The 59790-nt window shown below is 35.3% G+C and overlaps 8 protein-coding genes and 1 long non-coding RNA gene across 17 annotated transcripts; 3 read left to right on the top strand and 6 right to left on the bottom strand.

The window, feature by feature from the left end:
• LOC109709592 (phytochromobilin:ferredoxin oxidoreductase, chloroplastic) lies at positions 3697-7074 on the bottom strand. 3 transcript variants are annotated; one of them, XM_020231892.1, is made up of 8 exons: positions 6939-7074; positions 6622-6741; positions 6253-6347; positions 6006-6099; positions 5775-5906; positions 5122-5226; positions 4741-4791; positions 3697-4161 (listed from the first exon to the last, which is right to left on the bottom strand). In XM_020231892.1, exons 1-8 carry the CDS (start codon positions 7032-7034, stop codon positions 3985-3987), a joined length of 870 nt encoding a protein of 289 aa, XP_020087481.1. In that variant the 5' UTR covers positions 7035-7074; the 3' UTR covers positions 3697-3984. The 3 variants fall into 3 exon arrangements, with proteins under 3 accessions (XP_020087481.1, XP_020087479.1, XP_020087480.1); XM_020231890.1 differs by having other exon boundaries at positions 6006-6063; positions 6939-7049; XM_020231891.1 differs by lacking the exons at positions 6622-6741; positions 6939-7074 and adding an exon at positions 6428-6543.
• Positions 7048-7770, top strand: LOC109709594. The gene is made up of 3 exons (XR_002216151.1): positions 7048-7133; positions 7502-7558; positions 7667-7770. It is a non-coding gene; the product is annotated as an uncharacterized LOC109709594 (long non-coding RNA).
• On the bottom strand, positions 11174-12301 carry LOC109708855 (probable calcium-binding protein CML10). The gene has a single exon (XM_020230732.1). The coding sequence runs from the start codon at positions 12113-12115 to the stop codon at positions 11489-11491; it is 627 nt and encodes a 208-aa protein (XP_020086321.1). The 5' UTR covers positions 12116-12301; the 3' UTR covers positions 11174-11488.
• LOC109708854 lies at positions 18987-24243 on the top strand. Of its 3 annotated transcripts, none has more exons than XM_020230731.1 (8): positions 18987-19452; positions 19622-19681; positions 20281-20621; positions 21697-21849; positions 22747-22839; positions 23218-23276; positions 23435-23668; positions 23912-24052. In XM_020230731.1, exons 1-7 carry the CDS (start codon positions 19011-19013, stop codon positions 23631-23633), a joined length of 1347 nt encoding a protein of 448 aa, XP_020086320.1. In that variant the 5' UTR covers positions 18987-19010; the 3' UTR covers positions 23634-23668; positions 23912-24052. The 3 variants fall into 3 exon arrangements, with proteins under 3 accessions (XP_020086320.1, XP_020086318.1, XP_020086319.1); XM_020230729.1 differs by having other exon boundaries at positions 18988-19452; positions 23575-23668; positions 23912-24243; XM_020230730.1 differs by lacking the exon at positions 19622-19681 and having other exon boundaries at positions 18988-19452; positions 23575-23668; positions 23912-24243.
• Positions 29740-32633, top strand: LOC109709429. The gene is made up of 2 exons (XM_020231671.1): positions 29740-32281; positions 32369-32633. Exon 1 carries the CDS (start codon positions 30031-30033, stop codon positions 32242-32244), a length of 2214 nt encoding a protein of 737 aa, XP_020087260.1. The 5' UTR covers positions 29740-30030; the 3' UTR covers positions 32245-32281; positions 32369-32633.
• Positions 33037-39642, bottom strand: LOC109708829. Of its 4 annotated transcripts, none has more exons than XM_020230684.1 (6): positions 35622-35778; positions 35375-35520; positions 34567-34689; positions 33954-34075; positions 33736-33857; positions 33037-33649 (listed from the first exon to the last, which is right to left on the bottom strand). In XM_020230684.1, exons 3-6 carry the CDS (start codon positions 34679-34681, stop codon positions 33343-33345), a joined length of 666 nt encoding a protein of 221 aa, XP_020086273.1. In that variant the 5' UTR covers positions 34682-34689; positions 35375-35520; positions 35622-35778; the 3' UTR covers positions 33037-33342. The 4 variants fall into 4 exon arrangements, with proteins under 4 accessions (XP_020086273.1, XP_020086274.1, XP_020086275.1 ...); XM_020230685.1 differs by having other exon boundaries at positions 35375-35511; XM_020230686.1 differs by lacking the exons at positions 35375-35520; positions 35622-35778 and adding an exon at positions 39305-39642.
• On the bottom strand, positions 37075-39306 carry LOC109708827 (scarecrow-like protein 3). Its single transcript, XM_020230682.1, is given in 2 exon segments — positions 37075-38160; positions 38163-39306. Coding segments are annotated over 2 exon segments (1284 nt in total). The 5' UTR covers positions 38728-39306; the 3' UTR covers positions 37075-37441.
• LOC109708826 (crossover junction endonuclease MUS81) lies at positions 44593-51880 on the bottom strand. 2 transcript variants are annotated; one of them, XM_020230680.1, is made up of 15 exons: positions 51498-51880; positions 51000-51094; positions 50806-50902; positions 50616-50702; positions 50397-50522; positions 49144-49384; positions 48419-48521; positions 47939-48006; positions 47664-47806; positions 47179-47236; positions 46710-46868; positions 46333-46412; positions 45905-46139; positions 45450-45536; positions 44593-45050 (listed from the first exon to the last, which is right to left on the bottom strand). In XM_020230680.1, the coding sequence occupies exons 1-15, from the start codon at positions 51689-51691 to the stop codon at positions 44949-44951; spliced, it is 1875 nt and encodes a 624-aa protein (XP_020086269.1). In that variant the 5' UTR covers positions 51692-51880; the 3' UTR covers positions 44593-44948. The 2 variants fall into 2 exon arrangements, with proteins under 2 accessions (XP_020086269.1, XP_020086270.1); XM_020230681.1 differs by having other exon boundaries at positions 50806-50897; positions 51498-51633.
• Positions 52402-54465, bottom strand: LOC109709595 (protein GAST1-like). Its single transcript, XM_020231893.1, has 4 exons — positions 54334-54465; positions 53618-53710; positions 52868-52901; positions 52402-52778 (listed from the first exon to the last, which is right to left on the bottom strand). Exons 1-4 carry the CDS (start codon positions 54409-54411, stop codon positions 52597-52599), a joined length of 387 nt encoding a protein of 128 aa, XP_020087482.1. The 5' UTR covers positions 54412-54465; the 3' UTR covers positions 52402-52596.

Raw genomic sequence — 59790 nt, 5'->3', positions numbered from 1 at the left:
TATCTTACTATTGATATATATATCAATAATTTGATGGCGATAATATTGAATAAGTTATAATTTGTCTTGTTCATTGTAGATTACTTTGAATCAAATTCAACACGTTGTAGTTTCCGACACGATTGATTTGATAAAGCCACAGTGACTTCGACAGCAATGTTTAGGGTAAATAATTAAAAGCTTAGCAGGAACAGCAATCAAGATCAGATGTTTACATCTGTGGTCTGCGCGAATTGGTGTATTGGGAACAAAGATAGTGACATTAAATTATGCTTACCAGCTAAGTATCCGTTTGATATTGAGATTAATCTAATACATATAAATAAACTAAGATTAGAGCAAAAATATGTAAAAATACACTTCTCTGTTTTTCAATAAAATTATAAAAAAAATATATATTATAATCGATTAATTATGATGTGCGGAATGTGATATTATATATAATAACGAACATTTTCATAATTTCTTTTTCATTTGCACTTGTTATATATACCTACATGGTGTTCTGTATGGTAGAGTGCTTATCACGTTATTATGTTGGTATTTTCAAATGAGGTTTGATTTTTAAAATATTTTGAACTCGCTCAAACATAATAGATGAAACTCAAATCTGAAATCCAAATTGAACCAATTCGGTTTTGAAACTCAAAATCATATTTGCTCAGACCGACAAACGGAGAACCGAAAATCCGACAATATTTCTCGCAATATTAAACAAAACTCAAAATCTATTGCGATTACATTTTCCCTGCATTTACACGCCGCATCAGATCAGAATAAACAAGCAATCGATTATGTGTACATATTAATATTATAAATCATATTATCAGTAAGTTTATGTAAATATTTTTAAACTAAAATATAGAACTAACGCTTCAAATGGTACAGATGACAAATTCGGTACTATAACTATACATTAAATAATTTCATAAGTGCAGATCCAAATGGTAACAAAAGATTTAATATTCATTGCTGGGTCCACACAAATACATTTATCTAATTTGAAAATAAAAAGTAAATTTTTTTAAAAAGCAGTAATTTAAGTTACTTAATCTTATAAAAGGAATCTATTAAATCCAATAACATCGACATAAAACAAAAAATTCGTAGCTCAACGCGCCAAAGTCGTTGTCCGTTTGCTGCAATAAACAAATACAAAAATACAAAATCATAAACATAGGGGGATAATGTATAAATAGTCCTCGCAATATCTTTATATTACACTCCGTATAAACTAGCCATAAACAATTGAGACATATTTGGTTCATGATTGAAATAAGAATGAAAGATAAAATTGAATTGTATTAAAATGAAAAATAAAATTACGAATTATCAAAAAATATTTAATTTATTATTAAAATAAAAATCAAAATGAATAAATGGAACATCCAGAATTTTTCTAAAAAATTTTTATTAAGGGAGAGGAAAGTAATAAATGAAGAGCAAATAGAGATGTTTGTTAGAGAGAATTTTGAAATCAGAATTTAAACCTGTGTAGGACTATAACTAGATTTGATCATTTCCATTTCAGAGTAAAATGAAAATCAAAATTCAATTTCGGCACACTAATTATTGAAATTAATAAATTTCATTCTAATTTTACGATTTAAAATAGGTAAACCAAATAAACTCTTAGACCAAAAATAAGTAAAACACGTCTCTCTAATTTTACACAGAGCCTGCAAAAGTTATACATTGTATGTAGTCCCCAAGTTTAAAATAATGACCGGAAAGTACTTTGGGTCCAAATGCGATAGGAGAATAATTGAGTCACTATCCACACATTTTGCGCTACAACTAAGAGAAATTTTACTTGTTCACTTCAAAAAAAAAAAAAAAAAAAAAAAAAAAAAAAAAAAAAAACTAGAATCTGGATACGGTTCGTTCTATGTTATTGCTGTTGTCGCGTGTTTTGTTGCCACGTATTGGAACTGGAATATTCTCTCGGAATCTTTGTGTATTATACGATTTGGACCAAGTATTTGAAGAGCCTGTTTAATGTAACTATACGATTACATGTACTGATCGTGTTGTTTAGTATAATTTCATTAAGTAATAATATGAGAAGCACTGTGCTAAAAGTACTACTGTAGTTTCATTTTGCAATAGAGTTTCTTTGTTTGAGATTCAAAATGCCATTTCAATTTACAGTGATGCCAAACCACTAGCCTTTTCTCCTCCTTTTTCCTGCAAGTTCTTTCTAAAGTTTGTGTTGTTAAAAGAAGAAATAAAAGTGAAATCATAATAAGCAAGTTACTTGATTAATGATTAATCATTTGCTTTAATGAGCTTTATTACAAAATAATTTTGAATGATTCGCGTGATCATATTTTTATTTTTAATCAACTGCACTGGATACGGTCACTAGTTCAATAAATTTTTTAACTGAATTTAGATGTGGAGCAGGAGAAAGAACTTTGGTGCCAACTATCCCAAGTCATTAATTAATTAATTAATGTAGTTGGCACAAAGCTCCATGTGTGATCAATGCCTTATTGCCTTTAGAACTACTTACTATGTTCCCAAACTAATAAAATATTTTGGCAAGTAGGAAAAAGAAAAGGAGTAAAAATGTATTATCAATGAAGAACATGCCTTTGTCCAAGCTTTTGACTAGTTTAATCAGAACACAAAAGAGAAAAGGGATAGTCCATCAATAGATGAGTATAAAATCTATGGATCCATTGAACCTTGCAATAATCACTTGTTATAAGCTATGGTTCGATTTTTTTATTATTATTATTCCTTGCTTTAAATCAAGCTTTTCTTAAACAGCTATTTATTTATTAATTATGGTACTCTGTTCTACAAATCTTGTTGTCGTATTCTTAAGTATATCCTCCTTAACCCACGTGATAATGTGGTCCCATTTACTAAGAAAAGATTCAAAAATTAAAAGCATAATAATCTTACTATGCTTAAGAGTTGGAAAATAACAGTAAAATATTCAACAAGCTAAAACTCCAAAAAGTTTTCACTATGGTAAGAAAAAAAAAGAAAAAAGAAATTCAATTGAGTAGCATAAAACATTTACGTAAAATCGACTACATAAAATGTATTTTGTCAAAGAGGATAACACTTTTGTATAAGCTCCAACTTCGCGCAACAGATCTTAAATTTCATCTGGTTTTGAGTAACACATTTGGTATAGCTTCAGTGAAGTGATTTCACTCTTACAAAACAATTAATTGAATCATTTTTTTTTTTTCCCAAGGATTCAAGGATTAGGGAGTACAGTTTGGTATGATGAAACTTAGAGTGTCTTTTCTCCTATTAGTTTGTCTTTTATGTTGGACCATTTTGTCTTACTTGCACATGGAACTAAAAATTGTTAGGTGGTGCATCCACACAAGATCACAATAGCCCTAATTTTCCTACATATCTGGTTCTAGAACCTTCAAAAGCAAAAGCATCCACATAGTTGAGCAAAATTTCCAGTTACTTCAACTAACCCATTTTTACTTTTTAATCTATTTATTATTGAACCCCTGGATGAACCAAACTTCATGGTTGACTACTATAATTCCATTTTTCTGACTTTTACTTCTCATAAGAGGTACATGATTTTTCTGTAGATATGTAAATCTCTTTATTTGCAATAAGAAGTTGCCAATTTGCCATTGCAAATAAATTTAAATCAAACTTAAGCAGTGTTGACATAAATTGATCCAACATAAAGGATTTTCTGACCCCTACTATGATAATTTAAGATCAATAGATGTAAATCATCAGCTGAGAATACAGCATGCCTCCTAAACATTATTTGACACAATTGTCTCATCTTTTATAAGCTAACAATTTTCCACAAACATTACCAACAATAAAGGGGCCGAAAGAGATTAAAAAGGTACCAAGATGGGAAGATGGCTTTACATGAAGAACATGGAGACTTTTAATCTACAGAACTTCTACGAAAAATCGGGGACAAAGCATCACAATATCAGTACAAAACTGCGAAGAGCAAAATTTTACAGCAAAGTGAGTTCACCCACCTGTGAATTCTCCTTTAGCATCCCATGGCCGAGTTTCGTAGGACTTTCCGATCATACTCCGCTTTTGGTTTACGCCCCCGTCTTCGCATCTATATTCAGGAAAGTAATCCAAAAATGTGTTGGTGCCCAGTGTGTCAACTCCTTCGAATAAGAAGTTCCGCACCAAATCCTAATGCATCGACAATCACAATAAGCCAACAGGTTGAAAGCAACGACGAGCAAACAAAGATATAAAGTAATGCACCTGTTTGGCCTAGCTTTTAGAATAACTTATCTATTCTTGAGCCCTTTGGAAACAAAAGGTCGTGGAAAGCTAAATGAGTTATCATGCCCAAAAGCGAAAAGTTTAATTTGAAATTTCCACTGCTAATATAATAGAATATTGTTTGGTGATATAAATGAAAATGTTTTCTTTTTTTGGAGAAAAATAGCATACTACTCGCTTCCTCCATTTTTCTTAAGAAATGAACTTAGTTGGAAATGTAAAATAACTAGGCTTCGATCTTTTGTGAAAAAGTTATTAATTCATTTCTAATAAGTCAAAAAGTTATTAGCTCTTTTGTGCAGCTCTACTCGAACGACACTTTTTCAAAAGCTTCTGCCAGGAGACACAGGCCCTATGCTCTTCCTCACAACATTGACAAAGGTATTTCTCTCTCTCTCTCTCTCTCTCTCTCTCTCTCTCTCTCTCTCTCTCTATGTATATATATATATATATATATATATATATATATATTGATAAAGGTACCTTAGCAAGACTCTCTCCGACCAGCTTCTTTAGGAGTGGATATCCAGGATCCTGTTGTATGGCTAAATGTTAGCCAGGTAACACATTATTGAAGACAAATTGAGTTTAAATAATTTCACAAATTAATAAGCCAATTTGATGATGGAGATTGAAATTATTGAGAACAGAATTATCAGGAAAATCATGAAATGAACATAAAGAGGGGACTTGAAACCGATAATTGTCCACAAAAGCATGAGTAAATGAAATATTTAGTATTCTGAATGCTCTGAAGTTTCAGCGACTTTTATCTTCTGAGAACCGCTTCCCAGATTTGGGAGCAAATGACACTTATTATAAAATTATTATGGGTTTCAAGGTTGAAGCGGCAATTAAAAGAACCTTTTCTGCTCTCCATGTGAGATACTTGTGCTGTGCTTCACGATTATGGAGTATCTGAGGCACATCTTTTTCTTCCACTGCTTCATCCATCAACTCAAGCCATGCCTGTGCAAGTTCAGACACATACTGCAGTCAAAAACAATGAAAAATGTAGGTACCAATACTCAAACATTTACAGTCCCAGAAATATTTGAAATGATATACGGTTCACAGTTATCTGAACATTTTTCAATAGAACATGGGTAAAAGAACTCAAAGCGTAGCAAGAGATAAAACAAGAAAAGAAAAGGAGAAAAAACAAAGACATAAATCCAATCCAAGGAACTTAAACTCAATCCAAACAAGATTCTCTGAAATTACACAATAACATTTTCTTCAGATAATGCTTACATCCGAAGTTAAAATTTATCTACTCAAAGATCGGTAACAGATACTATGGGCTTCTAAGGTCAATGTTGCAAATGGCATGCCTCAGCTATACAAAACTCCGCGACGACTAGTATGTAATCTTTTCAAAGTCGGTTGAAATCCAGGATCAACGAGGTTTTTCTCGCCTGGTTTCAAACAGCTGGAGCGAGAAGTTTGAGCGCGATATTTAACCCAGTAATGAACGAACTTTCGCCGGTGCTAAATATAAGTAACCGAGTCTGTACCTTATAGTAGTCCACGAAAGCTGAATATAGGTCATCATGCTTGTCGCGGCTAGTGCTGAACGTAGTCCAAATCACGATTGGCGAGAAAAACTTCATGGACTCGCTCGTAATCTTGCCTCCCCATGGGAAAAGCTGCATTCTCTCTATTAAAAACACGAAGCTAGCTAAAAATAGTAACACTCTACGAACATAGCGAGCGCGTGCTCGGTAGCAAAAGAAGGATTTTGATACCTCGGCGTACTTCTGGCCGAGGGGCATTAACTTCTTAAAGTACTTCTCCTTGTAATCCCTTTGTACAGTGACATCATACAAGGGGTTAAGGTCCCTACAAACCCCCAAATAAACTACTTTATGAAGATTCTAATAAGCAAGAGAAAGAAAACACACTGAATAATAATTCATCTTCTAGCAGCATTAATTTATTGATAAAGAGGCATCAAATTGATAAATATCAGCTCATTGAGGTGATGAAACTTACAAAACCACGATACTCCGACTAGCGGTGGCGAAAAAGTTGGCGCAAAATATCGGCAGATCGTACTCCGGTTCAGGGAATACTCCGAAGTCGAGAACCTGTCGAGATCACCACCAATTTTGAAATATAGTGGGAATGCTAAGAGCATCAATAAATAGAAGAGTTCTCGTGGGTTTACTGTAATGCCCCGACTTCTCAGGAGGTCACCCATGCTAGGACTACTCTCGTTCTACTACATCTCTTAACCTCTTGGGTCTAACCACCGCCCAAAATATTTAAGCCCAGTTAAGAGTTTAGCCCTATTATATTATAGGTTACATGTAGGACTAATCTTCAGATCAAATGGGGAAAAAAATGGTGTTTTAGGCTTACCCGCATCGCATTATCATCTGCGATCGCCAAACTGCGGAGGAGTCTAATTTTGGGGGACTGGAATGAAAGCGCGGTGAGAACGGCCTTGTTGCCGTCTTTGGCCTTGATGGATTTGAACTTCTAAGCAAAACAAAACACACACACACACAAAAAAAAAAAAAAAAAAAAAAAAAAAAAAAAAAAAAAAAAAAAAAAAAAAAAAAATTTAGAAAACAGAGGTGATGCGATAAATGAGATAATTATTATACAAAATTTCTCCTGAAAAAAAGGCGTTTAAAGAGATTGAAGCATATGAGAAGAGAGAGAAAGAGAGTGACCTGGGAGGGGAGATGAGGGGTGAGGGTGGTGCGGAGTCTGGTGTGGTCGAGAGCGAAGTCGACGAATTTTTGGAAAGATAAGCCCGAGAGATCCATAATCCTCTCCTCTCTCTCTCTCTCTCTCTCTCTCTCTGTCTCTCTCTCGCTCTTGGAGTTAAAAGAGGAAAATTGGAAAAAGTGGGGTTCTCTGATCTGGTAAAGTTTACCAGCTATTGTTTTTTTTTTCGAGAGATACGTAAAACGCTATCCGTTTTATTTATTTTATTTATAAATAAATTTAGTTGAAAATATAAATTAATTGAAATTTGAACTTGAATCCGGGGTACAAATCATCAAGCCTTTTGCCATTTGTTCTAGAAACGGTGGATATTATATCTTAATCTATTGTATCATATTTGCATCATAAGCAGCAATAATAGATTAATCATATTTTTTAAAAAATATATATAATAATTTTTTTTGAATTATGATATGCTAGATTAATTTAAAATAATTTATTTGACTAGTTGAAAATACTCTGTTATTAATATAACTGATGTATTTTAAAATTTTTTATGTATAAGGCAGATGATCGGGCATAGGTACAGTCCCCTACCTTTGTTTGGATTTTTTTTCACCAGGTAGGAGTGGGTTCATGGCAGATTATTTATTTTTATTATTATTTTTCGCACTGACTTATTATCCTATTATAGAGACAAGTTAGAAAATAGTAAATTTTTTTATATCAGGAGAGAAGCGAATCGAGAGGTGGAAGGGATCGATCCACCAACAGTTCTATTTCGCGAATCAAGACTCATTCGGAGCAGGCTTTTTTTTTTTTTCTTCTTTTTCCCTAACTCTTGATTATTTTTTTATTCTGAGTGAATTAAAGTAGAAGCTCTATAAACTCAGATCCATTTGCATTCCTATTTTGTAGTCAGTTTCCATGAAAAGTAAAACCTTTTTAATGAAAAAAAAAATCTAGGATGCAGCACTCATATTACTGATATTGTGTCTCCAAAAAATTAAATTACTTCTGTGGAATTCACCTGTCCAATCATGATTTTGAAAAAAATATTTTTATCATATATTTTAAAAAAAATAAATGTGATTGATTGAATATAAATAACGTGATGTAGTGGTGTATAGTAGACTCCCTCCTTTTTGATAGGATATTTTAGTCCACATAAAAAAGAATACAAGGAAACGAGAGTGGCTTTGCGCTTTGGTTGGAACAAAGGATGCACTACCGAATTATTTATAAAAATTTTATTCATCTAACTTATTTCCACTTTTAATTTAAATCATCTTAAAATTGAATTTTTCTCTTTTAATGATCTAAATTGAAAGTGCTCTTTTTTTTTGAGAAATATCTAAATTGAAAGTTGAAATGAGACAAAATATGATAACGGAATGCCTGATGCACAGCACCCACCTGTAGCTCCTTCCGTAGGAGCTCAGTTCAAATGAAAAACAAGTTTAAAAACTTTTTTTAAAAGAAAAAGAAAGTGCTGCAAATTATTGGATGCAAGTAATAATATAAAGATCAATAGTAATCTGAACAATAAATATAAAATCATTAGTTATGTTAAGATAATCAGTAATACTATATAATGCGAACCAAATGAATCCTTATTATTTAAACTACTCAGCCACAAAACTAACTACATTTAGCTCTAGTTATGTTTTGAGCTGGGCCTTTTCGGCTGCGTTTGGTTAGAGAACTAAATTTTGGAGAACAATTTTTGTTGTTCTCGGAAACAGAGGATATTCCAATATAAGATAGAACAATTGTAAATTTATATTTGGGTGCATTCGAAAATATTTTAGAGGATATTCTTAGTAGCGTTTGGATAAAAAGTGTAGAATAATGTCTAAATATAATTTAAAAAGTAAAATAATGAATTTGTATTAGTATATTTTATATAAAATTATTTTTTATAGTAATTTATAATATAATATTTTATGTAACAATTTAATTTAAAATAGTATATTTATAGTATATTTATTCTACTATATATAATAATAATTTATTTTATATAATTAATTCATAACATACGTAACGATATCCTTATAATTTTAATTAATAATAGTATAAATTTCAATATAAATTAAAAAAATATATAATGCATAAAAAAATAATTATATATATAATAATTAATATAAAATAAAATAATTAAATATTAATATTTAAATAATAAAACTTAATAAAATAAATAATATATCAAATTTAATTAATTTATATTATATAATAAAATTTAAGTATAAATATATTATTATAAAAATAATATTTATATTAATATATTTATTTATATATCTATTTATCTAATAAAATAAAGAGAAGAATAAAGTTGTTCACAGTTTTTCTAGGAATAATTTTTAACGGATTGTTCCAGAATAATCCAGAACAATCCGCTTTGATCGGAACAATCTGTTCCCTCCTGTGCTTCTACTGTTTGATTACAACTTCGAAAATATCCTATGTTGTTCCAAAATATCCTGCATACCAAACGCAGATATTTTTAATCTGATCTGCACATTTTTGGTATTTTGTGTTCAAGTTCAGTCACAACCATGTTGGAGGACATTAGTCAAGTCTGTTATCCATGTTGGATGACAGTTTGTCAGCTTTTAACACATAATTTCTGATAAGTGCCAGCGAATATTCCACCTTGAATAGTATATAATGCTGTATAAAATGATTATAGGTTTCACATCGATTCGAATCTATTTAACCCATGATTGGTCTCTTTGAAATATCATTTCATTAAAAGCTAGATTATAGAAATTTTTTATTTTTTTATTTTTTTTCTTTATAATTTTTTAATTTATGATTTACATCGAAAATATCTTCAAAAAAATAAAAACATATTAAAATTTTATTTTTTTATAGAAAAAGTAAATATAATTTTACCATTTTGCTTGCCTCACCATTAATGTTGTATTCTTTTCTAAAATTTTAAAGAATAAAATATAAGTTTATCTTTGAAAGTCAGGATGAAAAAAAGAAATATTTACAAAGAATTTTTCTATAATTTAGCTTAGCCTTCATTAAATTATATTGATTATAAGAGATCTAATCAACAACAACTTAAAAAAAAAAAAAAAAAAGAGTTTAAATAAGCACTTGAAACCAGCCAGGTTAAGCTGGAATTAATGGTGCTTTGTGACCAAGCTAAGTAAATTAACAAATGATACTGCTTTTATGGTTGGAATGTTCATCTAACTTTCCTTTCTTTGATTAATTAATTTGGTACAAATCGAATTAACATTTTGAAAAAAATCCCGACAATATAAATAATACAACTAATGGAAGAACATAACATTACTAACACCACAAGAAAAGGAGAGTCCCCACACAAAAAAAAAAGCGAAAGAGAATTAATATATACAGTGCAAAATTTACTGTTACCAAAATAAGAAAGTTTAAATCATGATTAGATACAATATAATTTTGTCAATACTAAAAGTTGTTTTGATTGCACCTCCCTAAACAAACCCCACCTTCTAAACTTGTTTTTAAGAATTTAGAATCTCCCACACTAATCTCATACGATACTTCGCTAAAATGGTTAATGCTACGAGTTGTTATAGAAAAAGATAATTGAGTACATAAAAATTTAGGTAAAAATGTGCGAAAAACTCTTTTAACTACGGGTTATTCGGAAATAACTCTCTTAACTCTATTTTGTTTATTATTAATAACTCTCCATCTTATCGACAGTTTCTAGAGCAGTTGGTAAAGAGTTTGATAACTTGTATTCGAGATTTCAATCCGCACTATAGTTGCTTCATATTTTTTATTTAAAAAATATCAAATTTGCTGATAATTTCATCAAATCTATTGGGTAAAAATAGAGTTTCAATTGATTTAATCATTTTTTACAGCTATTAAATTTAGAATAATTAATAACTAGTAATAAATAGCAAACAAAATTCTCGAACTCAACAAAATTTTAACTTAGCCAATTGAAATAATTCAAATAAACAAAAAAAACAAAACATTAGAGTACAATAATTCTATAGTTGAGGGGATCTATCTCCCTATATTTTAATGTTTTTTTTTTTAATCGACTCTATTCCCAAAAGCACTTTTGGAGAAAGTGCCCAGGTCGCGCGGAATGTTGCATTCCCGCTACCTGCACCAAGCAGGAAGCATCCGAGGACCGAGATTCCTCCTCTCGTGTCCAAGAATTAACGCAAACGAAAAAGAGGACAAGATCCCATCACTCTCACGAAATTGAAACAAATGTGAATAAAACAAAAGGAAAAACAGAGAGAGAAAATTTAAGAATCACAGTACACAGCAGCATCATATTGCTTGGAATTAAGAACTATAGTTAGCAAATTGTTCGATCTTTTTTTTAAAAAAAAAAAACCCCAATTATCTACAATTTACTCAAATCCCATTAATCGAAGTCCGATTCTCCAGATGCGAAATCAACAATTTCACGACGAAGAAGAAGGAACAAAAAAAAAGGTGAATAAAAGAGAAGAAGAAACGCAGAGTAGCGATCGAGATCATGTGTGTGTATGATTCAGGTAGGGTTAGGGTTTGCGGGAGAGGGGGATCACCCGATCTTGGCGAGGCCGGCGATGGCGGCGGCGGCGGAGGAGGAGCCGTTGGCCATCATGACCTTGAACTCCTCGAAGGAGACGAGGCCGTCGCCGTCGCGGTCGACCCCGTCGATCATGCGGCGGCACTGCGCGACGGACGCGGCCTCGCCGAGCCCGCGGAGGACGCGGGCGAGCTCGTCGGCGGAGATGGAGCCGTTGCGGTCGAGGTCGAAGACGGAGAAGGCGTGGCGCAGGTCCTCCTCCACGGCGGCGGCGTCTCCCGCGGCGCTCGCGTTGAGCTCCGCGAACTCGGCGAGGCTGATGAACCCGTCCCCGTCCGCGTCCGCCTCCGACATCATCCGCTCCAGTTCCTCCTCCGTCGCCGGGTGCCCCAGGCTCTCGAAGATCGCCGCGAGCTCCGACCGCGAGATGCGCCCATCGCCGTTCGAGTCGAACTTCCTGAACACCCGCTCCAGCTCCTCCTCCGCCGCCGCCGCCGCCGCCGTCGCCGTCGCCGTCGCCGTGGGCGATCTCGGCGACGTCGGACTCGCCGTCGCCGCCGCCGCCGACGCCGACGCCGTCGTCGGCGAAGAGGGCTTGGAGCTGGCGCGGCGACGGAAGAGGGATCGGATCTTGCCCATGGGATCGGAGGAGAAGAGAGAAACAGAGAGAGGTGAGGGGGAGGTAGGGTTTTCTCTCTCTCTCCCTCTCTCGCGCTCCTTCGTTGGTGTTGCAGTTGCTGCTGCGATGGGGAAACGAATATCGGCTAAAAATAGCTACAAATTCTTCGTTTTCCTTTCCATTATTATTTTAAGGAAATTTGCTGAAAATAGGCGAGAATTTATAGGGAGTTAGAGAGAGAGAGAGAGAGAGAGAGAGAGAGAGGAGGGTTCGGAGGAGGTGAGGGTACTTCGCGGTAAGGTTACCCCGCGCCTTTCAATTTTTAGAGTTTGATTCCATTTTTAGTAAAACGAAAAAAAATCATCTACTACGCTCCTAGCCATGTATCATTTACTCTCAGATCAGATATTAAATTACGTCAATTATATTTCTATATTTAAATATATTTACAATTTTTTAAAAAATTAACAAACTAAACTGTATAATTATTATATATTAAACTAAATTAGAATATTCTACTTATTATACTGCATCTCGATATTTAATTGATTCTATTATATTGATTTAACTAATTTCATCCGCATCTATTTTTATCCAATTTAACCGCTAAATTTAATAAAAATCTAATTAAATTTTATTTGAAATAATAATAATAATAATAAATTATATGTAACTATTTGATTCGATGAATGAAATTTCTTTTATTGATCATTTTATATATGGTCTGATAAATTTTTTTAATTATATGTAGGTTTCGTTTGGGATTGTGGGGAGATTGCGTTATGTGCGGTAAAAAAGTACGTTGGAAAAATATCTTGTTTGTTTCCGTACGTAATATTGTGTTCCACATATCACAATGAGTTGGTTAGGATATATTTTCTGCGCGGTCCCACCGGAGAACGAAGAAGCATATTCCTATAACCCTATATGATTTTTTCTTAACTTCATTTTATTTAATAGCGTTTGATAGGTCTCAATACTAAACTAAACCATAGTATATTAAAGTCATGGTTTTAAGTGCCCATCGGCACGGGCTGTATCTACCGTGTCGTACCGTGCCAACAAAATATCGGCACAATACAGACCCCGTACCGATGACACAGCTCAAAACCCTCTATTCTTTAAATAAGTAAATAGTTTTCTCGATAAAGTTCAAAAAATGTGATAAAAAGATATAATAAATAGTTAGAATATTTTGTTGCGAAAGAAAATAAATATTCATTACTATTATGTGTCAGGTACATAAAAATATTTTTGATCGGCACGCATCGGCACGACTCGGCACGCATCATGCCGTACTATGTCGATAAATTTTTGACACGATTCCGTATATCACGGCATTTAAACTCTTGATTAAAGTGTCAAATAAGATTATATGAATAGCATTTTGCTGCTCCCGCATTATTATGTGGAGGGCAAAAACAAAATTAAACCGTCCGAGTTATAGAGGATTGGGTGGAGTCGGTGCCTCCACCGCCTCATAACGAACTCACTCCGTGCGGGCAAACGAACCTGCGGACCATGGGGAAACGCTATCATGCGATACGAAAGCGCGTGAAACGAGGTTGGGGATGGGAAACGAGAACGGTGGGGCCCGCGCCAGAGACTCACCTTGCAACGGGTACTTGCAAATGGGCGCCAAACAACAGACGTGCCGGGCTGGGGCCCACGACCGTTGCGTGAGATCCGGGCAAAAACACGGAAAAAAGGGGTTTTTTTGCATTTAGATCCTGAGAAATTTTTATTTTAAAAATAGTCCTGTCAAAATTTAATTTACAAAAATGGTTCTGAGTCCGTCACGTAGACGCCACGTCAACGCCACGCGGGCAGGATCGGACTCGTGTGTTAAGTTGAATACAGTAAACTATTCACCGTGTTCAAACACGGTGAATGATTCACCGTATTTAGTATGTATTTTTTATATATTGAAAAGAGGAATAAGGAATAGAGATGTCAATAAGTATGTATATCCGAAATATTATCCGAATCCAAACCCGAATAAATTATATATATACATAATTTATTTTTATTTATTTATATAATATATAAAATATTTAATAACTTTTATTCCTTATATCTTCATCCAATCCAGCGGGTTTTAAAAATCTATACCGCTCGATAAAGATTTAAGGACTAAAAATTATTAAATATTTTATATATTGTATAAATAAACAAAAATAAATTACATATTTATATATAATTTATTCGGGTTTGTATTCGGATAATATTTCGGATATCCATACCTATTGACATCCTAATTCTTTATTCCACTTTTTAATATAGAAAAAAATACGTACTAAACACGGTGAACTATTCACCGTGTCCGCGTGGCGCTGACGTGGCGCCTGCGTGGCAGGAATAGGGCCATTTTTGTAATTTTAATTTTGATATGACTATTTTTAAAATAAAAATTGCTCAGGGGGCTATTTGCAAAAAAAGCCCGGGAAAAAAGCTTGATGACTGTATTATTAATTTTTTTTTTCAAAAATTTACATTTTACTTTAAAAAAATAAAAAAATATTTATAGAAATATACTGTGATAAATTGAACAAATTACCTATCATCTTTTTCTGAATAGATATGGACGAAGAGGTGGGCTAGGACGAGAGCAAGGCGGCGGAGGCAAGCGAGGGCGTATCTGTGGGTATGGACAGAAAGTTAGACGGATGAGGCGGTGCGGTCGAAAATGAGAAAGAAGGAAGATTTCAGAAATATTTTAGATATAAAAAATAAACTATAAACGAACACTGACAGTAAAAATCAAAGTGAATATTTTATATCTTTTAAAAAAGTAAAGTGTACGTTTTTAAATAACAGGAGAAGAAGTGAAAGAGCGGGTATTGATATAAAGATTTGCTATAATTTCGCCTTAATTTTTATATTTATTTTAAAAATTAATTTTTATTTTTTTAAAAAAATTGAATTTATTTTAGACTTTTACTATAAAGAAAACGATCTCACGCGTCTTTATCAATAGGATTAATGGGAGTAAGTACACCAACTGTACCACCCTGTGTCCCCTAATTCCAATTTGGTCGCAGTTAATATTAGGCTAAATTACATGTTTGATCCTTAAACTATAAGACATATGACATCTTGGTCTGTAAATTTTAATCTACTATAATTTTTAGCTCAATTTTTATAAATTATTGCAATTAAGACTGACAATACAATTTAATTGACTAAATATTAATATTTTACTGATGTCGAAGTAATGCGATTACTTAATTATTATCCTATCATTATTATGAATCATAATGCTGCTATATCATTTCTACGTTAGCAACATATTAATACTTAATCACGTAAATTATTATAATACTTATTGCAATAATTTATAAATTTTGATTCAAAAAACTAAAACGAATTAAAATTTAAGAATCAAACTGTCACGAGGCTCGTAATTTTGAGGACCAAAAGTGTAATTTAGTGCAGTTAATTAAAAACTTAATTATAGTTTTTCATATTGATATCAGCATCGATGTCTCTTTTTTTAAAAATACTTATTCTTTAAAAACAGTCCACAAGATAATGTAGTGATGAAAACACTTATTTTGAATTATCACAAATTATATTTGCATTTTTTCTGGACATAGACATAAATTTTCATTTCACAACTATCAAATAGTCGATAAGTAAGGGGGCTTGTTAGAAAATTTCACCAATCCAATTTAGTAATCAATGAACGATGGACACTCGGGGTACACGTGGACGCACCAAAGCAAAAGTCCTCGGAAAAGAAGCGGTGGAAATTCAACGCTTCACGTCCGAGACGTGAAGCGAGGGAGAACGTGAACCCAACAAAAAATAAAGGAGACGAAATGCACGCGGTTGCTTTAGCTTTCTTTGCAAGCGCGACGTGGCTGATCCCGTGACACTATCGGATTCGGATTCAATTCGAATTCGGATCCGAATTCGTCGGATCCAAAACTAGATCTTGTATAGGTTATTAGGATTACCATCCGAATCCAAATCCTGTTCGGTATTCAAATATCGCGGCGGTGGAACCCAAAACTCGAACTCATAAAGATATAGAAACTCAATCCGCTTCTTAGATCCAAACTTAGGCTTAGTTTGGTATTGAGGTTGATCTAACGCTATTAGATAGAATGGAGTTGAGAAAAAATATATTCCTATGTGCTTCTGCGTTCTCCGATGGGACCGTAAAAAATATATCGTAACCGACTAACCGTAATATACGGAACGCAATATTACGTACGGAAACAAGATATTTTTCTATCATCGCTTTTCACTGCATGAAACGTAATTTTCCCGCAATCCCAAACGAAGTCTTAATTTGACCGATATGTATGAAGGCAGAATCAATATTTACTTATTTGATGTGATACATAAGGAGCTATATTGTGCTAATTTATCGTGTAATAGTTAGCGTGGGCCTAAGTTCTTGTTTGGAGACGTGATCATTTATAATACAAATATATAATTCTAAATGAGAAATTATTGCTACGTGTACATTTCACGTGAAATTAGGGGTGTAAACGCGTCGAACACGAGTGAGCTGGGGTCGGCTCACGTTCGAACACGAGCTGGCTCATTAATTAAAGCTAGCCAACGAACAATAAATTAAAAAAAATTAAATTAAATATATGTAAAAAATAAATTTATAAAATCTTATCCATTAGATTTTTATCTAATAGTTGAAACTTTACATATAAATAATTCTTTTTATAATTAAGCTCGTATTTATATTTTTATTTTGCTAAAATTTAAATAATAAAAAATATATTATATATAATTATTTATTTATATATAAAAATATAAATTATATAAATTATATAAATATAAAATATATGTATTCGAGCTGTTATCGAACTGAACACGAGTGAGCTGGCTCCAGCTCGTGTTCGGCTCATTTATTAAACGAGCTGAAAAATCCAGCTCGTGTTCGGCTCATTTAGTAAACGAGCAAATCGATTCGATCTCGAGCTCATTTCGAGCCGAACACGAATTAGCTTGCGAACAGCGAGCTGGATTGCCACCCCTACATGAAATGTATAGTTTAATTGGACATATGAGGAATTTAATTGAATATTTTCTTATCTAAATTTTATTAAGTTTTATTTCAAATTTAATGCCAAACAGAGTGATATCGACATGAGATTTTGGCACACAAATCTTAGTACTTATGCAGGCCAATTTGGCTACAACCTCTTTACTTTTGAGAGTGCATAAATTTAGTTTGGATTTAAAATTAAAAATTAAGAGTTTGAATTTGATGAGATTGAATTCATTTTAACTATTGATGACAACTATTATTTCTATAATAATTTCATTCGCCAATATTATCATCGTCATTATTATTACCATTATTGTTACAAATAATAATAATAATAATAATTGTTTACTTTTATTTATCATTATGTCATCGTATCCATCGAGGAAACATTTTACTATTATTAGTTCCATTAGTTCGTATGACTAGGGGATACCCCATTAACACCACAAAGAGAATATATATCAACTCTATGCGGTGCAAAATGAGAGAGAGAGAGAGAGAGAGCACTTTAAAAAGAGAATCATTGGCATTAATGTGGTGCAAAATTTCGCAGATTCAATGTATCTGTTCTATTTATTTTTTTACTCTCACTATTATCAGTACCGAAACAAAATCAAAGCAATTAACCTCTTAAAATGAGTTTAATTTAGCACCCTTTTTTTCATAAGAAAATAACCAACAACTTGAATATTGTTGGTGAAAGTGGAACAATATTGCGCATTTGGTTCTCATAATTTTATATGGATTATTATAAGAAGCTATATTCAGAAATGTGTACTTTCATGATTTTATTAGTTATTACAAAGTCTTATTTCATTTGCTATGGCATAATTAAAGTTAGTGTTTGATGAAGTAAATAATAGTTTTTATAAAATTTCAATCCAATTAAATAGATTTGCTCCATTCTTAAAATTGAAAAGCTGAGACTGTTTCAAATTTTTAAAAAAGTGCACAGAAACCGCTCGCTAAGACCATTCTAAATGACTTCCTCAGTGGACGACAAATTTATGGGGGGTGGCTCCAAATTAGTTACTTTGGGGCCACTCTCAAACAAAAAAAAAAAATTATAGAATGTATCTGTTATATTGGTGACATAGTATTTCTAATCAATCAAATGATTCCTTTTAGATTGATTTATCTTTTCCATTATGATTATAAAAAAAAAATTTATCATTTTGTTTTTCAAAAAAAGTGATGTGATTGGCCTGTTATAATGATATGCTGAAAGTATAATACATCAGACTTCCTCCTCTAGTAGGAGCCGTGTGACACAGCAATCACGTGGCGCCCATCTAATATTTAAGGTTTAGGTATTATGGTTTTATGATTTAGGATTCTAGTTTAGGATTTAGCATTTAGAGTTTTAGAGTTTTAGCTTAAAATTTATAGATTAAACAAACCCTAAACTCTAAATACCTAATAATAAAATCTAAAACCTAAAGCTTACAATCTAAATCCTCAAAAAAAAAAAAAAAAAAAGTTGCAACTCGGGCGTGCATCTGGTCCACTCAATAATTGCCCCACGGCTCTTCCAAGTTGAGGATTGCTTCCCACAAAATTATTGTCCCCATTTGACTCACTTTTAATTTTTTAATTATTTATAATTTGGCAATTATAATCAAATAAAATAAAATTATTTTCAAATTTGTCAACTATTCCATTGTAATTTTAGTTATTTATTTAGGAAGCTCAAATAGAACAACTAATAGATAGATTTAAAAAAAATTTTAAATTTGAGCAATTAAAATAAATTTAAAAATTATAAAAAGTGACAATCAAAGAGTTAAAAAAAGAATATTCAAAAAGGGCTAATTTCAATAACGAATACACTTGAGGGTGTGGAATGCATGTTTACTTATTATTATCTCTCTCTACGTCCCCGTGCGTTGCAAAATCGGATGGCCTCTTTTGTCCTGCCACACCCCGCATGGGGCTTCGCTCCACACCACTCCAACTACTCCTCCAAAACCCTAATCGCCCCTTCGCGAAGCTCCAAACCCTTCAAACCCTCCTCCCCCGCCGCCGCCGCCGCCGCGGCGGCGCCGGAGGGGGGCGGCGGAGGAGGAGGCCCGCCCGAGGAAGCCCCTCCTGACCCGCTGAAGCTCGCGTTCGCCAAAGCCGCGGCTTATAAGAAGGCGAAGATTTCAAGCGCTGCACAAACCCAGGAGCAAACCCTAGCTCTGAATCGGAGCAATGGAGGCGATGGTGGTGGTGGGAAGGAGGCGGAGGCCCCGGATACGGCGAAGCTCGCCATGGAGAGGGCGAGGGAGTACAAGACTAGCAAAGGGGCCACCAATGGGGGTGGAGATGCTTCTGTTGAGAAATTAACTACAAATTCGGGTACATTTTGATCACTGTGAGATTATCTTACTGATTGAGCTCTTGATGAGATTGGGAATTTGGTGTTTCATGGTAGTTTTGTTTTTGGTTTGATTTGTAGATATCGTACTTAAATTTTTTATATTTATCGGTAGTTTCCAATTTATGTGGTATACATTTGGAATGGCAGTTTGGGATCTACAAAGCTTAGTGAAGAAAAACAAAAAGAAAAGAAAAGAAGATGAGCATTGTGGGTTGTTTCTCTTTGAATTGAATTCACGTACACGTGCATTTTTGAGTTTTTCATGTTTCTATACTTCGGAGATCAATTGACTGATTAATTGAGATGTATGGGAGTTCAAAAATCTTTACTTTGGAGATCAATTTTACTGATTAATTGAGATATCTGGGAGATCTTCTGAGCTTCCAATTATGTTTGCTATATCATGGTTTTAACTTCCTTTTCTTAATAAGCATAAATTTGTAAGAAAATAGTGGCGCTTGTGAGTTGTGAATATGAAGGGCATCATTACTAAAGTAGTGAACCTTAAATGATGCAAAACGCAGGCCCACACTTTAACCTTCTAAAATGCAATGCGGTACTTAGATCTTTTTGCACTCCGCAAAGCCACTACATTGCCAAAAGAAGAGAAGAATTATTTTGTGTATTCAAAAGCAGTGCTACTGAATGATGGTTTTCGTGTCATTTTCTTTATCGTCGGAAAGAATAAGACTGCTTTAGTTACTAAGTAGAAAGTTACGTCTGTTTTTCCCCCCCTAAAATGTCTGTTCTTGTTCATTGATTAAGTCATCATCAGCAACTGTTATGGAAATAATTGTATATTATAGGTCAAGAACTGCAGACTTCAAGTATATCAGCGGATGGTCGTGTCGATAAGAAGGTTAGTAAGAAGGAAGAGTCAAAGATTTCCAAAATTGACTTTTTGGGGCTTGAATTTTCTGAGAAGAAAAGATATAGAGGTGCGCCGCCTGGCTTGGCTCCCATCGTAGATCCTTTTACGGATGGAGATGTGCGTGAAGTAGAGATTATTGTTGGGGATTCGACTAAGTTTGAAAACACTGCACCATCAAAAGTGACAGACTCAGAAAAAGATGACAACACAGGATTGTACAAGCCCAAAGTTTCTACCTGGGGTGTTTTTCCAAGGCCTGGCAACATCTCGAAGACGGTATGATGCAAAACATATTCTTTGTTGAATCTATTCTTTAACTTTTTATTTCCTAGTGATCTTCCTTCTTTCTGATTCTTTCTTTAAATAATAATTGGTCGGATTGTTTCCATTTTACTAAGTTCTTTTCGTTAGTATTGTACACGAAACAGGACAGCAATAATCTAGTCCTTTATATCAATTCTCTCTCCCCGGCATGTAAGGTTGTCATTTCTATAGTAAGTTAATCTCGATTTGCAATTTTGATTTATATTAGGATATTGTATTCCAAGATAGGTAAAGTTAAAGAGCGAGATATAGAGCATGATTTAATATATACTATCCCACCAGAACTCTAGTATGTTTCATCCCGTGTACTTCTTATGTTGTGCACAAATAATCAGTGTGATCTTTTTACAAAACACTTATCTCTTCAAATTATTAGATGCTTGCGTAAATTGCCAAAATTATAAGATGTTTACTGTCTCTGACATGAAAATTTCCATTTAAGCTAGCCAAGCAATTTGCATACAAACTAGTGAAAACCCAGAAAACTGCCTCAGTAAATGGCATTCTCAATGGCCATGCTCTTTTAACAGAACCTTTTGCAAAACTTTGTCATAGGCCTTTAGGAGTTCTTATCCTCAAATTTGGATAAATTATGATTCCCTAGCACGGATGGAAATTCTCAAAGGCACAGCCCTGATACTTGGGTTACCAAAGCTTCTTTGTTGGACTGTTGCAAGCTCACCTTACTTTTTGTATAGCTAGTTGGCTGGAAAGTTTTGGGAGAACAAATGGTTTTGATTGCATCTATTCTTGCCTATCTGTTGTAACTTGTAACATATTGTTTTTGTACTTACTCAACATTAATAGTAATCTATATAACTTTTCTCTTGGCATTTATCCTTTTGGAGGCTTTTCACAACTTTGATTCTGCTACATTGTAAAGCTTGTATTGTTGGGACTATGCCTGGATGATGATGACCATTATGATACAGCCATTCTGGTCCTTCAACATACCATGTTGTAGTTTAGTTTCGCATCATTTATTTAAAAAGTTCTAATATTTTTTTCTTTTTCCTTTCGTTGTTAGTATGGTGGTGGAAGAAATATTCAGCCTGGGCAAGTGCTTGAAGCAGCTGAGGATAGAGCAAAAAAGGAAAAGCGTACAGAAGAATTTATTGCTGCTTATAAAAGTAAGATGGGCTTGACAATAGATCCAAAAATAAAAGCTGCGTGTGAAAAGGTATATGTGAATAACATACAATGCTTTCTAATTTGTAGTTACTTGATGTATCCATACACGACTTATGGTTTGCCAAATTTTTGGCATATGTAACCTTAAATCAGATCTTTTGTTCTCACACAATTCTAAATATGAACAGTGATTGTACACTAGCTTTTCGCTGCTTGATGTGATTTGGCACCAATTCTGGAGAAAAGATTGGTGTTAATATACTATAATGAAAAGCTTGTTGCTGATGGAGTAACATTTTAGATAGTTTGAATAAGAAAATATGTTTTCAGATAGTTTTGTAGATCATTAGGATTTGCGGCTTAGTACTGTCAGATATTGAACTTCCACTAATTCAAGGTCACATTTGACAAAATCCAAGTTAATAATTTTAATTAGAGTTTATTTAATTGTTGTAATTATAGGTTTAGCATATCTTCGCTATGATCAATGTAAAAGTAGTGCTTCTTTCATAGATAAAACTGTTTGGATGTGACATCTGTGGCGTTTTTGTCTTTATGGTGCTTTAAACCAAATGAGTATGTCCATGATGGATATCCCATATTGTTGGGCTGGCTATCTTTATCAATTAGGAGAAAGTCATTTCATCTTTTGCTCATTTTCAAGATTGTGAAGCCTTCAGAGATAACTCTTGCAGTAATTCTGATAACCTAAGAAATTTCTTTTGAAGCTTGTGAATTGAATCTTGCTTCTAGAACCTGCAAATTGTTTGGCTATACAATTGATGATGGAAGATTCAATTTATACAGTTGCGTGCTATATGCTTCTTTATCCTCTAAAGTAAGATATTGTACCTGTGCATTTCTTAATTTAGGCATCTTTTGCTTGTAGATATAATTGAACAATATGGTTTAAAACAAATGGCTTTAAAATTTCTGCATCCCATAGGCTCTGAAGGAAGGTGATAAGTTGATGGGTGTTGGAAAGCTCAGAGAAGCACTACCTTTTTATGAGAAAGTAATGAAGGATTTGGTCTTTCAGGTACTCTTGTTTTGCATATCCGAAGGACTCATTTTTCTTGAAATTGCATTGTTTTGATTGATTTGAGGCATAATATAATAATTGGAATAATCTTTTTTTATTTTTTGCACCACTTCTGATTATTATAGTATGATAAGGGCATTTTCTCATATGCTAGTATCTTCTTTTCTTAATATATATACTCTCATGGAGGTGATACATCATTAATCTTAATTCTTACTGTATCTGCTCCTTGTACGTACAAGCTTTTTGGATGTGAGATCCAACTAGTATTCCTGAAATGTGCCGTGTAACATTTTGTTTTATTTCTATGCAAGTATTCAACTTGTCCTGCTTGTCTCTTCTCTTTTATTCTGATATTGACTAAATGGAATGTAGAGCGAGCTTCACGGAATGGCTGCTTTGCAGTGGTCTGTATGTCAAGATTCACTCAGCAGGTATTGCTCTTTGCCATCAATTCACCCTTTTTTTGGCTTCCGTCATCATTTGCCCCACTTAATTATTCTTATTTGAATAGCACTAACAATTTGAATTGGTTTTGCACAACTAAATGTCACCAATCGTATTTATCCAGTTACTTGGTTTAAATTCATAGGCGGCTCTTGCCAATAAGCGAAACTGGGTTTATGGCTATCGCTGTGCAACATTTACTTAATATTCCTTCCTATTGGCCAAGGCAGTTACTGCTGATCCCCTTTTATCCCTCTGTTTTTTGTCGCACTCTTACATTGACAGGCCAAATGAAGCTAGGGTCATGTATGAGAAGCTCCAGTCTCATCCGAATGTTCAAGTGAGCAAGAAGGCCAGGCAATTCATGTTTAGCTTTCAGGTGTCTGAAACTTACATTACGAAAAGGCACTCCTTGCGAGAAATTTTATTAGTTACTATGCATCATTTGTCATCCGTGACACACATCTATAATATATTAATCCTGTGATTTTACTGAATAAGTCTATGTACAAATTAATAATAGATCGTAAACTTAAAGAGTTGAGTAATCATTTCACAGTATTAACAGTTTTTTTTCTTTTCTTCTCTTTTCGTTCCCCTTTCTTTTCACTCTCTTAATCAGGCAATGGAGATGATGAAAGTCACAAGCTCGCCGCTGCCACGAACAACAGGGTATGAAACATACTTTGATGCATTCATAGAGAACAAAGATAACTACACTGCTGCAGAAGAGGAGCAAAATGAAGGTGGAGTAAATCAAATATTCCCATATCTCATATTTCTGGTGTCTCCAATATTTATTGTTCTTTTTATTGCTGCAAGAAAATCCTTACAATTATAGATTAAGACCAGAAGAGGCCACAATATACCACTCAATTCTTTGTAAATTATTTCTATATGTTATATTGAGGAACTTTTTAAATTCAATAGTAAATCCATTAGATTTAACTGCCATGAGGAGTTGTTCATCTAATATAACTGCAAGTGCTGCTTTGAACTTTTTGGGCACTCTAAAAGTGTAAAAGAAGTGTTTTTAGCCACTATAGTATCAAATTAGGCATGATAAATTAAGGACATAAAGCTGAATTGTTTGGGTTTTTTTTTATTATTTTTTTCTTTTTTACGGTTTAAGGGCTCGTTAGGCCCAGCTTGGTGGCCCAATTGTTCATCACACAGGCCGGGCGGCGGCATGGAAGAGACCTTAATAAGTAGCCCATTGGGTTGGCCCTTGAGAGTACAGCTTTTTGTGTAGGCTAAATTGCATTTCTGGTCCTCAAACTTTGATGTACATGACGCTGCAGTCCTAAAACTTTATTTTGCTGCTACTATTGTCTCAAATTTTAGAAATTATTACAATTAAGTTTCACAATTTAATTCAGTTGGTTAAATAATAATACGTTGCTAATATGATAGCATCGCAATTGACGAGTTGATAATTACTGAGATGATGTGTCACTGTCGTATTAGCGAAATATCAGTATTCAGTCAACTAAATTAAATTATAGAACTTAATTACAATACTTTAAAAAGTTTGAGACAAAAACTACGGTAAATTAAGCTTTGAAATCAAAGTGTCACTTGCTTCAAAGTTTGAGAACCGAAAGTGCAATTTTCCTTTATTAATATTACCTTTGTTTAAAAATTTGGACCCCCCAAGCTAGGGATAAAAAAGCAAGAGATGGAAAGGGACGTGGAAAGGGGAAGAGGAGTGCGTGTGCGTGCGTGTGCGTGGACTTAATAAACTTTTTGATCTTTTGCTCGTGGGAAATTAGGAAAGGATTTGGGGTGATGGGCCCACTTGGGCCGGCCAGGTGGAGCCCACCAGGCCCTTATCCTCCGCTACTTTTCGCCGACCATTACTTTGGTGGGTCCCACTCCCATAGTTTTTTTTTTTTTTTTTTTTTTTTTTTTTTTGCTGCATAATTATTTTTTATTTTATTTATATTATATTTAAAGAGATATCCCTCACTCATCCAAATATTCCCGCTTCTTTTTCACCCATCGGTCGGCGCCGACTATTCCAAATTGTCAACAGCAAACTTCTTTCTTTCTCTTTTTTTTTTTTTTTTTTTCATATTACAATTAATAAATAGGTTCGCCGAGTGAGCAAGAATATTTGGATTAGAAGGTCTCGCACCGCATACAACGCGAAGTCCTGTGGTCTCACAACCCTTGCATTGCATTTGGCTCGCCGATTAGGCGGATTTACGGCACTACTACTTGTCACAAGTCTTTTGTCTAACAATAAGATATTTCACCGATCGTTCCTAGAGCAAGTGGCAAAGGGTTTGGTGGTTGATATTCGAGACCCAAATTCGAATCCCAGTTGATTCATATTTCTAGCTAAATTTATTTTTAAATAAAATAAACGAAACGGATATTGTGCTACCTATCTCTAAAAAAAAAACAATAAGATATTTCTCATTAATTCTATTGTGTTATGTAAAATGATAAAAGGTTCTAATGGAAAGTTAATACGATATTTTTATATTGAAATGATATTTTAAAATACTTTTTTTTTTTTTTTTGAAAGCCTTTGATCCATAATAATATTATTATTTCCATGTATCATCACTTTGGTGTTGGGGTCTTAGTCATTGGTGTAATCACACTTTCGTTCTCCAAAATTTATCACCAACTTCTATTTTGATCCCTAATTTATAATTGGATATAAATTTATCTAACTATATTTCTTTATCTATAATTAGTGGCGAATCAAAATCTTTCCCAATTGAAAAAAGAAATAAAAAAATCTATGTGCTCGTACCAGATTCTTTTTATATAGATGGATTACATTTTGCTGGTCAAACCCTTTTTTTTCTTCTTTCTTTTTTTTTTTTTTTTTCGTTAAGAGGATTTATGGGTTGAACCGTTGCTACCCTCAATTTTGAATTCAAACTTTTGAGCAGTTCTATAAACAAAAATTTTCTGACAAATATCTGGTGACCAATTTTGACTAGCCGTTGTTTGCTATCATATCATTTTTCAAAGCACAAGGATCCCTGTCCCACTGATTCACTCTTTATTTGTTCCCCATTGATATATATAGAAATTAAAATGCCTTTTTGTACCCCAGATGTAGCAAAAATAATCCAGGGAAAACTTCAAAACCCCGCTGTGGTTTCGCACGTTCTCACTTTAGTACCCCGTGGTTTAAAACGTGTCAATTTGCTCCCCTGTGGTTTCGTTTTTCTCTTTTTGTGATCAATTTTATTATTATTTTTTTCTTAAATCAGTGACAAAGTTAAAATTAAATGATACTAAAGTGAATATTCGACAAACATAGATGGTTATCTGAAGTTTTTTGTATATAATTTAACGAAATATTAACGAAAGAGCTTCTGAAAAGATAATTAAAAACGAAACCACAGGAGGACAAATTGATACATTGTAAACTACATGGTACTTAAGTGAGAATGCACGAAACCACAGAGGGGGTTTTTGAAGTTTTCCCAATAATCAATAATAAACCTCTCCACAATCATTTACGGAGACATTTAATGATATTGTTAGGGGTTTGGTGCCCAGCAAATATATATGTCTATCATTTTCACTCACATTAATTTTCTGATATAACCAACCGTCTCTAAAGTAAGTGGCAAAAAACTTGGTGATTGGTATCCGAGGTCACAAGTTCGAATTCTAGTTGATTCACATTTTCAGCTAAGTTTATTTCTAAATGAAATAAACGAAGCTAGTAGCGTACTGTCTCTCTCAAAAAAAAAATTTCTGATATAAAACTATTCCTGTATGAGCTTTTAACAATTATATTCTTCACTAAGATTATACTAAGCTATAAGTATTGCATGTAATGAGCACTACTTTCTATTGATAGTTGTCTCAGAATTACAATTAAGAAGAGATACCTACGTAACTATTTAGTGCTACAATTCTTTTTCTTTTTCTTAAAAAAATACTATCCTTTTATATTTTTAATGATAAATTAGTATGCATGATTGTAAACATTCTCAATTAATAGATATTTGTGAACAAAACTACTTGATGTAGCTTTCTTAGTATATATTACCTTTATGTATTGTTAACACGTTAACAAACTCGCGCATTTCACTGTTTTCGAATACTGTATAAACTAATTAAAAATCATTTACACCAAACACAATATTGTGCCTTTTATCCATGTTTGTTTTTCCGTAAAAAAGTTTCAAAAAAATAGTTTCTTAGCTGAAAAAAGTTTTACGGATTATTTCTTTTTTCACATTTTGTGTAAGAGTCTTTTGTTTTTTCGTATCTGAAAATGAAAACTATGAAAATAATATTTTCTTTAAATTTTTTTTTTTGAGAAAATAGTTTACCATAATATTTGCATGAACCAACCATATATAGTAAGCGAAAGCATTTCTCCAATGCAAATTTTTGAGAACACGAATATTTGTCGTGCACGTTCAAAAAGAATATTTATGTTAATAAAGAAAAAAAAAAGGTCAGAATATTTTAATGTGATGCTTCTAGTATTTTAATTTTTAACTATATTTTTCAAATAGACTGATCATATCTAGCATAACTGGCTCAAAACTTAATAATTAATATCTGAGATTCAATTTTTTTTTTTAAAAAAATTAATAATAAACGAGCCGAACAGCTTGTTATATTTTTCGTCTTACAAAACACTACAATTTTCAGATATTAATTAACAATTGTCATGAAATATCATTCCAGGTAATGGTATCAAAAATTATTAGCAACATGTAACTATTTTTGGCTGGATTTTTAATTCTTCAATGTGTACTAGGGGAAAAAAAAAATTATTATTGAAAGAATGTCAATTAGGGGATTAAAGTCCAAATAAACTAATAGTTCGCGTACCTGTTTCCAATATTTATAAATCGGGGGGATCGTTCTGTTTTTATTTTATTGGGTTCTTTTCATCGTAGTAGTGAGTCCCATACAACATGAGTGAGTGTGCGCGCACACGGATGCACGTTTTGCGCGCACCAATATATTTACATCTCATGCACTATATATTATAATTGCTTATTAATTTCTAAAGATTTTTTTAGACATGCAAGTGATCACAAAAAGCAACAAAATTCAAAAAAAAAAATATAAAAATAAATAGTTAAATTTTATAATTTTAAACTTAAGTGGTAGTATTTTTAACTAAGTTGCAATATATACTATGTATTATTTTGTTGAGTACATACAATAATTTCTCGTATGCACGCACGCAATAAATGCCGAGGCCGTGACCCGCGCGAGGCAACAAGCACGAGGAAAATATTTTATGGAAAAATTGCAAAAACCCCCATGTAGTTTCACACTTTTTTATTTTAGTACCCTATAATTTAAAGTGTATCAAGTTAATACTCTGTGGTTTCTCACTTTATCACTTTAGTACCCTATTGTTTAAAGTGTATCAAGTTAGTATCCTGTGATTTTGCACTTTATCACTTTAGTACCCTGCAAAGGATACTGAAGTGATAAAGTGAGAAATCATAAGGTACTAACTTGATACATTTTAAACCACAGGGTATTAAAGTGAAAAAAAAAGAAACTACAAGGAAGGTTTTTGAAGTTTTTCCACATTTTATACCAACCAACCATTATTATACTTCATTATAATTGCAAGAACAAGTTTTTCTTTTTTCTCCTCCGAATCAATTGCCACCTCATTAAATTTTCTGCAAACCTAATGCGACCACTGCTCACATAGTAATTAAAACCATTGAAATTATTAAGATTTATGTACGAATAAGTAAGAACGATGATTGACGAATTTCAAATTTTTGAAATCAAACTGCATTTACTAAGTAACTAAATGCAGCCAATTTTGGAAGCTTTTTTTTTTTTAAAAAAAAATCCTGAGCTTATGTTGTCAATGCTTTTAAAAAATGTACCCCAAAAGAAAGAGACAATGGGCACTAGAAGCCAATTTGTGAGAGCTCCAAATGTCACATCAAATAATTAAAATAATAATGATAATAATAATTTGAGCATCCAAAGCCACCATCTAAGAGGATGAGTGCAGGAATTAAGCTTATCTCTATCCACCACCATCCTAGGGTGGGTGTCAATATCATAATCCTTAATTAGTTGTTAATTCTTCTCTATCTTTTAGAAAAGTAGTGTTAGGAATCTTCCAGAATAACATGTAACATAAAGACTTTATATAGTTCATTTATACAGTTAAAATGTAATATAAATTTACTGACACATTATAATTTATGAAGAACAAATATAATTCAAAATGCTATTAATGAATACAATTCATGATACGCATGGCAATCGAATGAAATATAACCAAGTACCATAGTTTTTTTCATCTTAGAAGCAAAGCTAATCAATTAGCTGTTATACGAGATAAAACTGATTTATTGACAATATTCTGATGTATATTATCTGGTACAAGATACAATACACTATTCAAATATTTTGGCTAAGACCAATCACCCTCTTTCTTCCTTCCTAGTTATTAAAAAAAAGAAAAAGAAAAAAAGAGTAAAAGCAAAGACCTCAGCCGCCCACCCACAATGAACAAACACCAACACCCTCTAGAAATTCAAAGGAAAAGAATCTCTCTATGAGGTTTCCTTTTCAAAGAAGAACAAGAACAACAAGGTTATAGACTCACTCTTTCTTTCTTTCTTTCTTTTACTCCCTCCCTTCCTTCCTAAGAAAACACCAAAAGTTAAAGCCAAAACCCAAATCTTTTTTTCCTTCTATAAACCAAACTCCCCCTAACCTCAACTTGGTTTCCTTCTTCCCCCTCTCCCACATCCCACCATGGTGCAAAGAAAAGCACCCAAAAGGCTCTCCCCTCAGGCCAGAGCCATGGAGAAGCAGGGCCCCTATCCTGAGAAGCCCCTTCCTCCTCACCACCTTCAACAAGACACAAAGAAGAAGATGAAGGAGTTGAGATCAATCACCATCTCAGACATAGATGGTGCTGGATATGTCCAGCTCAATAAGAAGACCCCCTCTCCTCCTCCTGCTGCTGCTGCTAAAAAGAGGGATCTTTTGCCCAACTACATGAAGCCCACAACAAGTTCAGATGCAAGGAAGGAGCTTCCAAAGGTAAGCACCCATCAATCCCCAAAGAGCCTGAAGAAAAAGCCCAGTTTGAGGAAGCCAATAAGGCCTGCACTGAAGAGGAACATAGGGATCCTTGTGTGCTCCAGCATGCATGTGAACAGGGCAACATGCTCTTCAACTCTCAAGGATTCCAAGTTCCCAAAGGCCCTGGAACTGAGCCCAGGGGCAACAGAAGCTCAGGGCACTTCTGCAATCAAGGTTTGCCCCTACACCTACTGCTCTTTGAATGGCCACAGGAATGAGGGTTTGCCCCCTCTGAAGTGCTTCTTGGCCTCAAGGAGGAAGCTGATGAGAACCCAGAAGAGCTTTAGATTGAAAGGTGTTGCCCAATTCAGAAAGAAGGGTTCTTTCGAGGAGATGGATACTGGGCAAGCTAATTTAAGCGAAAGCCCCTCCGGCTCCGGTTTAAAGATCACTCCTTTGGTGCATGCAGAGGAAGTTGATGATTTCTTTGTTGAGATTTATGCTAAACTGGAGACGAATACGATGGAGAAAGAAGAGTTTGATCGAAGAAGCTTCAGAGAAGAAGAGGTAAATAGTAATTCGGTTGTTGATTTGGCGGACGATGCAGACCGATGGAGTGATTCTTCTGTCGAAGAAATGGATGAGACGATGAAGTTTCTCGAATATGTAAGCCGCGATCAGAACTGCAAAGGCAAGGGAGAAAAACCCCATGATTATGTAATAGAGGAGTCGGAGAAACATAGTGAAGACCATGTTGAGTGTGAATCTAATTTACCAGATCGTAAACCCTCTGATATGGATTCTATGGAGGACGCAAACCTCTTTCCCGATGATAACAAAAGTGACTGCTACGAGAGCAGTGATGATGGAGCAACGCGAGTACGAGAAAGTTCATTTCAAAATGATGAACTTAATATTGGATTGTTATTCGAGACAGAGTCCAATTTAGATCCGTGTGGGATGGTTGAATGCGGTGCGGAGATTTCTCATGAAACAAGTGATGCTCTATCTGACTGCGGAAAAGAAATATCTACAATCGACGAGCCTTTCGAGTCCGAAGGTGTTGAAATTCAGAACCAAGCTGCCCATTTTCCTTGTGGCCAAGTTGGTGAAGAGGAGAATATCTCAAGCTTGGCGTTTGAAGAGAAGATCAATGAGGAGGAAGCGAGAATTGAACAAGTAAGCTCTTTTCCTGAACATGAAATCATATCTAGTGCCATCTCAGAAGGCGATGAAGCATATCAACAAGTTAATTTTGAAACAAATAGTAGCTCGGACAACCAAGTTTCGAATCGAATTGAGGCGAGTAGTAACATTGAAGAAGATATTGACGCTGAACCGGAAGAAAAGGAGGAAAAACAGATCACAAGTAAATCGGAACATGCTGCTGAGGAACCAAATTTTGCTCCTGAGACCCAAAATTTCTCTTTTAGGAACCAGGAGGAGGAAGCCTCTGAAGAAGGTGGTGGCTCGTCGGAGTCTGACATAAATGAGACATTGCAATTTCAAGATAAAGAAGAATGCGAAGTTGACGAGATTTGTGTTGCATTCAGCGCGATGAGCCTCGGAGAAGACGAATACATGGATTCTACCATGGAGTTCTCTAAGAATAGATACATCATAGCAAGAAGGCGAACAACCCAGGAATCGGAATATATAAGAGAATTTAATCCTCGGTCCCCACGGTTTCTTCCATTAGAACCGGACCCAGATGCAGAGAAGGTCGATCTCAGGCATCAGATGATGGACGAAAGGAAGAACGCGGAGGAATGGATGATAGATTATGCGCTTCGGAAAGCAGTAAACAAGTTAGCTCCTGCTCGGAAAAAGAAAGTCGAACTGCTTGTAGAAGCCTTCGAGACCGTTATACCGATACCTGTGTGTGAAAAATCCGTGCAGAATGAGACAGCAAGATTCAGGCCTATCCAAGCTTGCAGCTGATGGTTTGAACAACTGTAATAACATTTACCCCGAAAAAGTAAGCTATCTTAATTGCTAGTTCTCCTGTAAGGTTTCATGTTCTAATTTTTCTCTTCTCTTTTCCTCTTTTGTTGTTGTGTTATAGTATGGTTGAAACTAACAAATAACTTGCGGGGTCGCTGCAATATTAGAGCCAGGGACCAGGAAGTGAATGATCTATGGTGACAAACTGATTTGTTGTTCATATAGTTTGCACTGTGGGGGTGTAAGAAGCAAAGGATCTACAAAGTTATTATGAAATGTAAATATATAATCCATGTTTAATGACTGACCTGACTACCGGGGTTTGTTATATGATTAGTAATGTATCAAATAAATGCCCTGATATTTATAACAGTAGTGTTTAAACATTTCTTCTTGCAGTTAATACAGTTTCTGCACAGGCTATATGCATAATTGCACAGATTATACCCCCTGATATGTGTAATCTTTGAAAATTAATTATCAATTGATTTGGATGAGTTCTCATCCATCTTTTTTTTTTAATGCTTATCAGAGGGTTCAAGAGGATCTGAACCTCACATGAATTTTAAAAATGGAGAAAAACAGCAGCAGTATCACAAGCCAGAGATTTCAGTTAAAATAACTCAAAAGAGTTAGCTATACATATTTCCATCTATTTTGCATTTGCTGGGGAGAAGAACTATTTTGAAAGATTTATATTAAAAAATTACCCTCTTGTCGGAAACGTGATACCAACTCGAGCATGAGAGAAAATAAAGGAATTTCATGTTACAGACTTACAGTCATCAATTATCAACATAATGATTCTTCTTTGCTCCTTTAACTCTGGTTAATCATAATTAAGCATGAAAAAGAATTACACTAAACACATAATAGCAAAAGATGAGGTAGATGGATTTCTACATTAACGTTAATCCGGACAAGTTGACTCACAACTAATTTCCCTACAAAAGAAAAAAAAGTAAAATGATAGTGCCGCGTTTACTCTGAACTGATCTGCAGCTTCAGTATTGGAAGGCACATTTTGGTGCTAAAATACACGTATATCTTGTACAACATACACGACGCCACCAACTTCCTTTACGAGGAGGTTATTTACTTATCTCGCGTCTTTAATTCTTCTTCGGTGATTTTTATCTCGGGAGTTTCGTGTAGGAGGAGAATGAGATCATTAGATAGAGTCTCCAATTTGTTGGCATTGGAATCTTCGTCTTGGAGCTTCTGCTCTGAATGATCAGAGGACTGCCCTGCTTCACTCGCAGCAATGCTTTTATGATACATCTTGAGTGCATCAGTGGTTGAAATCGTCTGCACAGAAGTGTGCAAGTTCTCAAATCCTTTCCGGATCTCAGACTTGGGCACTAATTTCTCTCTCAAGTTTTCAGGAAGGCTAGCTATTGCACTGTGAATACACAATAATCAAGAAAATGTTAGAGAGATTAAAAATTAAAGGGAAAAAGTGTATGACAAAGTGAATTACCAATTTACCTGGTAATGCCTCTAACAAGGCCCCATTTGTAACCAACAAGCACGGACTGTTTAAAGCCAATATTGAAACCCTCTTGTGCAGAAGCTTGCTTTCCTTCAGTTATACCATCCCGGTAACCCATCTAATCTTTTGTTAAGTCCGATTTGTCTAGCACAAAAATTCAAAGAACAACATAAATATAGGGAGTAAATGTGAATAGAACATCTGTCAAGGATACAGTATGAAATCGGTTGTGCCTCCATTCCCATTCTCTGCTTAAAGCAGTGCCATGATTCACGTCGTCATCTGAAGCATCTCCCCATATTTCATCTTCACCGAAGCAATCATCAGAACCGTTATCTGAAATCATAACATACAATGTATTAATTGACATAGTTATTACCTTTGCTAAACCACATTGTACGCTCTACTACAACCATCTCAAACTCCAATTCCACAATTCATGGTCAGCACATGCAAACCGCAAAGAGAGACTAGATCTTCATCATAGAATATCTGAGTACCTTAAAAATCAACACGCTACATAAGCGAGCTTCTTTCGAAGTGACAAATGAGGACATCGATTTTTTTTCAAAGTCATATAAATACATTTAACAACATAGTCACATAAAAAATGAAAACAATATATAATAATCTGATGTGCAGTTATAAGTTTGCAAATAAGCAAACACTTGAGACACCTAGATTTAAAAATGTCTAGCTAAATTTAAGAACAGAATTAATCCACATGCAATACCGGTAAAGTAGCATATGCAAAACGCAAAACTTTTCAAAGAGAAGATTAGAGATGTCTAAATTCAATATGTAATGGAAGGGGCATATATTCATACCATGTCGCTCCCTTTGATTATGTTCGGTGAATGATGCCGTCTCCATGTTAAATTCCGCTAAGGACGTCATTAGATTGCGGAGGTCCTCATGATTAGCAGACGTACCTTCTGCCATTGAAAGACCTACAAAGTTAAACTCAAATGTCAGCAAGAAACTACATGCCGCATTAGCAAAACTAATACAAAGAAATGGCCTACCAGGCAATTTAGGTTACAACTTACAACAAAAACAAAAGAAACTTTAGCATCATTAGGTTACAAACGATCAACTCCTCCATTATTTCATACTCTAACCCAATTCCCTAATTCTATTCCCTTGTTTATGAAGATTTCACTTAACCCCATGGAAAAGTCAGAAGCAACCAAATCTCTTCTTTCCAGGAGAGGTGAGATTTTGATATTTCCATAAAAAGATTAGAAATTTCGTGCGAAAGATATTGCATCACAGAAGGTGATTTGGACGCAGGTGCTCAACATTGACGGAATGACAGGCGGATTCAACTTTCAGGTTATTCTAGTTCCAGACACCTTTTTGTATGGTTAATTAGAACTACATGATTGGGTTAACAACAGAGAAAAGTCCACTGACATAATTACTTATGTCGAAACAGCTGAAAGTAACTAAAATTGCTCGATAATCGAAGTTTATTGTTGACAAGCTGCGTCAGAATTGCTGTTAGACAGTTGTTGATAATCTTATTTGGTCCTGATTCACGTACCGGTGCACGAAGCTGCGAAAGTTCAGAAACTAAGCAAGTTGGTGAGAAAGAACAAAACACAAGAAATGTTGCTCATAGGACACACGTACAGCAGTTGGAATTGATGAATCTGATGCTGAAAACATTTACACAACTTAATTTATCAATTTCTACGCCCACTTTGGTTCTTGTCTATGGAGAAATGCACAATCGTTCGATCAGTAAGTAAAGCATCAGCAAAGGAAACCTATAAATTCTTGCAACATTAAAGCATACATTTAGTCCAAAAAACCAAGCTTCCATAAACATTAATTTGATTCCTTAATCACTAGAGAGGTATCGATAAGGGGAGCTAACCCTAGATATCGCCACCGACTCCTCGTCGTCGTCCTCGCGAGAGAGCGGGGTCGAGAGATCGAGAGATCGAGAGAGAGAGAGAGAGTTTAGGGTTTGGAGAGAGGAGAGATGAGCGGAGAATGGGAGATGCGGAGGGAGATGAGAGAACGTGCGGGGTTTACGGTTTCGTCGGGGTGAGGGAGCGGAGCGGGTACGGGTTCGGTTTTAGGAGAGAAAGAGAGGATCCGATTACTGACAAATTTCGAAATTTTTAGTTATCCGCATCCGATTTTTTACAATATTCGAATAGTTATTTATTTATTTATTTATTTATTTTTTTAGGTTAAAGCCTGTAGGCATTTTATTAAAAAATAAAACTTAATTACATCAGTGTAGAATTTTATAAAATGTAAGTTTTTACAAAACTATATTAAAAAATAATAATTAAAAAATAACAACTCCCAAACCTAAAAGAGAAATTTCAAATAGTTTTGCACTCTCTAAAACTTTATTTGTGTATTCGAATACAGTCACATTATGATATCTTTTATTCAGATTAAAAAAATTTTCTATTGAAATATTTTTCAATATATTTTTATTTTTTTAAAGGTATTTTCAATATAAAATATAAAAAATAAATAAACGGGATAGGAATGAAACTCTAGCTGAGAAGGGTTAAACGCAACAATTTGAAATATTAAGAGAATAAAATATAATTTTTTAAAAAATTAAAAAAAAAAAAGTATTTAGAAAAAAAATTTCTACAATTTAGTGAGAATTTAAAGTCCAACCGAAAGACTATCTCACTCACAAAATTGCAGATAAAATAGGAAACTACTGTTTCAAGTAACTAGGGCCAGTTACAATTCGAGAGAGGTGGAATCTCTATCTCTAATTTGGTGGGTTATATACAAATCAGGAATTTAATATTATTATTATGCGTTCAATATTCTTAACACAAATAGCTTAATGCAAAAGACAACAACTGTCATGTTCAGAGCGAACAAAAAACAGATAGGAACAACACGAAGTAGAAGAACACTCATGAAACTAGAAATAAGGACATGGTGTATGCGAGCGTGAAGATGAGATGACAGGAAACCTAACAGGCCAGGACAAAAAAAACAAGCAGCCATGAGCGGAAAGGAAAATTTGTTGTATTCAAATCTTTCCATACACAAGATGCCACCAAAAATGGGCACTATTATGATCCAGCACAGCAATAATGCTAGAAGAGAAAAGGCTATGACACATCACAACAAGTGTTTTTTATTTTTAGTCCCGTTGAGACAAATGCAGTAATGAAGTGTCAGTTTCCCTCATAGAAGATGAACCATGATTGATTGATACGAAGGCCCAAAAAAAAAAAAAAAAAAAAAAATCTCTTGCTAATTTCTATGCTTGCAAGTTTTCATTCTTTTTGCTCAAATTCTCTGCAGTGGAATGAGGTCTGCAAAGGAAAGAGATGGATCACTGGCTAACATATTAACAAGGGTTAAAACCACACACACATACAGAGAGAGGTCTCTTTTTGCAAGAGCACATTGCATCGCTGCATTAGTAGAGGTGGAGCAAGAGGATATATACACAGCATTGCCTAGCCAAAAAAAAAAGAAAAAAGAAACAAAGAAAAAAAGAAAAAAGAACAGAGACCAGCAAATTAATAAAAGCTAGCTAGCCTAAGTAAGTTAAGGTTAAAAAATATATTAAAAGAAGAACTACACATGCAGGACCTACTACTACCTATCTCTAATCTTTCTTGTTTGGAAGAAGAAGATAGATAGAAAGATAGATAGATAGATAGAGAGGAGATGAGTAGTGATTGAGTAGTAGTCAAGTAGTCAATCGATTAAGCGGCGGCAAGTCCAGGCGGAGACGGAGAAGAGGGGGCGGTCCTGCCAGCAGATGAAGAGGCAGGCGTCGTCGTGGCGCAGCTTGCAGCCGTGGCAGCGGAAGTCGTGGAGGAGGCGGCGGGCGGGGAAGGAGGGGGCGAGGGGGGAGAAGCCGGCGGCGTGGAGGCGGCGGGCCCAGCGGTCGAACTTCTCGTGGCGCTCCGTGCGGTCGGGGCCGTCGCAGACGATGATGTTGCGGATCTCCTCGCCCAGCAGCAGGCGCTCCACGGCGGCGCGCTCGGGGGAGTGGCGGGGGGCGGCCGACTCCAGGCAGTCGAAGAGCGCGGCGTAGAAGTTGAGCGACTCGACGAAGCGCGCCACGAGGGTGGGGCCGTTGTGGTCGGCCTCCTGCTCGGCGAGGACGAGGACCTTGGGGCGGAGGCGCTGGAGGGAGTAGAGGAAGGAGGAGAGGGACTCGGAGGAGGAGAGGAGGGAGTGGAGGGCCAGGGTCGAGGTCACGGCCAGGGCCTCGCCGGATTTGATCTTGAGGGACTCCAGGTCGAGGCGCCGGAGGTCGGGGCAGAGGAGGGGGTGGAATTGGAAGGGGACGTCCAGGAGCTCGGCCTCCTTGGAGAGGGACGAGGCGAGGAGGGCGAGGGCGTCGGGGTCGGGGTGGATGGCGGTCAGCCGGAGGTGCGGGGGCCCGCCGGGCCGGGACGCCAGGAGGGTAGGAGGTCGCCGGCGGGGGCGGGGTCGGAGGGGGCGCGGAGGTCGACGACGTGGACCACGCGCTCCGACTCCATGGCCGCCGCCACGGCGTGGTTGGAGAGGGCGGCGGCGAGGGGGAGGAAGGGGCAGAGCCTGAAGAAGTGGCGGAGCGCCGGGGTCGATGACGGCCACGAGGACGACGACGACGACGACGATGCGGGGGGAGGGGGGGCGGAGGGGGAGAGGGAGCGGAGGAGGCCCGGGAAGGAGCGGAGGAGGGCGCGGCGGGCGAGGGCGTCGGCGAAGGAGGTGGCGAGGCGCTGCATGGGGTCGCCGGAGGGGTGGGCGAGGGCGGAGACGTGGTCGAGGAGCGCCGACGCGCGCTCCAGGGCGCCCGCCGCCACCTCGTGGGCGCAGTTCAGCAGCAGGTGGATCAGGTACAGCCCCCGCTCCTCCGACCGCAGCTCCCCGACCCACGCCCCGGCCCCGGCCCCGGCGGCCGTGGGCGACAGCGTCATCTGGGAGAAGCTCTGGAGCGGCGAGGACGACGTCGCCGAGGACGACGACGACCCATCGTCCTGAACCATAACGCCGCCGACGCCGCCGCCGCAGCGGCGGAGATTCGATCGGGGATCGAACTGCTAATTAAAGGAACTGCTAATTTTGGGTATTTTATTACCCTATGATGATCATCATCATCATCAACTACCAAGTTTGTGCTTTTAGGAGAGATTAATGGGCCCTTGAGATGATTCGGAAGAAGAAGAAGAAGAAGAAGAGTTATTTATAGAAGGCTATAAGTAGAAGGAAGAAACAGTTCTACAAAAGAGTTCGACAGCGGGGACGAGCGCATGAACATTACCAAGTTCATGCGTTTCGGAGACATTGAACCCCAAATTTTTTTCTTTTGTTCTTTAAAAGAGCCCAAGTTTTTGGGCTTTTAGAACAGGAGAGAACAGGAGACGGGATTTTCTACCAATCTTCTCAAAAACGACAGGAGAAAGAAAACGGGAGAACAGGGTACATGCGTATGTGGTCGAATCAATGGGTTTTAATTTGATTGTGGAGATCGCAACAATAATAATCATAAGCCCAAAAACTCCAACTGGGTGGGTGCTCATCCAACACCCATATATAATAAGACTCCAAAAAGAGAGAGCTCACCTGAATATACAAGGGAGAGTAATAAGATCAGGAGTTCTCTCAGTCAGTCACTCCCTCTTCAAGATGTGCTAATTAAGATATGCAACCAAATTAAACTTCTCTCTCTCTCTCTGATCTCTGATCTCTGATCTCTCTCTCTCTCTCTCTCTCTCTCTCTCTCTCTGCACCCACTCTTAAAGAAAGAGTTTATTCAGTTTAGGCTATTTTACTCTCCAGGAAAGGCTCTGGGGGAGAGCAGAGCTGCAGGAGAGGAGGGTCAGTGTAACAGCAAAGGAGGTGGGGGTGGGGGATTGAAAGGGAGAGCACTCTTTGGCTCTTGTGGGGGTCGAAGACAAAAAAAGGGCTTCACTTTTTTGTCCCCTTTTGCCTTTGGCGTCTGTTTGGGAGTGCTAAGGAATATATATATATATATATATATATATATATATATATATGTGTGTGTGTATTTATATGTAAGTATTAACATTTGAGTTGTTTTAATTGATACTTGTGTTTAAGATAATTCCAACTTCACTGTTATGTAATTTCTTTTTTAACATCTTTTGATTACCCTGTGTTACTAAATTACGCATAAAAAACATGACCCTATTTTATGCGTGTACACGTTTCAAATTGCTTGTGGCGTGCTACTTCAATATAGGCTACTCTGATGAAAAACATAATAAATTAGTTCGTACAATACATACCAGCTAACATATTAGCGATAACAGAGATATTTTTAGGAGAATGTAATTGTGATATATAAATACTATTTTCTAATAGTTAAGGCTTTTAGACTATAATGGTTGTTTTACGTAATATCACTGGCCGTCCCTAGAGCAAATGACAAAGAGCTTGGTGGTTAGTACTCGAGACCCAAGTTCGAATTCTAGTGGATTTACATTTTCAGCTAAGTTTATTTCTAAATGAAATAAACGAAGAGGGTAGCGTGCTATCTATCTCTCAAAAAAAAAAAAATCTGAGTTCGAGTAATGTCAAGCTCCTAGCTTTATTATATGATTACCTTTTCAATTATTATGCACAATATGACTATTTTTAGATAATTTTATATTAAATTAATTTTTTTTAAAAATGATACGTAATTTAATTATTATGAATTGTAGATAATTTTCAGTCGATTGTCCAACCTTTCAATATCTTAATTTTACCATCCAATTTTTTAACGATTAAATAGCCGACTCGGACTCAAAATGTTCTACAGTTCAGATAAGTTATGAACGATTAATATCTTTTTTTTTTTTAAGTAGCACCTTATAAAGTGTGACAAATTAACACAAACATGAGGATATGTGTGTGTTAGTTTCCCCAACTAGTTTTTATTTTTTCTTTCTTTTATTAATTTTTATAGTTTGGGTGTGTTGGGAAGTGGGCAGATGGGGGAATAAAGTGGGGGTTGGCCTCGTTATTCCTTATCCAGAGAAGGAGACAACAATGCCCTAACAGAAACAAAACAACAGTGCTCATGGTTTTTTGTTTTGTTTTTTTCCTATGGGGGGTGAGATGGGGGTGTGGGGAAAGAAGAGGAGGAGCACCACCCACCCCATGAATGAGTCCAAATTAACCCTCCTCCATTTGTCCTTTAGCTCATGGAGAGTGTTCTTATCCTTGAGGTTTGAAGACAAAGAGACAAGGAGGTTTGGGAAGAGGACAAAATGGGGGTGTAGAGGAGGGGGCCCAACTTAATTTAATACCCCCTCCTCAAACTCAAATTAAACCATGAGAGAGAGAAAGAGAGAGAGAGAGAGACCTTTTTTTAGTATGTTTAGAATTGTGACACTATTTTTTGCCTTTTCTTTGGGCTTATGGGTTTGTGACAATACAATTATACAAAGCAATGTGTTTGTTTCACTGAAAATAAAAGGCAGTGTGCCCACCGTTTCGAGCACAAGTGACAAAAATTTTTGTGATTGATATTCGATATCTCAAATTTAAATTTTAATTAATTCATATTTTCAGTAAGTTTATTTCTAAAAGAAATAAACGAAGCGGGTAGTATGTTGTCTTTTTCTCAAAAAAAACAAAAAAAGATAGTGAAATAATCTTCTTTTTTTTTCTTTTTTTTTTAAGAGATAGTCAACACGCTACCCGCTTCGTTTATTTTATTTAGAAATAAACTTAGCAAGAAATGTTAATCAACTAGGATTCGAACTTGAGTCTCGGATACCAACTACCAAGTCCTTTGCCACTTGTTCTAGGGACGGTCAGTGATAGTGAAATAATCTTTAATCATAAATATTCGTTTTTATAGTTTGTTCCACATACTTTCACTTTTGATCGAAACTTAAATGTTCCTAAATACCGTAATTGACCTTGACTCATCTCGAGCTGATATCAATTACAAAAGAAAATGAGAAAAAAACAATAATATAATTTTACTTTAATTTTAACTTCAACTTTTACGTCATTTGCTCCCAGCAAACAAACAATAAGACTGAAATAGTTTCAGTTTCCTAGTTATCAAAGCAAAAATATTGAAGCACTAATGGAATAATACTTTTAAAAGTATTCTAGCTCTATATATATATATATATATATATTGTATCTCATTAGTATTTACAGATAGAATGAAGGGTGTACTGAAGCCATTCCGTCTAAATGATAAGTAGAATTTGTGCACGTATTTGAAATTTAAAGTGATGAATATATATATAGTTTCTGATATTTGAATAACACATACGTATGCGGGTGCCGTTAAAATTAAAGATCAAAGATATTTAAAGATTTTACAAAGGACGACATTTATTGGGATTAATATGATAGTTCAATTTTGGATACGCAAGAGTGAGGTACAACCATGGTCACCACAATCTTTATGGTAGAAGCATGCATGAAACGTGTTAGATTCTCTACCCCAAATTTCTCTTATTAATATTTAAGGAGAGAGAGAGAGATTTTTGTTTTTAGTGTAGAGAGAGAAAAAAGAGAAAGAGAGAGAAAGCGAGTGACGTGCCACTTTTTTTAGGCTCAAAAAAGTACGGTTTCACTTATTTTGTCGTAAACAACATGTACGTATAAATAGTTAAAGTGTACGTAAATTTATACACTAGTTAAATAATAGCAACATACCTGTTCTAATAAATGAATATAGGATACAGAATACATCTTTTATTTATTTACTCAAGGATTATGTCATAGTTTTGTTATGAATAATATAAAAGTTGTCCACAATGTGGTATAGAGGTATATGATAATCGACCAATAGAAACTATAAACACAAATCATTGTTCTTGTGTTTGTTTATTCAACAGCTACTAAATTATCTATCTTACAATACAGTAAATTACCTTACACGTGAAATAATTTCGAGTATCACAATTACTAGGATATAATTATAGACTGAAAATTTTGATCTCTAATAGTATATAAATTATTTAGAGGTGATAATCTGATTTCGAATCTAAGCGGAACATTTTAAAACACGCCAACAACCTCCAGTGAGATTCAAACTTCTCGGCTCGCATCAACTAGTGAGATGAATTTTCTTCAGGTAAAAACGTATAAAAGTTAACTGAGCAATTAATTTTTTTGATTAGACTATCAACTCTTTCAAAACTTTAATTTTAGTTAAGATAATTTCTATACATTTTTACTTTTTTTTACTTATTCTTACTCCGTAAAAATACATATTAACTTGAATTGAGCTCCAATACTTTTAAAAGTATTTGTAGGTTTTCGGTCCTTGGATCAAAGAATGTACGGTTAGGATAATAGTAGTATTTTAGTATTGAAAATGATCAATAAAATAAATCTAACGGCAGAAAACTTACAAGCACTATGGTCAAAGAAATATATGTAACGGTAGAACATTTATCAGCATCAAGTACTTAGTGCTTTTAAAAGTATTATAGCCGGAACTCTATTATTAACCTATTCCCATTATTATTATTATTATTATTATTATTATTATTATATCTTTAATTAATTTTGTTTGTTTGTTTCACAAAATACAGAGGGGAGGTAGATGTGGATGGAGAATAAGGGAAGGAGGTGTAAATGGAGACAGGTAGAAGAGTGGGTTGGAGTTTTGTGGGGTAAAGGAGAGGAGAAGTCGCTTCAGAGATGTGTAGTTGTTTTCTTGCCCACGTCGCCATGCTTAAAAGCAGCATCGTCACCTCCACCTCCACCTCCACCGCCACCCCACATTCCCTATTCCCACCGCCGTACGATTTTCAAAGCGTGATTGGGGGAGGGTTTTTTTTTTTTTTTTTTTTTTTTTTTTTTTTTTTTTGTTGGGGTTTTTTTTTTTTTTTTTTTTTTTTTTTTTTTTTTTTGCAAATTTCCCGCCAAATTGGGGAAGGTTTAGGGTTTAGAACACCGCACGAGTGTTGTTGAGCGAACAGATGCGGAGGATATTAAAGTGAGAAAGTGTGAAACCACAAAAGTGATATTTAAAGTTTTCTCTAAAAAAATAAAAAGAAAAAAAAAAAGAGAAATGATTTAATATTCTGTAGTTTAAAATATACCAATTTAGTACCATAAAATTTTATTTTTTTCTTTTTATTATCCATTTCACTAATTTTCTTTCGTCGAATCAGTGACAAAGTTAAAACTAAATAGTACTAAAGTGAATATTCGATAAATCTAAGTAGGGTATCTGAAATTTTTCTGTATATAATTTAACAAAATATTAACAGAGGAGCTAACGAAAAAAATAAAATAAAATCATAAAATACTAATTTGATACACTCTAAATCATAGGGTACTAAAGTAAGAAAATGCGAAATCATATGAGTATATTTGAAGTTTTTTTTTTTTGTTCTTTTTTTTAGTAAGTTTGTTGTTCTCGTTTGGACTGTTGGAAGGAGCTGTGGATCACTTGTTTTCACCCCTTTTGTCTTTTTTGTTTTCTCATCAGGGATTTAGATTTTTTTAGAAAAAGAAAACAAAAGTTTCAGGAAAACAACGTTCGACGTTTTGTACCGATGGGTAGGTGGTGCGTGCTTAATTGGCCTGTTTGAAGAGACACTTACTATTTTTATTTAAGTATTTAAACTGTGTAAATAAATCAATCAAAAGTATACATCATGAGCATCATACAGAGACAAGCATCTTTTTACGAAATCTACAACAGTACGCTTGATATTTTATAAATCAAAATACTAAAAAAAAAAACTAAAATTTGAAAACTAATTCCACTTCATGCTGGAAAGTGAAAAATGTTACCTCTGCTTTATATCAAGTATCTCACTATATTATAGATGCTTTCTTTCATAATGTGCTCGGAAAAACAAAATTACATTTGTTAAAATGAATAATCAACAAAAATTTTGCCAAAGCAAAGCTAAAAATAGTAACAACAGCAGCTCATCGGATTTAACATTAACAGGGTGGATAGTCCAAGTGTACAAATACAACAAGAGAAGCAATAAACATAGTATTAACTTAAGAGGAGCACCATGATCTTAAGGGAGAAAAGGGAAAGAAGATACACATTGCCACTTCCTTTTTCCTCTTTTTTTTGATGATTAAACCATCCAAAATCAATCTGCTTTCGTCGGCGCAAGGCATGCAGTAATACAAAGCCTAAACTGTATCAGTTAGCAAAAGAAGAGCTTTCTAATAACTATGTAAGTCATCGAGCTGCTGACTTTGAATGTTACTGGAGATTGAAACATCTTTCGCGCATCAAACAGTGGATATATTATCAAGCTCCCCATACCAGCTTAAAAATGTTTCTACTAGCAACGCCACTTATTTTCGCATTCTTGTTCTTTAACATCTCCTCCTGGGCACGAACATCTCCTTCCTTCAATAATGCAAGCATGAGAAATTATTGCTAATTCAATCAATTGAAAAATGCCTTCTTAACTAGTGTTTGGTTGGAAGATAAAAATGAGAGTTACGCAGAAATGGAATTCCCGCAATTTTCCCAAGTCGGAATTCCTACCTAGAATCTGGCAGAAGAATTATTCCATGTACAACATTTCCAAATGATTGGGTGGAATCGTGATAGCAAGGTAAATAGCTAGTTATTCTAGGCAGTCTTCAACATCTCGAGCAAACAGAATAGGATATAACTGCTCAAACTAGAGTTCACATCATAAATATTTATCTTATCCCTACGGCAAAATCCTCCAACCAACACTACCTAAAGGTTCATAGTTTAGGAAGACATTGAATAGTTAGTGAAAGAGAGAGTACTCACACACTGGGAGTAGGCCTGAGCAAGTGATAAAAGGGTAGGATATATGGCTATAACTGCAAGTGCAATCTCTTCTGTAACTTGTGGGACCTGCAGAAACCAACATTTATATTGTCACATGAACTCAGAGAATTTTGTCGTGGGGTAAGAGATAGAAAAGGGTATTTACAAATAAATCCAAAAGTTTTTATTTTTGCAACCCTGGTTAAATTTTTGCTACTCTGGAATGAGATGTCTTTTCAGTGGACAAGATGCACTGATGGAAATATCCAAACAAATTTCATCACAAGGAGAGGTCGGAAGGAATGCAATTCAGTCCAAAATTTGAAAAACAAAAAAGTGCAGCAGTATCGGAAAATCGCAAAAAAATGGATGTGTTTGCCAAATCCCCAAAAGAAGATCGTCGGCGGAGTAGACTGAGTGTTAGGTAGAATGCTTCGTTTAGTAGGGAGAGTCACCTGCATGAGTTGGAGTGCAAATACATCACTAACTGTCATCTTCTCAAGATCATGACACTTCTTAACAAACTCATCAAACGAGGGGCAAACTCTTGATCTTCGAGACCCATAAGAGAGGTGTGTACTGTAATATTGTGTTATTGACTGCGTAAGGTAACCATATTTCCTTATAGTATCTGCAAAACCACTAGTCCTCTGCACATCAAATCCTTCTAAGATCTCTGTGGTGAAGCAGCTGAGAGAACACACAAGCATAATCTTAATAAGAAACAGTACATTTTCAATCTTACGTTGTCTTGAAATACAAACAAAACATCAATTTCATGAAAAAGAAAAAAGGAAAATTTAATTGTTTTAATGGACAGACGACTTCCAAAAGGATCAAAATTTGAAAACGGACAACAAAAATAACTGTGAAATGTGCATACGCTGTTTTAATACTTTCTGCAGCTTCCAGGGAATTTGGGTCACCTTCAACAAGATATATCAGCTTGCTCAGTCCACATCTCTACGCAAATTACGGAGTAAACATTTAACAGAATTACAGTAGCGAGGCAGACACGAACACAGAATGGCAATTATATCATAAACTCACAAAGCTTGACAGAACAAGGAGAAAGATGTAAAAGACAATTGAAGCACATATATTATCACTAAAGCTAGTTGAACGTCCACGCAACTAATGATAGTAAGTGTATAGGAAAATAAAAGTTTAACTATAGATGACAGTATAACCTTAACCTCCAAATATGAACAGGAGCTGAAAACAAACTGTGATATTGAAACAACTGCTAAGAATCAATACCTGTAACCTCAATTTCTGATCTCTATATCGGTTATCCCTAATCGAGCTGCATAGATCATCAACCTTTTTCCTTTCAACAATAAAGTCAAGAACATACTCCTTGTTCAGTTGTCTATGTCGAACAATCCAAATTCCATCTCCAACAGGCAAGCGTCTAACCTGTCGCATTGTGATGTAATACAACACTCAATACAGAGTATAAAACAGTTGGAAATGCACTATAATATGAGAATACATATTAATAAAACTTATACACCCAGTGTTTCAAACATAAACTGCAAAGCTGGTAAAACCAGGCACTCAAGTGAATGGTGTCTAGACTAGTAGTACTTCATTTCTCTTTTTAGTTGTATTCAGCACTCACCAGGCATGTACCAAGTTAAAAAACCTAATGACAAAAACAATAACAAATTGCCAAAAAAAAAGTATTAGAAACAGCACTTACATTAATCTAAAATAGATTACTAACCTCTACAAAAATACCAAATTGGGAGCGTATATTATCTACAACTTTTCTTGAACGAGACCTGAAAATATAAGGAAAAAGTGAGCATGCTGAGTTACTTACATTTGAGAATTCATTGCAGAAATAAGGATACGCATAGTATTGGTGCATAAAGATGATAATATTTTGGAGAAATGATTTTCCAGACGACATACATGCTATTAATTAGACATTCAAACAGGCACAACAATGAAAGCGTTGATAGTGAATTAGATAAACGGATATCTAGGAATTAAAACAAACTTGTAGCACTATCGAGAATCTCTAAAAAAAACACTTCTTGCATGTAAGTACATCACAAGAAAAACTCCTTTCATAGTTGATGCAGAAGCCTGAACTCGCGGTCTCATATCCACCAATTCATGATGAAATGGAAAAAACGGGAATGAGCATATATCAATATGTTCTTCCACTATGATATACTAGCATCTTCAATTTGCTATACTGACCCAAAGTTTTCACGATCGTCCAATATCAAAATAACATCATAGGTTTTTTCAAATTTCTCCCCAGCTCTACAAGGAGGCATAGCAAGTAAATTGATATCCCCATCAGTAATGTCCTTACAAGATGTTCTGTCTGCTGGAGAACCCTGTATATTCAAAAGATGTTTGATTCCAAATTAGAATTTTCTCAATTATTTGATGCTTTCTAAAATCAAAGTATGCAATATTCTAGTCCATAATTTAGAGAGAAATCAAAATCTCAACAAAGGCAAACATACAAATGAACTACAAGCCCGCAGATGAGATGAGCACCGAGCTGAATCAGCAGAAACCTGAACTGAGCAATCTACAGCAAAATGATCATACTTAGAACTCTTGCTTGAACCTAAACAGCCAAATTTTAACTAAAAATATAGTGACCCGTCACAAACTTATGGCCAAGGCCTAGCTTTTGGAACAACTTCTGTGTTACAAAAAGCAACACCCATGCATTTGGCAAACAAGAAGTATAGAGCTTTTAGCTTAGCAAGAATGGGCTTCTACACCCCAGAAGCAGTAGTTCCATTTTCAAGCCTCTGCTTCTACTGAAGCGGAAGCTCTTCTGGTAAAATTTGATGACAAAAATATTCGTGCCTTTCCCTTTAGCTCTACTCAAAGAGCACGTCTGCCAAAGGGAACCTCAGTCAGGGCCTAAGATCTTTAGATCGACTTGTATTTCTGTATTTCTTTGGGAACAACATATTGCATGAAATACATACCAATATCTACAGAGGATCGTGCAATCAACAATGAAGAACGATTCTTTCCACTGAATTCTGCAGAGTCAGAGTAAGATGGGCCAGCCTGTCCAATTTGAAGGTTCTGCAAAATAGAGATACAAGTGGTGAGAACTGCTGCAGCTATAAGCCTTCGGAAACATTCAACATCTTATATTGACTAATAAAACAACATGTAAACTGTGGAAATCTAATTAGAGGAATCTTTTTTGAAATACCAACAGTTAGGGAGGTCGCCAATCCACACTCCACAGTCTCTAATTTGAACTTCTACAAGATTTCCAAAGCTAATATACAAAATTTCCTACAGGAAATACCTGTAGAAACAGTAATGAAGAACCTAATTTTGGAAACATTTGATGCGCTGATAATACCAACATGCAAACTGTTAAAAACCTAAACTCTTGCAAGATCAATCCTAAATCCATGGATGTAGGGATATAGAGATTTATAGACACAGTTACAAGGAAGCAAAATTAAAATTAAAATGAGTTTGAGACTATTCTACTCACAACTTAGCAGTCAAAACTTCATATTATTACACAGAGATATATAAATAAAGGGTGCGGGAACTTAGGGAGATAAACAGACAGATACGCATATGTATATAGAAACAAAGATCAAGATATCAGTAAAGTATCAAAGATCCAATATAATCATATTTCAAGTTCGACTTCTAATGAGAGAATATGGAATGTTCAGGATACCCTCTCTGCAACAACATTTGTGATGTCACTTAGCTTCACTTGATAGCTTAAATCCACCGACCCCAACATCATCTCATGATGAGCTGAAGCACAAGATACAGGTTCTGAATTAGCAGAACCTCGCCTTTCTAGAGAATCATCAGATCCACCATCTAGAGTCAAGTTTCCAGAAGGATCGCCTAACCCAGATCTTGAGAGGCAATCACGTGCAGCGTCTTGCCCTTCTTGGGTTAGCATATACCTACTCAGAATCAGGTATTACACGTTATTGAGGCCCCAAACAAAACAAAAAAGTAAGACAATTGAAAGGCAATGAAGCAAGAGACAATAATAGGTACTCTACTGATATTAAAGCAGTAAAGATGAAATACAAATGAAATAAAAAAGAGATCAGAAAGAAAGTTTAATATCTGGTTTTATTCAAAAAATAACTGAGGGCATTAACATAAGCTTTGTCGCCAAGTAGTTCATGCCTAAAAAGGAGATGACTGTGGGAATTTGCTATTTAAATATAGCAGTAGCAAGTTTGATCAGAATGATTTTTTTAATACTTCTTTTCTATCCATCCAACAACATGGGGATATTAATGGGATCACATTGCCTAGCATTTTCGGACTGCCAAACACTTGCATAAGATTTAGAAAAAAAAACCATGGATTACCAGAGTAATCAAACTAAAAACTACTAATATGGCATAAAGAGCTGGTGTCCAAACTGTTTTAATAGTTAGCCATCTAAACACTACACTCGACTCACTTGTATCAAGCTATAGAATAATGCGCAACAATGGGAAGCTTGTACATGCACTTATCAAGTTTATAAGTTTTAAACAGTAGATATTGACAAAATTATATTCTGTATGAAGCCTTTTCAAGAATCTCTTGGGTGCTCTTCCATTAATTCATAGTGACATCAATTTTTGGAGCCTTATGCAACAAAATTATTGTCTCATCAATTATACTGGCTATGAGCAACAGCATGAAAGATTCATCAGTACATTATGTTCAGTTCTTGCAAAAAGCCATTACAACGTATCTCCAAGTTCTTCAGAGAATTGTAATATAACAAGATCATGTAAAATTTAATAGAAAAACCAAGGAAGATCGCATATGCCTCCCTGAAGAGCTATACCTCACAGAGTTATTAGTGCACATTATTTTATACACATCACCACTTATCTAAAGAAATTAACAAAATGTAGTAAGAAGCGGATGAGAAATACAAAAAAAAAAAGAAAGAATACGATATGTTACTTTGCTGGGCAGCTAGATTTGACTACTAATCCTTTCAATATTAATGTCTTCATGCAGCTCCATCCAGTGTACCAATCCCTCGGTGAACTCCCAAATTGCCCGGGTTTTCCTTTACTCTTATCTAGCCTGTCGACCACAAGAAAAGATAGAAAAATACACTAAGTAAACCATATAATAATTTGCAATGTCAAACTAGTAAAAACTAAAAGAACCACTCACGCAATTGAAGTACGTGAAAGCCCACTAGCTTCAGCAGCATCAATAAGCTCCTGCTTCTTCATAAAACCACTCCCATTTGCCATTGCTCTAAAGGGAAAACGATTTAAAAAAAAGGAATAAGACAAAGAATAAAAGCTTAGTTTCAAGCAATAAACAGACAGCAATTAAGGGCATGAGACACAATTTACACCTGTAAAGGGTGATCAATAACGCATACGCTACTGAGTTCTTTTGTGGTAGATAACGCTTTGGTCCTTTTGGTACTTTCGGTCCTTTCGTCTTCTTTCCTAATCAACATATCATTTTCTCAAAAAAAAAAAAAAAAAACAACTTTCTCGACTGGATTCATCCAATAACTAAATAAGCTAGACAGACAAGAACTACCCTTTTGCTGAACCGGTTCTTTAGAAGGAGATACATCAGAGCTAATCTCTGGGAAGAACCCTTTCATGAGCCTCAAGATCCATTTGCCAACGCCCCTATCACAATATAAAATTCAACCAATAACCATCCAAAGGGTTAATTTTAAAGAAAAGAAAAGGAACTCAGATTGGGTTAATAGAGAGAGATTTTGCCGCACTTGATCTCTGATAGGTCTTTTAGGTTCTTGATTGGGGCTTTGAACAACTCTATTAGTTATACTTGATGGAAAGGACTCTCATAAACTGAATAAATTGTCAAATAAACTACAAATTGAGTTGATTCTAGTAGAAAAAGGATATCTTTTCTTTCGTTTCACATCTGTTATGTAGACTCCAACTTAAATAGATGTTTAGATATAAACCGCATTATATGCCGAGAAAGAGTGTGAAATCATAGGGTTGTTTTTTTTTATTTTTAGCCAAGAAAAAGAAAGATTAAAGCGTTGATTTTGGATGTTACTTGATCTGCGACAAGTCCTTGAGGGTTTTGATTGGGGTTTTGGCGCTGCAGATGTTGCGATATGCGGTGGAGAGAGTCATGTCGAGGTTCTCCGACAAGCCATTGGGATTCTCCGCCATCTCCTGGCGCTTCCTCCGCAGATAAAGCGCGACCTCCTCGTTGTCGACGCAGCGTACGGGGGGGTTGGGATCCATCCGAGGGGTGAGGAAGGGATAGAGGGGGAGGGAATTAGGGTTTTGGAGGGGATCGATTGGTGAAGGGGGGAACGATCGAGATTCTAGGGTTTTGAAGAAGCGGAGGAGGAAGAGGAGACGAGAGAGGCGTCTTGATTGGGGTTAGCCCGCCATTTTCGTCGCTCGCTTGTGCTTCGAATTTTTTTTCGAAAAGTTTACTTTTTACTCAAAATATTTTCCAATTTATCGGAAAATTAAGAAAAGGAAAAGGTAGAAATGTATGGAGACCCCTCAAATGTTAGGTATTTTGAAATACACCCCTCAATTTTACTAATTGTGATAATTTTATTACGTAACATGTAATTAAAATTGTTAATATTTGATGAAATCTCTGATAAACTGGATAAAATCTTTTCATCAACTATTAATGAATCCTACCTTTAACAGACTTTGACTGAATTATTGTCATTTTATCATGGTATCATTTTTTTATAGATAATATAGCAGCTAAACTAATTATCACATCAGCACATTGTTAGCAAATGCAAATGAAATACGCCAACAAAATTTAAAGTTCAATTGCACAATAGCTACAGAATAAAGTTCTTATCTCCAATGAAACTCCAAGATATGATTAGTCGTATATAGTGTAATTTAAGAAATTTTTAGAGTATGTCTCGTGTTTGGACTTCAGACTTTTTAATATTCCAAGACATAAATAAAATGCAGTGGCACGCATTGGTACCATTCATTTTTATCCAAAAGAACATGATGATTCGCTTACTTATCTGATCTAATATCATACAGAGCAGTAATCTCAGCATCCAAATTTGAAATCAGAATCACAACAACATGTTGGCTCTGCAGCTGCATTTATAGTAAGAAACATATTATTATGCTGTGCAGGAAGCAAAGAGAGATCTTTTTTAAGGACACTTTGGCCCTCCTCTTTTGGTCTTCCAGTCATTGTAGCAAGGGCAGAACTGCTTGTTGCCGTACGTGCCGGGCGGCACGCAGAGGCATTTCTCGCAGCACTTTTGGCAGAAGAACATGCAGGGCTTCTTGTAGGCCGTCGCGGAGCATCGGCCCGCGCAGCGGTCGGGGCACTCTGCGAGGCGAGAGGAGATACAATTGTTAGAGAAATTTGAGAAAGATAGGGAGAAGGGAAAGTTTTAAGTAAGGAGTAATATATGTGACCTTGTGGGTGGAGGCTTCCTGGGGTGACTCCATACTGCAATCAAACAATGTTAGGAGTTTAGTTAGATATATGTTCTTTCCTTTTTCTCTAATTTCTTTGACTATAATGTAGAGATAGTCGAGGGAATAACTTGCATATTTTGAAAATTTATAGTAATAAAAAATAAGAATAATTGTCTATATACTTCTCATACGTTTGAAAATATCCGATTTATTCCTGTTTTATTTTCTTTCTAAAATATCCTTCATATGTTTCACCGTTATTACAAAATACCTCCGCGGTTATCTCCTGTTAAGTTAACTTGAGTTAAACGTGAGTTAAACATCTACCGTAGTTTAAAAAAAATAAAATATCAATTTTGCCCTTAACTAAGAGCAAATAAAAAATGTTGGTAACGGTAGAGCGGTATATTGGAAAAGACTAAAAGTCAAAATACTTTCTGCGCTCCTGACTTTAAAGGCAAATAAGAAAGTCAGTGATAGTGGAAGGGTATATTTGAAAGGGTAAAATAGTAATTTTACAGAGTTAAGTTAATTAACAGATTTTAACTCTAGGGGTATATTAGAAATAGGTTGGAACAGTATTTTCAATATTAGTCTTCTAAAAGGGGTAAATCAAAAAGTCAAAAACTTTTCAAAAATATATAAGCAATTGCCCTTAGAAAATATATATATATCTTATCAACTCTGCTAGCAGACAGTGCCGAGATGTCGTGACAGACAGTATTGGCGGGAATGGTGGAGTCTTACCATGGGGAATTTGATAGGCTGCGGAGTTGGGCTTGGAGATATTGCTGGTGGTTGACTAGTTGGGCTTGGACAGTGCTTTGCAATAAGCATTCCCTGTATATCAAATTAAAGAAAATATAAATATATAATAAACCTCTTTTTGAATATTTTTTCTTTTCCCAATATAAATGAATATTGTAAGGTATAGGGACCTATGTTGGCCGAAAATTTGTATAAATTAAATTATAAACAGCTGATTTGGCTCCCATCTGGTTTTTGTAAGTGTTACTACCTACAGTAAAAGAATGTCCTAAAATGTACCTGTCTTTTCATTTAATATTCTATCTGAAAAGTAGAAGTCTTTAAACTAGAGCTTTTAAAGCTAATTTTCTTTTCATATTCGAAAACTCGTTCTAATTATTGATTATGGAACCGACTGTCCCTAGAGCAAGTAGCAAAGAGCTTGGTAGTTGGTATCCGAGACTCAAGTTCGAATCCTAGTTGATTCACATTTCTAGCTAAGTTTATTTCTAAATAAAATAAACCGAAACGGGTAGCGTACTATCTATCTCTTAAAAAAAAAAAAAAATTGATTATGAAAATCTCGAAGTAGAGAAAACTATCGAAAACACAGTCATGTAAAATGCAGCACGTATAAATGTTTTTGTGTTCTCATTTTACATGATAAGTGAGCCTCCAAATTTAAAAACATAAGAGAGAGAGAGAGAGAGAGAGACCTGGCCTTCTTGAGACAAAAGCATAAACACGATAACAATGCATGCAACTACAAAGCCCACTTTACTCTCCATTGCCATATATGCTTCTAAAAATTTCCTCTCTAAGAAGAAGAAGAAGAAGAAGAAGAAGCACTTTTGGTGCTTTGGGGTAAATTTGGGCGCGCACATGCCCATATATATAACCTGATAAACCCATCCACACTTTGGTTCCTTTCTCTCACAAGAACGCTTGTACACCACACCACAGAGAGTATACGACAAGTGCTTCTTACATTGTCGCGAAGTTGGGCTTCTGGGAACATTTGTTGGGTAGTTTTCTGGGCGCGCCTTGTTGCATTGGCACGTTGCTGCAGATATTGAAGTAGAAGCCGTTCCAAATCCATGTGAAGTGTCTGGTGCACTGCTTCTTTAGTTTGTTTTGTAGTAGCCATGAATGCAAATTGAGCAAAAGCAAGGTTTCATTTGTGGGTTGTATTGTTTTACACTTTAGGGAGAAGGCCTTTTGGTCTAGCTTCTACTTTCTCATTTTCGCTTTTGCTTTTAATCCCTATAATTATGTTTATTTAAAAGAATATATATTTGATAAATAAGACCTTTAAGTACCAAAAGTGATTCCAAAATAAATCAGATTCACTTTGGTGTACCAATTTGCTTGTTGGTTCTAAACTAATTAGATGATTTGTTAGGTTAAATGCATCCTTTTTTACAAAAAAATTATGGTTGGAATCTTATACCTGTCATGTAAGTTATAGGGAAAGTACCACCTTCATTAATAACATGATATATATAAGACATTGTAATATGTGATTACTAGTACTGAGAAAATCAATTATTTTGTCACGTAGTCCATGTCCTTCACATTTATAGTTGAGATTGTTGCTGAGTGCAATGTATAACATGTGATGCCTACAAGTATACAGGTAAAGATCAAAAGCATGAAAATTTCCACTCATGCTATAAAATATCACCTTGTAATGTCATATCCAAATTCGACCTCAAATTATCAGATTTTTGACCAAACTAATAATAATAATAATAATAATAATAAAAGAATTGGACAGTTTATCAAATTCATATTCGAATATACCTTTTTCTCGAGTTGATTCAATCCATTCATCCGAAAAATTACTTAATTTTGAAACTATTATCTTAGAATTGGTCCACCACGTGAGTCACAAATAAGACCACATTTTTTATGACATGATTGAATAAAAAAGGGTCATTCTTGTTAAACAGTACCATAAGTATATATGAAAAGATACCATATTAACTTCTCCAAATAATGGGGCTTAGAATAAGACAAACAACTTAAGTGTCGGGGTTTGAATCTCAAACCTGACCCAAATCTAACCCATTAGCACATCTATGGTTTGGCGTATCCTTTGCATGTGGGTTCACATGATCTCTACTGGGACTAATATGGACCTTATTCAATTCGGGCTCGTGACCACTACAGTTGAACCAAACACATGAGAGCTCAAATACAATGTAGGTGCGGCTCCACACAGGATAGCAACCTCTCCTCCTCCATTTTGTCCTTGTGTGTTCCCACACATTCTCTCGTGAACCCTAGGAATCTTTCCCCCTTGTGTAATTTAGGGTCCTTGTGTCCACGTGGCTTTCGAGTGCGCGCAATTTGAGGGGATTTGATTGTTACGTTACAGGGATCGCCGCGTGGCGCGGATAAAAATTTTATGGGCACCATGCTGAAACAATTTGTTTGGGCACAGTGCCCGGATGGGCGCCGCGTGTGTAGCGGCGNTTTAGGAAGAGAGAGAAAGAGAGGGGGAGGGGAGGGTGCAGATGGGCGCCGCTGCACACGCGGCGCCCATCCGGGCACCGTGCCCAAACAAATTGTTTCGGCACGGTGACCATAAAATTTTTGTCCGTGTGGCGGTTTAGTTTCTATTGGCTAGAGCTCCCGAGAGTATTCAAATGGTTTCAAAATCAAGTTTCTGAGCTAAGCAAATAGAATTTTACATAGGGTATGTGTCTACGGTCTAATAAATCTACGGTGAAAAATATATAAACATCTTGTTCAATATGTGTTCCTATGAACTTTCAAGGATTATTCGGGGAATGATCTGTTAGAATAAAAAGTATGATAAGATATGTAAAAAGTCACTGTATTACGTAAATTATTTGTAAATAACTTACTCTAATAGACAGATAGATTAATCACCAACCTTAGTTAATAAAATATTATTTTAGATATATATGATTGCTATGTATATGGTGATTCAGTGGGGTTTTGAATAGCTATCCTGTTCTTGAGTTGTGTTTCCAGTGGCAAAAGATTAAAGCAGGTCTCCACATGAAAATCTACTTCCAGGAGAAATTGTCATCCCTAACTTACATGTACAAGTGCCAAGGCCCACTTACTTCACATGGACAAGAAAGATAAAAGGAAAGAGGCCCATTGACCCACTTGGATCAATTAAGGCCTAACTTACATTAAATCTTTCATCCAAACTTTAGCTCTAGCACGTTTAACTCTCTTATCTTTTTTAGCCTAACAATTGTCGAACATAGTATAGCCGAATTAAGTATTCACAAGTCTCTGATAATGTGAAACTCGTCTTACTAGTCTTACCCGATTTTGTAGGGAGTTGCACTCCACCGATAACAATTGTTAGTTAAGAACTGCGTTCTGTCTACTGTATAACCATAGTTCAATTAAAACTTATCTCATATTTCCAACTAATAATTAGTTATAATATCAGTTGTCACCGCGCTTCAAAATGTTAATCGTCACCACCACAATAGGATAAGGGCCTACCATGATAGTGACAGGCGGCCTTTGAAAGCGGGACGTATTTAAAAGTTGGAATGCAAGCATACTATAGCCTAGATAATAAGGCCCAAATAAATAAAAAACATAATTAAAAAAATATATAAAATAGAAGCAAAAGTAAGGCCAACCAAAACTCACTTTGGATTCGAATCTGAATAGGGTTGAATTAATTTCAGTTCGGAAGAACTTAGTTTAGTTCGATCAGAAATGGATATTTTTTGTATGGAATAAGTTACAGTTGGAATCATGTTCTATTTTCTATTAATCACAGAATGATAATCAAATATTATTCTCTGTATTGAATTTACTATTGTCGAGGTACCATTAAGATGTTTTCACGATCGGGCTTAGATCATGGGCATGCAACGCCACAACGGCCACAGCCGCTGTGCCAAATTAGACCGAACTTTTCTCCTTACAAAACCCTGTTTAGAATTTAGAAACGGGCACTTGCCATCAAATTTGATATGAGAGTGACAAGATATATATATATATATATCTTACAAAATGTAATAATATGACATTAAAATTTTAAATCAAAGATATTTATCTTGTTTTATATAATATAAAGAATTTTCTATCAAAATTTCACGTGATTTGGATATTTCTACACCGTTAAACTTGCAAATTGCTCACTACGGCCATTGAAATTTATTGATTTTGAGCCTATTCGATTACTAGGCAAATGATATCGAAAAATAATAAAATTTATTTTCTAGGTACTCCAAATACTCTAGATCAAGTTTAACGGAGCCGATCGACGATTCGAAAGTCGCAACATCGAAAACGAGCTGGAAGCACGGAAGGCTCCGTGCTTCCGATAGTATAGTAGCCTCACTATATATATATATATAGCAGGGCTGCTGTGCTCTCCGGAGCACGGAGACCTCTGTGCTCCTGAGCCGTTTTCGATGATGGAATTTTCGAATCGACGATCTGCTCTGTTAGACTTGATCTAGCGTATTTGAAGTTTCTAAAAAATAATTTTTGCGATTTTTTTATATCATTTACCTAGTGATCGAAAGGATTCAAAATCCATAATTTTTAATGGTTGATATCTGCCGTTTTCAAGTTTAACGGTGTAGAAGTATTCAAATAAGATGAAATTTTGATACAAAATTTTTTATACTATCTATAACAAAATCAATATTTCTAATCAAAAATTTTAATGCTATATCATCACTTTTTATAGAATTTTTATTTTCAGCTGTTAAAAATTATTGATTTTGAATCCTTTCGATTGTTAGGTAAATGATATCGAAAAATTGTAAAAATTATTTTCTAGAAACTTCAAATACGCTAGATCAAGTTTAACGAAACCGATCGTCGATTCAGAAACTCCATCATCGTAAACGGCTCAGGGCCTCCGTGCTCCTGAGAGCACAGCAGCCCTGCTCTGCCTCCGTGCTCCTGAGAGTACAGCAGCCCTGCTCTCTCTCTCTATATATATAGAGTCCGGCTACTATACTATTATGAGTACGATCGTCCTTGTACTCATAAGTTGTTTTCGATGATAGAACTTCCGGTTCGACGATCCACACCGTTAAACGTTATCTAGAGCATTTGAAACATCTAGAAATCAAATTTCATAATTTTTCGACATCATTTAACTTACGATCAAAAGGTTACAAAATTAACAATTTTTAACGGCCGGTATGGAATACTTGCTAGTTTAATGGTGCAAAAGAATCCGAATAGGTTGAATTTTTGATAGAAAATTCTATTCACTACCTAGATAAAGATCAATAACTCTGATTTTAAATTGAAGGATCTGATCATCCATTTTTAAGACATCGTTCGATTTTGACTGTTCATTTTATGCCCACTTGATGGACTTTATTATGATTTCGAAAAATTACGAAATTTATTTTCTAGAAGTTTCAAATACTCTAGATCATATTTAACGGAGTGGATCGTCGATTCGGAAGCTCCATCATCGAAAATAACTTATGTGTACGAAAGGCCCAATACTCATAATAGTATAGTAGCCTTACTCTCTCTCTCTCTCTCTCTCTCTCTCTCTATATATATATATATATATATCTAGGTTTGAGCAATTAGACTTTTTTTTTTCGATCTTATACTTTTTTTTGTTTGAGAGATAGGTAGTACACTACCCGCTTCGTTTATTTCATTTAGAAATAAACTTAGCAAAAATTTAGAAATAAACTTAGCAAAAAATGTAAATCAACTAGGATTCGAACTTGGGTCTCGGATACCAACCACCAAGCCTTTTGCGACTTGCTCTAGGGACCATTACAACATATATTGGCTACAAATAATTATTAGAATAAGGGCAAACTTCAAATATCAGCCTTGTTGTTTTGTATTTTCTCACTTTAATATTCTGTGGTTTAAAGCGTATTAATTTAGTCCCCTGTAGTTTTATTTGTCTTTTTTCGTCAGCTTATTTGTTAACATCTCGTTAAATTATATGCAAGAAATTTCAGATACCCCACCTAGGTTTATCGAATATTCACGTTAGTACCTTTTAGTTTTAACTTTGTCACTGATTTAAAAAAAAATAATAATAAAAAGGATAATAAAAAGAAAATAAATAAAATCATAGAATACTAAATTGATATACTTTAAACCACATGGTACAAAAATAAGAAACTGCAAAACCACAGGATGGTATTTGAAGTTTTTCCTTATAATAACGG

The sequence above is a fragment of the Ananas comosus genome, linkage group 4 (genome assembly GCF_001540865.1).
Source record: "Ananas comosus cultivar F153 linkage group 4, ASM154086v1, whole genome shotgun sequence".
In the NCBI taxonomy this organism is placed as follows: Eukaryota; Viridiplantae; Streptophyta; class Magnoliopsida; order Poales; family Bromeliaceae; genus Ananas; species Ananas comosus.
The sequence above is the reverse complement of the archived record's forward strand: the minus strand, read 5'-3'. Positions and strand labels throughout refer to the sequence as shown.

What these genes read in the sequence shown, in the direction of transcription:
- LOC109709595 (XM_020231893.1), bottom strand. Translation starts at nt 54,411, where the DNA reads ATGGCAATGGAGAGTAAAGTGGGCTTTGTAGTTGCATGCATTGTTATC. An exon ending in TTTTGTCTCAAGAAGGCCAG is followed by an intron (nt 53,711 to 54,333) that starts GTCTCTCTCTCT and finishes TTTGATATACAG; the next exon opens with GGAATGCTTATTGCAAAGCA. An exon ending in AGCCTATCAAATTCCCCATG is followed by an intron (nt 52,902 to 53,617) that starts GTAAGACTCCAC and finishes GTTTGATTGCAG; the next exon opens with TATGGAGTCACCCCAGGAAG.
- LOC109708829 (XM_020230686.1), bottom strand. Translation starts at nt 34,681, where the DNA reads ATGGCAGAAGGTACGTCTGCTAATCATGAGGACCTCCGCAATCTAATG. An exon ending in TAATCAAAGGGAGCGACATG is followed by an intron (nt 34,076 to 34,566) that starts GTATGAATATAT and finishes TTATGATTTCAG; the next exon opens with ATAACGGTTCTGATGATTGC. An exon ending in GGCACAACCGATTTCATACT is followed by an intron (nt 33,858 to 33,953) that starts GTATCCTTGACA and finishes ACAAAAGATTAG; the next exon opens with ATGGGTTACCGGGATGGTAT.
- LOC109709592 (XM_020231892.1), bottom strand. Translation starts at nt 7,034, where the DNA reads ATGGATCTCTCGGGCTTATCTTTCCAAAAATTCGTCGACTTCGCTCTC. An exon ending in CTTTCGTGGACTACTATAAG is followed by an intron (nt 5,227 to 5,774) that starts GTACAGACTCGG and finishes GAACTTGCACAG; the next exon opens with GCATGGCTTGAGTTGATGGA. An exon ending in TCACATGGAGAGCAGAAAAG is followed by an intron (nt 4,792 to 5,121) that starts GTTCTTTTAATT and finishes GCCATACAACAG; the next exon opens with GATCCTGGATATCCACTCCT.
- LOC109709429 (XM_020231671.1), top strand. Translation starts at nt 30,031, where the DNA reads ATGGTGCAAAGAAAAGCACCCAAAAGGCTCTCCCCTCAGGCCAGAGCC.
- LOC109708854 (XM_020230729.1), top strand. Translation starts at nt 19,011, where the DNA reads ATGGCCTCTTTTGTCCTGCCACACCCCGCATGGGGCTTCGCTCCACAC. An exon ending in GAAATTAACTACAAATTCGG is followed by an intron (nt 19,453 to 19,621) that starts GTACATTTTGAT and finishes TTGGAATGGCAG; the next exon opens with TTTGGGATCTACAAAGCTTA. An exon ending in TGTCAAGATTCACTCAGCAG is followed by an intron (nt 23,277 to 23,574) that starts GTATTGCTCTTT and finishes TTACATTGACAG; the next exon opens with GCCAAATGAAGCTAGGGTCA.
- LOC109708855 (XM_020230732.1), bottom strand. Translation starts at nt 12,115, where the DNA reads ATGGGCAAGATCCGATCCCTCTTCCGTCGCCGCGCCAGCTCCAAGCCC.
- LOC109708826 (XM_020230680.1), bottom strand. Translation starts at nt 51,691, where the DNA reads ATGGATCCCAACCCCCCCGTACGCTGCGTCGACAACGAGGAGGTCGCG. An exon ending in TTATTGATCACCCTTTACAG is followed by an intron (nt 50,703 to 50,805) that starts GTGTAAATTGTG and finishes TTTTCCCTTTAG; the next exon opens with AGCAATGGCAAATGGGAGTG. An exon ending in CTTTCACGTACTTCAATTGC is followed by an intron (nt 50,523 to 50,615) that starts GTGAGTGGTTCT and finishes TGTGGTCGACAG; the next exon opens with GCTAGATAAGAGTAAAGGAA.